The 68,092-nt window shown below is 40.9% G+C and overlaps 6 protein-coding genes across 7 annotated transcripts; 2 read left to right on the plus strand and 4 right to left on the minus strand.

The window, feature by feature from the left end:
• Positions 1 to 4,163: 4,163 nt before the first annotated feature.
• LOC105909937 (odorant receptor 131-2-like) lies at positions 4,164 to 5,075 on the minus strand. The gene has a single exon (XM_012838607.2). The coding sequence runs from the start codon at positions 5,037 to 5,039 to the stop codon at positions 4,164 to 4,166; it is 876 nt and encodes a 291-aa protein (XP_012694061.2). The 5' UTR covers positions 5,040 to 5,075.
• Positions 5,076 to 10,524: 5,449 nt separating this feature from the next.
• Positions 10,525 to 11,475, minus strand: LOC105909938 (odorant receptor 131-2-like). Its single transcript, XM_012838608.2, has one exon. The coding sequence runs from the start codon at positions 11,473 to 11,475 to the stop codon at positions 10,525 to 10,527; it is 951 nt and encodes a 316-aa protein (XP_012694062.2).
• Positions 11,476 to 14,809: 3,334 nt separating this feature from the next.
• On the minus strand, positions 14,810 to 15,766 carry LOC105909939 (odorant receptor 131-2-like). Its single transcript, XM_031567137.1, has one exon. The coding sequence runs from the start codon at positions 15,764 to 15,766 to the stop codon at positions 14,810 to 14,812; it is 957 nt and encodes a 318-aa protein (XP_031422997.1).
• Positions 15,767 to 19,861: 4,095 nt separating this feature from the next.
• Positions 19,862 to 39,115, minus strand: matn4 (matrilin 4). 2 transcript variants are annotated; one of them, XM_031567193.2, is made up of 22 exons: positions 38,810 to 39,114; positions 35,123 to 35,249; positions 34,237 to 34,803; positions 33,913 to 34,035; positions 33,098 to 33,220; positions 32,500 to 32,622; positions 31,468 to 31,590; positions 30,869 to 30,991; positions 30,298 to 30,420; positions 28,502 to 28,624; positions 27,875 to 27,997; positions 27,238 to 27,360; positions 26,582 to 26,704; positions 25,967 to 26,089; positions 25,325 to 25,447; positions 24,770 to 24,892; positions 24,322 to 24,444; positions 23,443 to 23,565; positions 22,827 to 23,240; positions 22,477 to 22,629; positions 21,919 to 22,023; positions 19,862 to 21,218 (listed from the first exon to the last, which is right to left on the minus strand). In XM_031567193.2, the coding sequence occupies exons 2-22, from the start codon at positions 35,193 to 35,195 to the stop codon at positions 21,160 to 21,162; spliced, it is 3,216 nt and encodes a 1,071-aa protein (XP_031423053.1). In that variant the 5' UTR covers positions 35,196 to 35,249; positions 38,810 to 39,114; the 3' UTR covers positions 19,862 to 21,159. The 2 variants fall into 2 exon arrangements, with proteins under 2 accessions (XP_031423053.1, XP_031423054.1); XM_031567194.2 differs by lacking the exon at positions 32,500 to 32,622 and having other exon boundaries at positions 38,810 to 39,115.
• On the plus strand, positions 37,191 to 50,927 carry rbpjl (recombination signal binding protein for immunoglobulin kappa J region-like). Its single transcript, XM_031567139.2, has 12 exons — positions 37,191 to 37,404; positions 38,745 to 38,859; positions 41,921 to 42,067; positions 42,836 to 42,906; positions 43,031 to 43,146; positions 43,397 to 43,571; positions 44,087 to 44,224; positions 44,348 to 44,460; positions 46,268 to 46,408; positions 48,048 to 48,203; positions 48,883 to 48,986; positions 50,396 to 50,927. Exons 1-12 carry the CDS (start codon positions 37,359 to 37,361, stop codon positions 50,670 to 50,672), a joined length of 1,599 nt encoding a protein of 532 aa, XP_031422999.1. The 5' UTR covers positions 37,191 to 37,358; the 3' UTR covers positions 50,673 to 50,927.
• A 9,061-nt stretch (positions 50,928 to 59,988) lies between these two features.
• Positions 59,989 to 62,921, plus strand: oser1 (oxidative stress responsive serine-rich 1). The gene is made up of 4 exons (XM_012838648.3): positions 59,989 to 60,365; positions 61,241 to 61,350; positions 61,575 to 61,685; positions 61,796 to 62,921. Exons 2-4 carry the CDS (start codon positions 61,265 to 61,267, stop codon positions 62,562 to 62,564), a joined length of 966 nt encoding a protein of 321 aa, XP_012694102.1. The 5' UTR covers positions 59,989 to 60,365; positions 61,241 to 61,264; the 3' UTR covers positions 62,565 to 62,921.
• The last annotated feature ends 5,171 nt before the right edge of the window (positions 62,922 to 68,092 follow it).

Here is a 68,092-nt window from a genome sequence, read left to right on the forward strand (position 1 = left end):
CACAGCGGTGGCGGTGTTGAATTTTGCCATGATTATGGTCTTGTATTCTTCATAAGCGTTCATGTTCATCTCCTGCTCGCCAGCGGAGAAAAAAAGAGCCCTTTTCTTTGAGTTTAGAACCATTATACCGTTAGAAAATCATTATTTTGGTGATCGACCTTTCCTGCCTTTTGAAGTAGGACCGTGCACGCGCAATTGCCCTGATAACTTTAGCCTGGTTGAAATTAACCACATGTTTTGGAGGATGAGCCGTTGACGAACCGATATTTGCTGTTCTCAATCAGCTCGCTAGTGTTAACGGGCTAAAAGGACAATTGATTAACTTAGCTTCAGCCCGGGGCCCTGCCCTTTTCCCGAGAGCTCGGGACAAGATGACCGGCGGTGACCTGATTCACCACAATACAGGCAGCACCCGCGTTGCGGTGGAGGAAGCCAAGGCTCCACGGGGAGTGAAGAGGACCCACTGGGTTAGTAGGTGCTGGAGGACATTGCTCTGGGGGTCAGCCCTATGTTCCCACATTTCGAAGGATTTTTTTTTCACTGACAATTTTGCAAATTAGGCCCTATGTTCCCACAGCCCCATGTTCCCACAGACCTATGTTCCCAGATGTATTTTGAAAAATGAGTCCCGATGTTCCCACAGCCCTATGTTCTAGGGTTAGGGTTAGAGTTTGGAAGCTAGCTAGCTCCTTCAAATCGCCAGCTACGGAATGGTGAACCCTTAACTACCAGGCAGGGGTAGAAATGTGGGAACTGTAGGAACATAGGGCCTAATTTTGTAATGAATATTAGAAATGTGGGAACACAGAGCTGTGGGAACATAGGCACGCTCCCTTGCTCTGTAGTCCCTACCTGGTCTAGCTGCCGCAGCCTTTGGTCGTAGTGAACCAGATCCTCCTGCTGGTGAACCAGGGCCTGTTTGTGTTGATCTAGGCGATACTGGGTGAGCACCATCTTCTGCAAAATGAACCCTTCCTGCTACAATCGCATGACACAGTTGCGTGAGAGGGCAGCCTTCACCTGCCTTCCTACATGGGCCCCGGTACACTGCACCGGTTGTGTTGTTGATTGTTACGCATGTGACTCTGGCCTTTCATTTCCATCACAATATTTTCATGCAGGCTATTGTATTGGTGTTTGGAAGTATTCCACACTGTGCTGTAAAATGGGAGATTGTTGCCAGGTTATTTTTTTCTAAATGCAGTCTTTCTCCATTTACTGCAGCTAAAGGTCTAATATCTTTGAAAATGAAGTTCACCAGCAAATTGGTAATTTGCAGTCGTCTTTTCTCTGTTACAGTAGGGTGTTTGGTGAAATCGCTGTTTCTCTGCTGAAGAGAGGATTTGGATCATACCTCAGCTAGTGTTAGCGGATGCCTTTTTTAGATGAGTGTGCGTTGTTTGTTGTATTTCAGGATGGACTTGCATATTTTGCAAGTGACAGCAGGAGGCAGGGTTCATCTTTAGTGAAGTATTTTTCCACACACTGGATGCACTGCTGCTGGTTTGCTGCAGTGATCCACCAGGCTCCCCTCCTGTTGTCTTCTCTGATGTGTCCATGTTGCTTGAGCCAGAATGTGTTGTTGTTATTATTCATGAAGGGAACATTAAATATTTGATTTATCTGACATTTATGGTTGAATAAGGTGCTGCATCCATATTTATTATGATTATCTTTAGTATTTGGTTTACCTGAGCAGTACGGATGTGCACAAAGGTGCCCATTTCTTCAGACAGGTGACTGCAGCACCTGCTCTGTTAGGCCTTTTAGAATGGAACTTGTGTCTATAGCCAGGAACGCAGCCATACGGTTTTTCACAGCAGCAAGCAATTTATAACTTGGAAAACCCATGCACCTCCATATTGCACAGTAGGATCGATTCATTACTGGATTAATTGTCATACTGCCAGGATCCATAAAACACGAACAAAACAGGAATGCACTCTCATCAATCAAAATACGTCAACCAAGGGTCAACCTTAGATAGCGCTTTTAATTGTCAAAAACCCAGTGTGCAGTGTTTGGTCATTTGTTTAAAGATCATTAATGAAATTGATTGAATTAAATGGATGCCTTTACTCTGTACAGCTTAATCATAAAAAATATTATTTTATATGTATATATACAGTATAATTTAATAATTTCTTTACACATTTCAAAACATTTTAGAACTTTGCTTTTCTCTGATTCTAAGTGGAGTAGCTTGAATATTCTGCCACCATCTTAGTGAGGTTGCCTCCTTCCCATCTGGTTACCTCTGTTGTACACTTGTCTGCTCATCACAGAAGGGTCATACTCATGTAAGAAGGACTGGATCACCAATTGTGCTAATGTTTGTTAGGCAAAATAACACAGAAATGCACTGTGTGGTCAAAACAGCTTGTGGGGAATGCTAGAGAACATGAACAGTGTTGAGCAGGTAGAATGTCAATGGAAATCAGGGCGTGAGATGCAACCTGACACCACAAAATCTCCAAATAATAGCCTAGTCCTTTTCATTGTTCAGTAACTCATTCCACACATCCAATGAGCCATTCTGATGGTATGTTCACAGTCAAATGACTGTGATTGTGACATAAATTACTCAAATCAATGCTCACTACACATATTTACTTATAGCCAATTCTGATAATATATGTTTATGTATTTGTTTTCTTGGCCTATGACTAATTATGGAACACTCTATTAACCTGACTCCAAAATCAAGTCAGTGCTAGGTAAAAGCAGAGTATCCAAAAGCTCTATAAATGCTTGTGCTCTGGTGAGGACCCACCAGCTTTGCTGTGGGAGTTTGGGGAGAGCTTAGAAAACAAAGCAAGGAATGGTGTTAAAGTGCCCCTCACCTGATATACAGACACCTGGGGTTATTGCCAGCCCCTTCAAGCTGGGTGGCCCAAACCTCAGTTTCTACAATAACACAGTCAACTACCCAAATGTGCGAGTTCCACAACAAAGCCAGTCTATGTAGAGAAAGCTTGCGTGGCCTTGGAGAAAGGCATGAATTAATAATCCAGGAACACATGTAAACATAAAGATTTATGTCTGGGAGCTTGGCTCTTAACTTGACAGAATTGACAGAAAACAGTTTAGCAACATTAGATTATACAATAGTTTTGTAAATGATTAAAACGTATTATGTAATCAAGGCATACCCACTGAATATATACCTACTGTCTACTATATATACCTACCTGACAGCTATTGATATTGGAGTCAATCTGTTGTAGCACTCTGAGAGATAGAGCCTTGTCTGCCAAAGAGTTCAATATATTGCACTACAGGGTTGTTTACATGTTATCATGAGATAATGTTTCAAGCAGAAAGGCAAATTAGTTCTTAATATCACCCAAGACCATCTTCTATACCTCACTGTACACAGCTCTCTAACAATATTTCACTCCCATGTCACACAGTAGCATAGGGACAGCCAGTCCTGTGTGGGAACAGTTGCGTACCTCTGTCACAGTGGATGAGAGGATGCACACTGTTTTCATCCTGGCAATGAGTGATGCGGAAGATTTGTTTTGACAGTTATAATCTAACTGTAATCTGTGTCCATATATATTCATTCAGATAGAAATAGACCAGTTTGAAACCCAGTCAGTTTCAAACCCCAAACCAAAGTTATACATTTAAAACCTGTATGCATGTGTGTCTTCGTGTAGCTATTTGAAGAGTTACAAAATAGGAGCTATACGACACTGTATGACACATAATGATTCGCATTTTGAGCAGAATATGTACACACAACAAGCCGTTATAAGACATATTATAAGTCACACATATATAATATTTCAGTGTTTTCATTGTCAGTGAGAGGACAATGGACAAAACCAGAAAGTCATGAAATCGATACATATTTTCATGACAAAAATATCACAAGTAGCTTATATTTCATGTACCTTGAATAAATCATGATGCGCAGTTTTCAAACAATAAGATTATAAAATACATTACAGTTACAAGGCTGTTACAAAGTAGTAACATAGACTACAGCTGGATGTTTTGCCCTTTCTTTGCAAGTGATGACTTTATTTAGTCACTTATACCCTCTCTCAAAGGGTGTGCTCATCGGCCATCACGGTGACAAATACTGTTTTTCTGTACAGCTTAGGTTCCCCCACAATTTAAAGTATCATCTGTGTGCTTAACACCTGACAGGTTCACCCCACTTTTACATTCATTTTCATGGAGGGCCTGACTTTTTTTGTCCTGCTTGTCAGGCAGTTTAGCCAGTACTTGCGAAACTTCTCATCCCTGAAGCCGTAAATCATAGGACTGAGGAAGCGCGGGATGATGTAGACCATCAGGAAGTTGATGTAGCGGATCTCCAGATGGTACATGGGGAAGAGCCTGATAAGAGGGGCCTGCATGGAGGGAACTACAAATGCCAGCATGCACAGCAGCAGCTGAACACCATGCAACAGCACTGTGTTCCGGGCCTTTTTCACAGAGATGTAGTTGGTGGAGGCAGCCTGGGCAGTCAGCATGATCTTAAAGTAGGTAAAGACCAGTGTGAGGAAAACAAAGGAGAAGTAGATGGTGTCCACAATGCAGTTTTTCACATATATGGAGTAGTCTCCAAACAGTATGGACTGGTCGCAGAAGATGGAGGTGTAGAAGAAGGGGATCGGCTTTTTGGCCAGCGTTATGAAGAGGTCTGTGAAGGGCACTGCGGCCGTCAGAGCCAAAATGGCCAACATAAGCCAGAGAGTGCGTTTCAGGGTGCAGATGTGCCCGTAGTGCAGCGGGAAACAAATAGAGATGTATCGCTCGATGGCCATGCCTCCCAGGATGAGTGGCGTGGCACGCGTGGTGGTCACGGCGGTGATGATGAGCACGCTGCACACGGAGGCGTGGATGCGCGAGAAGGCGTAACTCACCACATAGAGCGCCGTCACCAGACTCAGCTGCAGCGCGTCGTTGATCACCATGTAGATAAACATGATGTAGCGCGGGTCCTCATAGAAGAAGTTGTGGCGCAGGAAGGTGGTCACCATGCTGCCGTTGATGATACTCAGGGCCAGCCACACCAGCATGGACACAATGTTTTTGGTCAGCGCCGCGGTGAAGCTGTCTTTGGGGTAGATAATCTCGGTGGTAGTGGTTAAATTAGCTGATAGGGAGCCCAAGGTGGAATTCATGTTTGCACAGGAGGCTTCCAGGTTGAGCTTCCTGAAAGGCGGTAAATGTGAGAGTTTTCATTCTGCAGAAATATACACATGCAACATTTACACGTATCATGCGTGTGTGCTGGTGAAAATGAATTGACACAGAAGTATATTTGAATGAATCAAGTTATAATTATTCAGTCTAGTTTTCAATGATGTCACATAGTTTTGCTATTTAAGACTTTCAAAACAACTTTCCCTTGGATGATGGCATTGTAAACACATGAATTATAACAACATAATTTTCATGATTCTCTTCAAGTACAGATAAGGAGATTTTCTGTATAGATTGCGGAAAACAAAGCAGTATACATGCATAGCACTGGTTGAGACATTACATGAATGACATAACCCTGCTTACCTCAGCCAGTGTTACCTAACTGGGCTTCAGGAGTTGCTACCTACTCTTTTAAAGGTTAGGTTCACCAATTATGTGACTGGGATCAACAGGTGCCCTGAGACCTGAACACTAAAACCAAAACATCAGTAAGGTCTCAGCTGAATTGGTTGTATACCATTTAGAACTTCTTCAGTGCTTTGTTGGCAAGAATTACTCATGAAAAATAACTTGTATAGACTAAATATGCAAAATATACTAAAATGGTTTTCTTATTTTATGTATGTAATTAAAATATTCTTAAATGAGCTTTTTTTAAGAAGAATATTTTAATTAATAGATTTTATGTTTCTATTCAGAAATGTAGTTCTTATCAAACTGAGACACCAACCACATAAAGCTGATTCTATGTAAAATACAACTAGATTATATGGTTGCAGCTTGTAGCAATAATTATTCAATATCAATAGGATGTAGAAGACCAGAAGCATGATGGTCAGATGCTCAAATACATTTCCAGTAAATTGTCTCATGATTCAAATTATAAGCCATTATGTGCTGAATAAGTCTTTATTGCAAATTCAGAATGCAACTTAGCTATTACAGTAAGATGAGCTGAGGTAGATGATCAGGGGCGTCTCTGTATTAGGACCTGGTTGGGAGTTGATCCACCAGATGTCGCTGTGGAGCAGTGCACGACAGGATCAATAATTCAATTTCCGGTGTATCACAGTTATGCTAGCACTACTAAAAGCAAGGCATTATAATGAATCTAGTCGACAATAAAAGTTCAATTCAGTACTTTGACATTAGAGCAAAAATTACAGATCAGCAGTTTGGTACTACACCAGCCAGTGGATTTCAACATCATTCAGTTTGGAAAGGACAAAAACCTGAAGTGGTTCCTTCAATCTAGAGTGGTTCAAGAGAAAAACACTGCTAGTGTCACTGCTAAAAATCATTTAGTCAGAGAGAAACTTTTCAAAGAGGACCTATTATGCTCTTCCTGTACTTTCCTTTCCTTTATTGTGTTATATACCTTATTTGTGCATGCATGCGTCACAGGTTTAAACTGAGACCTTTACCTCCACCCGACCGACACAGGTGGATATAAAACCTCTCCACACAGAAGACCAGGACAGTTTGTTTAAAATAAATATCTTTATTTATTGCCCACACCGAGCAACATGTATAAGGTCTCCCACACCCTCCCCTACTCAGCTCTCATGGGGCAAAGAACCTCCCTCACCTTGTCAATGGGGGTGGGCATAAGCTTGGGACCCGAGCAGGACCAGTCACACAACACACGTGGTAAAGTCAAGTCAAAGTCAAAGTAGCTTTATTGTCAATTACTTTGCATGTTAAGACATACAAAGGAATCGAAAAAACATTTCCCACTCTCCCACGGTGAAACATATAAAGTGCACATGCACAACAACAGATAAGACAAGACATGCCCTACATATAGATATACAACGGGTAAAATAAGTATTGAACCCGTCACCAAAGGTGCTATTGACATGAAATTTTCACCAGATGTTGGTAAGAACCCAAGTAATCCATACACATAAGAAACCAAAACAAATAAGCTCAGAAATTAAATTACGTGTAATAATGTGAAATGACACAGAGAAAAAGTATTGAACACGCTTACTGATATTTATTTAATACTTTGTACAAAAGCATTTGTTGGCAATGACAGCTTCAAGACGTCTCCTGTATGGAGAAACTAGTCGCATGCATTGCTCAGGTGTGATTTTTGCCCATTCTTCCACACAAACAGTCTTCAAATCTTGAAGGTTCCGTGGGCCTCTTCTATGAATCTTGATCTTCAGTTCTTTCCAAAGATTTTCAATTGGATTCAAGTCAGGTAATTGGCTGGGCCATTCTAGCAGCTTGAATTTCTTTCTCTGAAACCAATTGAGAGTGTCCTTGGCTGTGTGCTTGGGATCATTGTCTTGCTGAAATGTCCACCCTCGTTTCATCTTCATCATCCTGGTAGATGGCAGCAGATTTGTATCAAGAATGTCTCGGTACATTTTCCCATTTATTCTTCCTTCAATTATGTGGAGTTTGCCAGTACCGTATGCTGAAAAGCAGCCCCACTCCATGATGTTCTCACCTTTGCTTTTACCCATCATGAGGTGTTACTTGTGTGACACCTTGGTAATGAGACCTTTTTGTAGGCCATCAGTTGGGACTGAACCAGCTGATATTAATGTGCACTGACAAGGGGCTGGATTGCTTTCTAATTACTGATATATTTGAGCTGTTGTCTTGGCTTTCCATGCCTTTTTGCACCTCCCTTTCTTCATGTGTTCAATACTTTTTCCCTGTGTCATTTCACATTATTACACATAACTTACTTTCTGAACTTATTTGGTTTGGTTTCTTTGTATATATGGATTACTTGGGTTGTTACCAACATCTGGTGAAATGTCAATAGCACCTTTGGAAATATATTTACTGCAAAAAATGGTGACGTGTTCAATACTTATTTTACCCGCTGTAGATATAGATATAAACATACAGATACATGTACAGCAGCATAAGTTTACTTTAAAGTGAGGTTATGGTAGTGCAAAAAAGGCAGCAAAAAAGACATCCTGTGAGATGTATTTGTTACATTGGCGGTGCAAGTATAACAGTAAGTGGTTATGGTAAACATAAGTGATAAAAGTGCAAGAGACAGTTTTGTTGCAGTCCTGAGTGATTTTTTAGGTTTCAGCCTCCTGTCAGACTGACGGATATGGCTGGGGGGAGTGAGGGGAGAGAATTTAGCGTCCTGACTGCTTGGTGTATGAAGCTATTTCTGAGTCTGGTGGTGCGGCAACGGAGGCTCCTATACCTTCTTCCAGAGGGTAGGAGGCTGAACAGACTGTGTGCGGGGTGGCTGGTGTCACTCGCAATCGAGGTAGCTTTCCGGGTGAGGCGGGTGGTGTATATGTCTTGCAGGGAAGGGAGTGGGGCACCAATGATCTTACCAGCTGTGTTCACTATGCGTTGCAGTGCTTTCCTGCTGTGTTCAGTACAGCTACTGCCCCACACAGTGATGCAGCTGGACAGGATGCTTTCAATGGTGCCCCGGTAGAATGCGTTCAGGATGGGTATGGGAGCTTTCACTCGCTTGAGCTTGCGGAGGAAGTAGAGGCGCCGCTGGGCTTTCTTCGCCAGTGATGCAGAGTTGGTGGCCCAAGAGAGGTCCTCACTGATGTGCACCCCCAGGAATTTGGTGCTGCTCACTCGCTCCACAGCAGCACCATGTGATTGGTACTGTGGGTTTTGTGCAGTCGTGAGTCAGCAGGGTGAAGAGCAGAGGACTGAGCACACAGCCTTGTGGGGCCCCTGTGCTGAGTGTGATGCTGCTCGAGATGTTGTTGTAAACATTAACAACCTCAAACAATCAGGCAATGCAGACAGTCTCTACTTAGGGCACTGCGAGGGAAAAGTGAAGGCACTCCAGTGCACTCTAAAATACTTGGGCACTGCAAACTATTTCCAAGACCCACTCTGGAACCTAGCTCAATCAGCACCCCCTTAACTTGGGACCCCCAATGGCGATGGAAATACAGGAGGGGCAAGGAGACACACACAAGACAGATCCCTCCTCGACCTTGATGTTTTGGGTTTATTGATTGATAAGCGCATATAGTTTGCAGCGTGTTCTTTTCGGTAAGGGGCAACGGGACTTTTTTCCCCTAAAGTAATTAGGTTATCCATCCCTACTAACCTCTTCACTTACCTTTCCACTATATTCTACATAAATCATTTCCTCAATATCTCATGTAGCTTGCTTTCGAGCATCTTTATTAGGCCCACGCGTTAAATAATGTGAAGACCACGGCAATGATTACACTTTGGGGGTTTGAACTGTGCTGGGCTTTTATCAATTCAACATGATATATTTAATCATTTCACAATGGCAAATTTAACAGTTTAAATATTTGTGTAACATGCACTGATGTCTGTTGGACTTGAACCAATAATACAAACAGTGTGTTAGCGTTAGAACTCTACCTATTTAACTCTAGCCAGCCCTTCATTTCACATGTAGTTTACTAGTGTGTAGCATAGTGTGTAAATAGGGAAACAAACTGGGACCAACCCAAAAACAATTTCAGCCAATCAGAGCTTCAAGAGCATGTAAGGAAAGGGTTTAATTTGAGTGGATGTTGAGCACAAACATCAACAACCTTTCAATGAATATGATATTGAATCACGGACTGTACCTTTTTTTATACATTTAATCAATTGAATATCAATATAGCATGACTGTTTGTGCATGTGGTTACAAACATGAAAAGAAAGGGGGTACGGGTCGGGACTGTAAAATGTTTGGGAACCACTGACTAGGGCCCATCATAATAGCCTGCACCTGGGCCCGTCGTAACTACGTTACGCCACTGGTATGTGATATTTGTAATACTTTAGTGGCTTTCTCATTATCCTTGGAATAAAGTGTTTCATATTAAATGTGACATCATTGTTAGATAGGTTTCTTTCTATGCATCTTCCTATATATCTATGTATCTTTCTAATGTATGGTGAAACTTCAGTTTGTTAAACTATATACAACTACAAAAATATGCATTAATTTAGATCAGAAAAATATTTAACTACAAAATATGAAATTATGAAAATAAATAAAAATGACAAATAATAAGGGAAAGGAATAATAATCCTAATATACTAAGACAATTTCATAAGCAGGTAACGTTAACATTGTGTTATCTTTATTTACATTTCTCATAGGTTAACATTTGAACATTTGCCACAAAATATGTCTTTTGATTGAAAATAATATGCTGCTAATGCAGAGTGATTTCATACACAGCACATATCTCCGTTTGGCTGGATCTTTTGATGATGGCAGATACACAGACGCACACAAAAAGACTATTTTAAGTCTTCACCGTTTACAATCAATCATAAATATCTAATTTCTTACTCCAAATAATAATATTGATTATAAATGTAACCAATCTCACTCACACAAAATATAAATAAGAAAAGCTTCTATGCCATTTTGTCTTCCTCTCCCTCATGCTGAACTTCTGAACTGCACTGCTTGCACACAAAGTACCTTTTCAAATACTTCCGGAACTTTTTGTCTCTGACCCCATATATGATGGGGCTCAGAAAGCGTGGGAAAATGTAGACGATCAGGTAGTTGGCGTAGCGGATCTCCAGGATCTTGCTGGGGAAGACCCTGGTCATGAGCAGGTCCACACTGGGTGAGATGTAGGAGAGCATGCACATGAGCAGCTGGGCCCCGTGCAGAAGGATGGTGTTGCGGGCACGCTGTGCAGACCTGATGTCGGAGGACATCGCCCGTGCCGCAAATAGAATGCGCAGGTAAGTGTAGACAAGTGTGAAGAAGACCAGCGAAAAGTAGAGTGCGTCGAAGGCCTGCCGCTTGTACAGCAGCACGGGGTCCTTGAAGATGTTGGGCCGGATACAGAACACGGCGGCGTGGAAGAAGCTCACGGGCTCGGTCGCCAGGGTGACGAAGAGGTCGGTGATGGCGGGGACCACGCAGACCAGCCAGATGAGGCCGATGAGGACGTAGGTGCGGTGGACAGTGCAGATCTGTGCGTGGCGCAGAGGGTCGCAGATGGCGATGTAGCGCTCGATGGCCATGCCGGCCAGGTTGACGGGCGTGTTGCGGGTGGTGAATACAGCCACCAGGATGAAGAAGCAGCAGAAGGAGACGTTAATGGTGTAGAATATGTAGCTCAAAACAAACAGGGTGATGGTGACCGTGAGCTGGACGGCGTCGTTGATGACCATGTGGATGAACAGGATATAGCGCGGGTCCTCGTAGAACACCTGGTTCCTCAGGAAGGTGGCCACCAGGCTGCCATTGATGTAGTTGAGGATGACCAACAGGAGCACCACAATTAAGTTTTTCACAAAGGCTGTTGTGAATGTGTCTCTCACAAGAAATTGTGGTGAAGTGGAGTTCATTATTGTCACTAGCAGAGAAAGCAGAAAAAAAAAAGTGCAAGACATGTTTTGCCAGTTATAGTAGAAACATTTTTATGATACAAATAAGCAGAACAAAGCATGAATTCCGGACTTTGAGTTGTACACACTTTGTTCAAATATCCACATTTTCCCATTTCTACACTATCAGTAAATCTGATAGTATTTACTTTACCAAACTGTTGATACATAAAATGTAAGATATTCATACAGCTGAACAAACAGTTTAAACAGATTAAATGTACAATGTATTTCATGGATTCATCCAAAATGGGTAACACATACATATCCCTATGACATTTTGAACCATTTAAAATGGAACTTCAAGATAGGCATAGAATTATCATCAATTTAAATAAATTACCACGGCAGAAAACATATTTCTACATTGTATGTCTTAAAGTAACTGACACAAATATGATTGATATGCATTGCAGGGGTCATCTGATATAATATGTACAACACAGATATAACTGACATTTATATTAGACAGTGATATATACGGTTGAAACACATAGGTTGCACTAAAGTGTATGTGTGTATTATTGTGTTCAGTTCAAAACCCACAAACTCACCTCAGGTCAGCTGGCTCACAACAGAATGAGGAAGAGGCTGATGTGCCTTTATAAATGTTTTGCCACCTACTAAATTTAATTAGCAAACAGCTTGAAAAACAAGATATCCCAAGAGTGAAAAAAAAACACATGCGATTAATACATTGTCATTTAGCCACACAATCCAGCTAGTACACATAATATGGGCACATAAAATCAGGAAATGCAGTTTACATAATGCGTGTTTGATATGGTTGATTTGACTTCCATAAATGCTTAACAGCCTTTACCTTTCCGTCATTAGAATACAGCAGCAGTATTCAATTATTGTTGGTTCTAAAGCAAACATCCAGGTCTTGATGATGAATTTATAATCTTTTATCTGTCACTATGCATAAACTATATGGCTGTATAACATTACAGATATAGAATAAATTAATTAAATGAAATGCAGCTTCATACTGCAGCAATCTCACAAAGTCAGGCATGTCTTTGTCTTTCGTGCCATTTATTAAAAACACAACACAAGCATTCAGATATTGATACAGAATGGCAACTGGAGTGGGCTTACATACGCAGACACATCAGACTGACTTGGGGTGGACAAAGATGCTAAAACCCAAGGACTTCACATCCATAACTAGAAATACATGTAGACAGGGGGCACTGTGGCGCAAGCAGTAGCCCCCACCATATACAGGCTTGAATCCAGTACATGTGTTTACTAACTTCATATTTTCCTGTGAAAACAAACCAGTGATCCGGCCATAGATGTTGCGAGGGAATCACATACTTATTCTCACCTTGTCTCCTCACACATAACATTAAATTGTTCAAATTTGCTCTTTGGTTTGGGGAGCATTTAACCTCTAGCCAGTGAATTTCATCACTTTATCTTTCATAATATTCTCTATTAACAATTAACTATTTGACATAGGGCTGTGGATCTGCACATATAACAGTATTTCAGCATAACTTAATAATACAGAAATACATTTTTTTTAACACTTACCTGCTGTAATATGCCACATTTCTGCACTCACAATGACATTAGATGTGTATGTATCTTTTTAGAGCCTTGTGGCATTTAATTGAATCTGAAGCATGTGGGGATGCAGGTGCTGACTCACTACAATAATTGTGGGTTATTTGTTGAGACCAAAATATATGATTTCATAGAGAGCCTATTTGATAATCAGAGAGGCTATTTGACATTGATGTTCAGCCCCTGGGTGCTGTAAAGCGCCTTGAGACAATTAAACATTTTTTGTGCTATATAAATAAAATTGAATTGAATTGAATATTTCCATTGAATTCTGGAATAATGGGGTAACTTTTAAACTCTAAAGCACACGTGAAGTTCACGCTTATTGATGTAGCTACTGGACAGACAGGTCATTTGCAAGTGTTTGCCCTTTCAACAGAGATGTTTGGTGTTCAAAGGCTCATTTTGTGCCATGTTGACATTTCTCCACAGGATGTAAGATTCTGAAGAACCTCCAGAGGTCACCTACAATGCATGCATAACCTCCGTGTCAAAGTGTCTGTCATGACTTGGAGCACGTGGCCTTGTACTAAGACTCTGGTCTGTGCTTAGACATTTTCTGAAGACTAATGATTTTACTCTTTGGTTATTTTGGGGGCAGTGAAAGAACTCATGAGTGACCCAGTCAATGAAAATCCAGACAAAAAATGTTTTACACATCCTGGTTCAGTGTTATATAAATGACCATTCCTGAGGGTGATCCAGATATTCCTGTTGTTACAGTTGATGATTCTTTAGGGAGTCGCATCACTGAAATCACAACATAACAATATTGGGAAATTGGCCGCCAATTTTTGAAAAAGTAAGGAAATTATCTATTTTGTACATAAGGCTTTGCAGAGGCATTCATGAAATTAAAGATTATTATGATTGTCATGTCAAGTAGGTCATGGGCTGAATCTCACACTTCAAGGTGTATCTCTACACTTTCACATTTAACAAAGATGAAATAGTTCTCAAGCAGAATAGCACCAAAGATGCCTGGGTGGAGGTGCAGTACAGACTAGTACAACTAGTAGAAAAGGCAACAGAAGTTACATTTTGAATGTCATTGCAAATTAAATCAACCAAAATAATAGGCATTCTGTTAAAATAAAAGACAGAAATTAAGTGAAATAAGTGAGGAAAAGAAATTATTAAATTGGCACTTTTTTCACTATAGTCACACTTTGCAGATAATCAATCAATTGGCAATTTAGGACAGATATTCCCATACATGGTCACATTTACAATAAAAAGCAGACTAGGAGGTTATGTTGAATTGTTACAGTACAGCAGTAGTTGATACAGTAACACTCTTGACATGAACAAAAGGGAAACCGGGACAGATATGATTTGCAAACAGTTTTTATTATGGCATGACTATGACTATGTCTCAAAAGGCTGTGTATCTTTGTTAATTTAATATTTATTTTTCTTGAAGGCATATGTATGTGATTAACTAATAACCATTGTTAATTAGGATACTCCAGGATATGTTTTAAGCCTTTTGTGAGATTGTTTTTTAAATTACACATAGCTAAATTATGTCTTTGTACAGACTTTCAGTCAATGGCTATTCATATGGACATTTTAAAATCACAATCGTGCAGTTTGAACTTGAAAAACAATGTGATTTGACAGGTTTGAGAAAGAGAGTTTTTGTTATCTGTGCTGTTTCATTTCAGTTCATTAAACTAGGTAAAATAAAGCATCACAGACTTCTAAAAGAGAGGCCTTATTCGGGGAAAGTTTTTAAAGAGGTCATATTTTGTGGAGCTTTGCTCATATTACACCTACAGCATAGGTAGTAATTTTTTAAGTACTTGCAAAATGTCTGATCTCTCAGTCCATAGACTATTGGACTTACTAACCGCGGCAGAATGTGAACAATGAGATACCTTGTGAAACGCATCTCAAGCACAAACATGGGGAAAATATACATGGAGAAGCTGGCTAGCAGAGGGTCGATATACGTGAACATGCACATTAAAAGCTGCACCCCATGGAGGAGGATAGTGTTCCGAGCCTTTTTGGCATCGGATTTGGCAGCCTTGGCCGCGAACATGATCCTGAAGTACGTGAAGACCAGCGTGAGCCAGACAAACGACAAATACAACATGTGAGAGACGTTCTTCTTCTCCATCATGTACGGGTGGCGGAACACGGAGTCCCGGCTGCAGAAGATTCTGGAGTGGAAGAAGGCCACCGGCTCCGTGGCCACGAGCATGAAGAGGTCGGGCAGGATGGGGAGTGTGCCAAACATCCATATGAGGCCGATGAGGGCGTACGTGCGCCGCGCTGTGCAGATCTGTGCGTGGCGCAGGGGGTTGCAGATTGCAATATAGCGCTCGATAGCCATGCTGGCCAGGTTCAGGGGTGTATTGAGGGTGGTGAAGATGGCGATCATTAACAGAAAGCAGCAAAAGGAGACATTGATTGTGAAGAGCACGTAGCTGATGACGTGCAGGAGGACGGCGATGGTCAGCTGAATCATGTCGTTCAGCACCATGTGGATGAAGAGGATGTAGCGCGGGTTCTCGGTGAAAATTCTGTTCCTGAAGAAGGTATGAACCAGCGTGCTATTGATGTAGTTGATGGAGATGCACAGTGCCACCACAAGCACGTTTTTGGTCACTGCCGTTGCAAAAGTGTCCCTTAATCGGACAGTGGTTACATTGCTTGAAAAGTTCATTTCTCTTGTATGTGTCCCTGTTCACATAAAGAGTATTACATTTCAAATAAAGTCAGTGGACACAAAAGTAAGTTACTATGCATCTAAATAATATATTCAATTGTATGCAATTGTTCAATGGTGTTCCATTGAGTCATGGTGTTAAATCAGAACATTTTGTTTGTAAAAATTCAAACTAGTCCAAACATATTACATAAAGTCCCTAATCCCTAATTTCTCTGATCAGAATGATAGGTAAGATTGTGACTGAAGGTCTTTATATAGTATAGTTTGATCCAAGAAACTGACATCATATCCCCACATGCATACACAGACCTGTCCCATACACTAACACACATGCGTGTGTGTGTGTGTGTGTGCCCTACGTGGTAACAGCAATCTCCTCGACCAAAAGGTTGGTTTGCCAGACACATGCTATTACATTTTTTTTACGATTGGATAAACACCTTAATCAAAAGTATTACACAATTATCAAAACCTTCACTCAAGGAGCAAAACATCGGCCCAGATTTGCACCACTATAAGCACATGTCAACCTCACACTTTTTGCAAAACAATACACACAGTGATTTGCAAAACACTAAACACATTTGTATACGTTAGACACAGAAGTATATCAAGATGTCACTTCCTTGCAATTCCAAAGCACTGACTGTCAAATTACCACACCTATGAGACAATGGTTAAACACAGCCATCAAGTGCGCAAACACATGATTGCTTAATTGTAGACACACCAAACAGGTTTAAGCACTATAGAAATACAGCAGGTGAGTTCATCTGTCTTCAACCAAAATGGAAGGAGTCAGAAGAAGAAGAGTGAGGGGGAATCCATGGAGGAGGAGAAGGAGGAAGAGGAAGAGGCGAAGGCCATGCCAGAGGCCGAGGTCGAGGTATAGGAAGAGGAAGACCTGAAGCAGGAGGAAAACGTGCTCAAAGAAGAAGAGGACCACATTTATCAAATAAACTTGAAAGGAGGACGGGGAGAGATCATAAACATGGTTTTGGCCAATACAGTTTTTCTCGATTGCTTAAACACGATTTTGACTGCTTTGTTTGGTTTTTCAATACACCTCACACAATTAGCACAACCACACACCCAATTAGCAAAACACCTCAGATCCATTGCAAAATGAAACACTCTTGTAAAAACTACACACTAATTTAACAAAACCATATTTTGTTACCATATGAAACACACACGTTGCATATGACTGAATTCTGTTTGTACCACTTACACACTGCTGTTATAAACCTAAAACACTTTTAGCAATTCTACTTCTCAGTGATTAGAGTAGTGTAAGTGAAGTACACAGAGAAAGTGCAAATATACAATAAATTCAACAAACACAACATAAGACCAATGCTGCAGACTGATGAAAATATTATTTAATCCTCTCCATATACCCAAATCAGTCGACATGTCAACATGGAGAATCACAACAAAACATGTCCCAGTTTTCATGCTACTTCAGTAGTGTGCATAACAATGTATGCTCAGTAAATATCAGACAAACGTAAAATGATGTTTCCAGTACAGGTTACAATTCCATTAAAAAAAGATCAGAAAAAAATTGAAAATACAGTACAAATAAAGTTGTTTCATTTTACCCTGACGTCTTTTTAGGATGTGTGCCAGTGTTGACTGAGAGACTTGATGGACATTACTGTATTGAAAATGGCATGGTCACCGATAATGTTGGCTTGAATTTCTCTGAGCCTGATAGCATTATTTGCCAAAACCATGTTTATGATCTCTCGATCTTGTTCTTGCGTGACTACGGGCCCCCATCCTCCTTTCAAGTTTATTTGATACATTTGGTCTTCTTCTTCTTTGAGCACGTTTTCCTCCTGCTTCAGGGCTTCCTCTTCCTCTACATCCACCTCGACCTCAGCCTCTGGCATGGCCTCCGTCTCTTCCTCTTCCTCCTTCTCCTCCTCTGTGGATTCCCCCTCTCACCCTCACTCTTCTTCTTCTGACTCCTTCCATTTTGGTTGAAGACAGATGAACTCATCTGCTGCATTTCTATAGTGCTTAAACCTGTTTGGTGTGTACAATTAAGCAATCATGTGTTTGCGCACTTGATGGCTGTGTTTATTTGACAAGCTCATAAGTGTGGTAATTTGACACAGTGTTTTGGAATTGCAAGGAAGTGACCTCTTGATATACTTCTGTGTCTAAAGCATTCAAGTGTGTTTAGTGTTTTGCAAATCACTTGTGTGTATTGTTTTGCAAAAAGTGTGATGTTGACGTGTTTATAGTGGTGCAAATCTGAGCTGTTGTTTTGCTCCTTGAGTAAAGGTTTTGATAATGTGTAATACTTTTGATTTTAGTGTTTATCCAATTGTAAAAAACTGTAATGCTATCAGGCTCAGAGAAATTCAAGCCAACATTATCGGTGACCATGCCATTTTCAATAATGTCCATCAGGTCTCTTAGTCAACACTGGCACACATCCTAAAAAGACATCAGGTTCAAATGAAACAACTTTATCTGTACTGTATTTTCAGTTTTTTCTGATCTTTTTTTTCTCTTTTTTTTACTGGAATTGTAACCTGTACTGGATACATAATTTTACATTTGTCTGATATTTGCTGAGCTTACAGTGTTGTTACAATGCACACTACTGTAGTAGCATGAAAACTGAGACATGTTTTGTTGTGATTCTCCATGTTGACATGTTGACTGATTTGGGTATATGGAGAGAAATAAATTATATTTTCATCAGTCTGCAGCATTGGTCTTGTGTAGTGTTTGGTGAATTCATTGTATATTTGCACTTTCTCTGTGTACTTCACTTACACTACTCTAATCACTGAGAAGTAGAATTGCTAAAAGTGTTTTGGGTTTGCAACAGCAGTGTGTAAGTGGTACAAACACATATGCAATGTGTGTGTTTCATATGGTGACAAAATATGGTTTTGATAAATGAGTGTATAGTTTTTACAAGAGCGTTTCATTTTGCAAAGGATCTGAGGTGTTTTGCTAATTGGGTGTGTGGTTGTGCTAATTGTGTGTAGTGTTTAAAAAAAAAACACACACATCAAAATCGTACTAAAACAATCGAGATTGCCTTGTGGTGATTTTTGCACTGAATACTATTGTGTTACTATTGCAGGCCTTCAAATCATAAGTAGGCTTAAAATAAGTGACATCACACCAGCTTCTTCCCATAAAAAGTATCTAGGTGGCTATGGGCCACAGGTATGAGCTGTTAAGGGCAAGCATTTCTCACACCACTGTAAACAAGACATTGATGAAGCGCTGTGGAACCAAGATGAGAATTTGATTGTGAAATGTTTCACCCATCAGCTGTCAAAAAGTAATACTGACAGCATGATGAGTTTACACATTCATTTTGTCTGAAATGTAATATAATATAGTTTAAATGAAAAATAATTTCTCATATCTCAATAGACCTCAGCTCTTTTCTGTCTGGCTACATTTACCGTACTTAGCTTGACCACTGTGGCATAGTTTAAAAAAACTCTTCAAGGCCATTAATTATTCACAGCTGGCCAACATACTTGTTTGGTTCAACATTCCTTGTTAGTCTGAGACAAGAGCAATCTATTATACCACTTGGGGCCATTAACAGATCATTACCCAGACTAAAGGGACTCTTTGACATTTCAGCCTCCTCTGAGTCTTGTCAGGAGAGAAAGCAAACACACTAAAGGAGAGTGGGAACCCATCCCCTCAGCATTCATTAAGAGATGCTGGCAAAGGTCAGTGTGACGGTTGTTTAAAAAAAAAATGAATTCCGTATCCCAGGGATTTAGTAAGACCTCTGAGGAGAGAGACAGCAAAGTTCATTAAGTGGAAAACAAGTGGAAGACCTAAATGAACCGTTGCTACACAAACATCATCTCTTTGGAGTTCTCCCCAGGGTACAACACAACCATACAAACACATCCAAGTGTTATTAATTGGTAAACACTCTTGTAAGACTCAGGTGACTGTTGTAGAAAAAAAGGCACACCTCAGATGATGAAATACATTTATTGTGAGATTTTCAATGTCAATGTAAATGTTCAAATATGAAATTCATTATCATGTGCCATACTTATTGTGTACAATGAAACAAGACAGGCATTATAATTAAAAGTTTATTTTTTATTTCATCTTTTGTAAGAATATAGAGAATCCTCAAGCTTACAAAAATGGTTATTAGAAAATATACAAAAGTACAAGTAACAGGAATAATTAATTTTTATGCTTCATACTGTGGCCATTTCATACAAGGATAACGAGAACAAGAAGAAAATAATGCTTCTTTGTTCATAACTGTGGCAATGCCTCAAAAAATGTAGGCAGGCCAGTTATCTCATTTTACAAAGTGTTCTTTATTTAATAAAAGAAAGTGGTCTGTTGGGGCACCTGGGCATGCTACTAACCCACAATGGTGGTCTTCATCTTTCTCTCCTCACACTCTCAACAGTCACTTATTTCACACTATATTTTACATTCTATTCTAGCAATCCTCACGGTTAAGGTGGTTTATTTTGTTTTTTTTACTAATTCCTCCATTTCCAAGGGCTCAGGAGGATACAATGACTTCTACAGTTTCATGTCTATAAGGGGAATCTGTTTGACTTTCCATCACATATTTTGTTTAGGATTTGTATGTGTGTTACTTATGCTGCCCCTTGTAGCATAAGCATTCTCATTGCTTTAAGACCCTAAAATGTTATTGTTTTTATAAGAAACAATAAAAGTATGTTTGTTTACAGATTGATACAGTACTGATTTGACGATCAGGCTATTCAGTGTTTGTTATCTCATTGATGTGAGGTTGATGATAATGAAACACTTGAATTTAAATGATTGAGGAAACATTGTGGAGTGGTACAATACAAACACTTCTTTGTCTCCTCACAAAATGAACAATTTCACATAAATAAACCATTTTTTTTAACATAAACTGTATTTGATCAAGTATAAATAGATGAAATAAATGCCATGAAATATGGGCATAAATGTTCTGGGGATTAAAAAATTATGTTGAAAGCCCATGGCAACTTCTGCTTTGAATGTGCCTCCCATCTTTGTGTCCTATTAAGTATGCATGAAACATGCACTGGTGTCTGGGATATTTTGGGAGACTAGACCATAAGAGCATTTTTCACTTCTCACTGTGAAGTTCCCTTCACAGGCCATCACATCCCACTTCCTGAACGGCTGCAAGGAACATACAAAGAAGAAAGTGACAGCGATATCACAGAAAAAGAGCTTGGTGCTGAACACAGGAGTCAGAACTAATGTTGGGATCAACCTGATTTCATCTGTCATTCAGTTTGACTCCTTAGTGCTGTGGGTATATCTGTGATAATTGTGGAACTCCAGCTCCTTCTTTATATTTTCCTGATTGTCTGGGGGTGGTCAAGAGCTTCTTATTTCTTGGTCAGAAGCTGGTTCTCCAGGTCTTCCAATCGGGCATTCATCGTAGACAGTGCAGTCTGGTTAAGGAACTACACCATTCATGGGTACATTTTCTATTGTGAAAGCAAGTCATATCTGTTTTGCATCAAAACTTGTTAGTACCAGAGAGACTCCATAAGGAAAGACAGGAGGAGCTTCTGACACAAGGCCTGCATTGTACTCACTCCTAACTCAAGACACTGTCAATTATAAGAAAAACAAACAGCCGGACTTGGCAAAGCCAAACACTGCTAAATTGTCCACTCAGAAACATTCTCCTCACACACATCTGTTTCTAGACTCTGATTCTTGGACAAGGAGCCCTTCTCCACTTTGATGAATGAGGGGCACTGAAAGATTAGGTGTGTCACGCGTGATTTCACAAAGACTCATTGAACTTCTCACTCTGGGGAGAGAATAGCTTCCTGTGAAGAGCCCAAGCAACACAGTCACTCTATTTCTCGGAGTGGACTTGCCACGAGAGGCCAAAAGTCGGCTCCAAAGAACTCCCATCAAAACTAATCGTCTTGACAGAGCAGTATGACAAAACATATTTTTTTTAACTTGAACCTGAAATTAAATGTCCCTCTCTATCAAGATAAATCAGTTCAAAGTTATTTGTAGTTCAGTCGGTACTTATGGCTTTTTGGATGTATGTCAATGCCAGTTGGGCTTGGGTGTGTAATGATTTTGTGTAATGATGAATTTATATAGATGTTGATAAAGGATATGTTTCTGGTTTAGCTGGTCCAGGGCTGCCATGGTGGCCTGCTGGAACTCAACAAGGCTTTCACAAGCACATGGGTCCTTAACTTCAATCTCTCCTTGGCTCTCCTCTGCAAAAGACAGATAAGGTCAGACATAATAACACTTGCAGAAATGAATATATAATAGTGGTTAACTATCATGTATACATTGTGTCAGTGATTTCTCAAATGTATACAAATAATTACAAAATGAAATTACATCTGAAAATCCCTAGAACCTTTACTTTTTAAACATTTGCCTCCATTTTTTTCTTTCTCACAACTCCTACACACTAGGTGGTGCTAAAGAATAATAAATGCAATTTGATTATACATAGACATTGGGGGAGCTAACCTACGCCGGATGTTTTTATTGAAACAAATGACAATGCTCTGAACCAAACATTTAGACATTTAAGTAATAGCAAGAGTCAAGTAGCTCATATGAAAATGGACTTTGGGGAAGTAAGATCTATAGCATTTAATGAAAAGGGAAATAGAACTTAATTGTTTCTGAGAACTGACATATCACAGGCGACTTACCTGCACAGACATTGAGTTTAAGATTCTCTGCAATCTGATTGATGGCAGTGAAGTCAGAAGAGTAGAAGAAGTGCTTCTCTACTGGGTCTGAGGCGATCTCACGGAGCTCATCCTCTACAGCTTTCCCAACACCCACAGCATACATGGTAATACCTGAGGAAAAACAAAACATTTCAATATTAATTTCAGTATGACTTAAGAAACTTTAATTCAATGCATAACAACACACTACAAAGTCTATTCAAACTGTAGTCTAGCAGCTTGTGCACGTCAGGTCCATCTAATGAAAAAGTAGGGTACATGCTCTTAGGGATCTTATGTATAAAGATACCTTCACACTGATCACCTACCAGCTTCCTGGGCTTTCTTAGCCCACTCTGTGATGTCATCCTGAGAGCGTCCATCAGTGAAGACCAGGCCAATGCGAGGGACGTTCCTCTTGAGGTCGCGTGCTCCCTCTGCCTCCGAGAAGCTGTTCTCCACCATGTGCTTGAGGGCCAGGCCAGTCATGGTGCCCTTCTCCATGTACTGCACGTTCATGACAGCGCTCTTGATCTCGTCCGCCGTCTGGTACATATTCAGGGGGAACTCTGTGCGCACGCGGCTGGAGTACTGCACCAGGCCGATGCGCGTGCCATGCACCGACACGTCCAGGGAGTCCACCACCTGGTTGACAAACTTCTTCACCAGCTCGAAGTTCTGTGGTCGCACACTCTTAGACCCATCGATCAGGAGCACCAAGTCAATATTGGCCGACCTGCAGGCTGAATGGAATGTCGTACTGATCTCAACTGACATGTGGTCCTCTGTTTGTGATTATGTACGTACATTGTTTTGTTTATAAGTAAATTTTTCACATTAGAGACAATAGATTTTGAAATATATAAAGACAATTACTATTCGTAAATATTTCACTGATTGCCAAGTGTTTAGTTTAGCCTCAGCAGGTGTACGGTAGAGACATACTTCCACAGGTCTTGCCATCCTCCTGCAGAAGCTGACCCTCAGGGCAGACGCAGTGGTAGGATCCTGGCGTGCTGACACATTGGTGCTCACAGCCATGCTCCACTGAGTTACACAGGTTGTCAGCTGATGGCCAACAGAGATGGCGCACATGTTGAGAGAGTTGTAGATTGTCATGCTGTTTAAGAGCCTACTCAGTCTATAGCAAAATCTGGATACCTAACACATACATCTAATTAAAGCTTAAAACTTACACTTGTCTTAGCATTTTATTGTAAAACAGTCAGTGAAATCTCATGGAACAATTTAAATATACTGTGCACATCTCATACCATTCTTTAGACAATATCTATGAGATTCAAGTATAGCAAATGCACTTTAACCTCAATGAAGGTTAACAGAAGTGTAACTCTAACGAATGGAACAAAATGTCATCAGGTCCCTGAAAGCAAAAAAAAAACTCTCCCTTGATGTAGTGATAAATGAATGAACGCTTCACTTGTTATTCTTGGCGGCAAGAACTGTCCAGTGAGATGGTCAGGGAAGACCATTACACCAGAAGACCTCAGATGAGTGCACCAAAGTTTTGTTGATTTGTAACATCCAGGATATTCAATTACAAAGAGACCATCTGGTTAGGACAGTGTTGACTGTTATTCTAGGCTGAGTGAAGATTTTTGGAAGAACTTTTAGCAAACAGACTAGAGGGTTCAAAACACTTGGATTGTCTTCTGCTTCTTATGGGGGATACTTGAGAGAGGCCAATAAAATAGTCCATTCCATTAGGACTCAACAGTACCAGGATATGTAGTACACGTGACGTCATACACCAATGACAGATATGTGGGGGTATCTGGACTTGACCCAGAAGCTTATACTTACGCAGGCAGGTCTTGCCATCCTCCTGCAGGGTATATCCTTCATTGCAGCGGCAGAAATAGCCATTGAGCACACTGAGACACTCATGCTGGCAACTGTGATTTCCAAATGAGCAATAGTTGATCACTGGGGAGAGAAATACAGCTGAGAGGTTATTGATCAGAGGCATAGCGTGACAGGAACATAGCCTTCGTACTGACTCAAGGAACCCAAAATCTGATATGTGTCTGGAATGTGTCTTTTTTCTTGACATGTCAGGTGTCCTTGAAAGTACCAAATCAATGTAATTTAGTCAGCCAGTGCTCTGTTATTGTGCGTCATCTGTTAGGAAAGTTAGCATGCTAATGAGGCTGAGCATGTGTTCTAGATATTTAGTGGCGGACACATGGAGTGTTTTAACAGAGTTGAAAGTTAAGAGCAGGAACTTGTGTCCTTGTATCTTATCACTAACTTGTGCAAGTCTTCTCGTCCTCATTTAGGGTGTATCCAGAGTTGCAGGCACATGTGAATTCACCAGGCGTGGGGTTGCAGATTTGCTCGCAGTCATGTTTGCCCTCCGCACAAAGGTCAATCACTGGAATACAATGAAAATGTCTAAAGTGTGTAGTGCATTATCCACAGTCTTGTGGATGAGGAAAAACATAAACATAAATGAAAGACTATAGTTGTCAAAGAATCAGAACATCAGACCAATGTGGCAACTCCAAGTAGAGCTAAAGTCCCTGTTATTTGGTGCTAACCAAATTAAAGACTAGACTGAATCAGTGAAGTTTAGGACATGTTTAAAAAATATTGATAAAACATGCATGTTTGTCAGGTAGATGAACTGTGAGATCTCTGGCATGCCTGATGCTATTTACATAGCCATCACTGTGATTTCATGTCATGTGTTAGCTAGTTAGCAAGCTAAATGTCTGATCATGTGTCATAAGGTAGCCATATCTTCACTTGTGAGGATTGAGTGTGGGTTGCAGCAGTTATTCTCTAGTGCCCTGCCATCACTAACTTGTGCAAGTCTTCTCGTCCTTATTTAGGGTGTATCCAGAGTTGCAGGCACATGTGAATTCACCAGGCGTGGGGTTGCAGATTTGCTCGCAGTCATGTTTGCCCTCAGCACAAAGGTCAATCACTGGAACACAATGCAAATTGTCCAATAAAAGCGAATACAATTTTTGGATAAGTTTTGTGTTTGAAGTGCCAGTAAACCTCAGTATGGTCTTTACACCAAGTAACTATGTTTCAGGAGGACAGATCAATTTTTAACAAGGAAAGAGGAGTTCCTATTCTTTGGTGATAACAACACTAACTGAACTATTGAAGCTGTGTTAAATGTTAACATTTAGTAGCAAAACCTGCATGTTTATCAAGGAAATTCAATTTCAGATGTTTGGCATGCCTGATGCTAATTATGCAGCCATTACAGTTATTGCATGTGACATCTTAGCTAGTTAGTTAGCTAGCAAGCTAAAAGCCTGAACTTTTGTCCAACGTAGCCATGTATTCATTAGTGAATAGTGTGTGTGTGTGTGTGTGTGTGTGTGTGTGTGTGTGTGTGTGTGTGTGTGTGTGTGTGTGTGTGCACATTACGATAAGGTAGAGTTGCTGGTGGCAAACATCAGTTTTTCTCTAGTGCCCTGCCATCACTAACTTGTGCAAGTCTTCTCGTCCTCATTTAGGGTGTATCCAGAGTTGCAGGCACATGTGAATTCACCAGGCGTGGGGTTGCAGATTTGCCCGCAGTCATGTTTGCCCTCAGCACAAAGGTCAATCACTGGAACACAATGCAAATTTCTAGCGTGTATAGTGTTGAAATATCTTCCTTTTTCAGAAATCTGAAGTGTCAACACTCCTCAGTATCGTCATTAAAAATCTGTGACTGAAATTGAGAATTGCCTTGTGACTAAATCCAAAATGATTGATGAACACCCACTAACAAGGTTTCAGATTGATATACCAATTTGTAGTGAGTGACCCTGTTCTTTCTGAACCATTGAAGCTTGGAGACATTTAAATTATCAGTAGAACATGTACATGTTTGTCAAGGGAATGTGGAGATTGCTTGATGCCAATTACACAGCCATTACTGCTATTACATGTCATGCATTATCTAGTTAGTTAGCTAGCAAGCAATATGAAATATTTGTCTAAGGTAGCCACTGTTTTTACTGGTCAACAATGTGGGCCTACGTGTTGCGAGACTGTTATGGAGTAAAGTTGGTGATGAATAATATGCATTGTTTTCTTTTGCCTCATCATCACTAACTTGTGCAAGTCTTCTCGTCCTCATTTAGGGTGTATCCAGAGTTGCAGGCACATGTGAATTCACCAGGCGTGGGGTTGCAGATTTGCTCACAGTCATGTTTGCCCTCAGCACAAAGGTCAATCACTGGAACACAATGCAAATTGTCCAATGAAAGCGAATACAATTTTTGGATAATTTTTGTGTTTGAAGTGCCAGTAAACCTCAGTATGGTCTTTACACCAAGTAACTAGGTTTCAGGAGGACAGACCCATTTTTAACAGGGAAAGAGGAGGTCCTATTCTTTGTTGATAATAACATTAACTAATCCATTGAAGCTGTGTTAAATGTTAACATTTAGTAGCAAAGCCTGTATTTTTATCAAGGAAATTAAATTTCAGATGTTTGGCATGCCTGATGCTAATTATGCAGCCATTACAGTTATTGCATATGGTGTCTAAGCTAGTTAGTTAGCTAGCAAGCTAAAAGCCTGAACTTTTGTCCAAGGTAGCCATGTCTTCATTAGTGTATAGTGTGTGTCTGTGTGTGTGTGTGTGTGTGTGTGTGTGTGTGTGTGTGTGTGTGTGTGTGTGTGTGTGTGTGTGTGTGTGCACATTACGATAAGGTAGAGTTGCTGGTGGCAAACATCAGTTTTTCTCTAGTGCCCTGCCATCACTAACTTGTGCAAGTCTTCTCGTCCTCATTTAGGGTGTATCCAGAGTTGCAGGCACATGTGAATTCACCAGGCGTGGGGTTGCAGATTTGCCCGCAGTCATGTTTGCCCTCAGCACAAAGGTCAATCACTGGAACACAATGCAAATTTCTAGCGTGTATAGCGAATGAAATGTCTGCCTTCATTAGAAATCTGAAGTATCAACACTCTTCAGTATCGTCATAAAAAATCTGTGCCTGAAATTGAGCATTGCCTTGTGACTAATTCCGAAATGATTGATGAACACCCACTAACTAGGTTTCAGATTGATATGCCAATTTGTAGCGAGTGACCTTGTTCTTTGGTGGTAGTGACCACTTCTTTCTGAACCATTGAAGCTTTGAGACATTTCAATTATCAGTAGAAAATGTACATGTTTGTCAAGGGAATGTGGAGATTGCTTGATGCCAATTACACAGCCATTACTGCTATTACATGTCATGCATTATCTAGTTAGTTAGCTAGCAAGCAATATGAAATATTTGTCTAAGGTAGCCACTGTTTTTACTGGTCGACAATATGGGTCTACATGTTGCGAAACTGTTATGGAGTAAAGTTGGTGATGAATAATATGCATTGTTTTCTTTTGCCTCATCATCACTAACTTGTGCAAGTCTTCTCGTCCTCATTTAGGGTGTATCCAGAGTTGCAGGAACATGTGAATTCACCAGGCGTGGGGTTGCAGATTTGTTCACAGTCATGTTTGCCCTCAGCACAAAGGTCAATCACTGGAACACAATGCAAATTGTCCAATAAAAGCGAATACAATTTTTGGATAATTTTTGTGTTTGAAGTGCCAGTAAACCTCAGTATGGTCTTTACACCAAGTAACTAGGTTTCAGGAGGATAGACCAATTTTTAACAGGGAAAGAGAAGGTCCTATTCTTTGGTGATAATTATTATTATTTATTTATTTTTTAACACTAACTAAACCATTGAAGCTGTGTTAAATGTTAACATTTAGTAGCAAAGCCTGTATGTTTATCAAGGAAATTAAATTTCAGATGCTTGGCATGCCTGATGCTAATTATGCAGCCATTACAGTAAATGCAGGTGGTGTCTTACCTAGTTAGTTAGCTAGCAAGCTAAAAGCCTGAACTTAGACAGGTAGCCATGTCTTCATTAGTGGGTATTGTGTGTGTGTGTGTGTGTGTGTGCATGCTTTGGGTATGATAAAATAGAGTTGCTGGTGGCAAACATCAGTTATTCTCTAGTGCCCTGTTATCACTAACTTGTGCAAGTCTTCTCGTCCTCATTTAGGGTGTATCCAGAGTTGCAGGCACATGTGAATTCACCAGGCGTGGGGTTGCAGATTTGCTCACAGTCATGTTTGCCCTCAGCACAAAGGTCAATCACTGGAACACAATGCAAATTTCTAGCGTGTATAGTGAATGAAATGTCTGCCTTTATCAGAAATCTGAAGTGTCAACACTCCTCAGTATCGTCATTAAAAACCAGTGCCTAAAATTGAGAATTGCCTTGTGGCTAAATCCAAAATGATTGATGAACATCTGTCGGCAGGGAAAACGCATGCCTAAGGAATGTGTATTGAAACCGGATATCGTCACTTTAATCCGGTCTCTGGTTGGATAAAACTTTTCAACAGAAATGGACAAGGACCTTTACTTTTTAGTTGAGAAGTTGTGTTGATCGCCTGACATGCAAACGATCGGTTTTCTTTAAATTATTATTATTTTTGTGAAGTTATACGGCTTATGTGAATAAAGCTATCTACACAACTTTTTAGTCTACATTGACTCGGTTAGTTGTTCATGTGGTACACGTAGGTCTTAACTGAAGCTAACGCTTAGACCAACAATCCATTGGAACACATAGTAGCTAGCTAGCCTCGCTGCTAATAAGTCTAACGTTAGCATGCTGATATGAATAGACCCATTATAGTCAGGTGGCTTAATGCTCAATTGGCTTGTTAACCGAACTTTTACGAAGTCATACAACTAAACACACAAGTGACTTGTTAACCTATGTCTACATTGACTCGGTTAGTTGTTCATGTGGTACACGAATGTTGCAGAGTATTGTAGGACTTAACTGAAGCTAACGCTTGGACCAACAATCCATTGGAACACATAGTAGCTAGCTAGCCTCGCTGCTAATATGTATAATGCTAATATGAATAGACCCATTATAGTCAGGTGGCTTAATGCTCAATTGACTTGTTAACCGAACTTTTACGAAGTCATACAACTAAACACACAAGTGACTTGTTAACTGAACTTTTACGAAGCTATATGACCAAACACAAAGCTAGCACTGTTAATTCCGCTATAGCTAGCCAAGTCAATTAGCTCGCCTAAGATACTGCAATTTAAGCTAACCAATTACCTCATTTCCCCCAAAACCCATCGATTACGTGTGTTTGTGATGTGTAACATATATCCTTAATCAGTCATTCAAGTTATTAACGTTTATTTACCGCTAGCGATTACACGACACAAGGGTAATTCAATCGCTATTAATGTTGAACTTGAACTTCAACAACGTCACACAACATTAAAAGTCCTGCATCGGCATGGTTCCTAAAGAATAAATCAAAGGTCGTTGTCCATTTCTGTTGACAAGTTTTATCCAACCAGAGACCGGAGTAAAATGACGATATCCTTTTTCAACACGCATTCCTTAGGCATGCGTTTTCACTGCCGACAACATCCACTAACAAGGTTTCAGATTGATCTGCCAATTTGTAGCGAGTGTCCTTGTTCTTTGGTGGTAGTGACCATATCTTTCTGAAACATTGAAGCTTTGAGACATTTCAATTATCAGTAGAACATGTACATGGTTGTCAAGGGAATGTGGGGATTGCTTGATGCCAATAACACAGCCATTACTGTTATAACATGTCATGCATTATCTAGTTAGTTAGCTAGCAAGCAATATTAAATATTTGTCTAAGGTAGCCACTGTTTTTACTGGTCAACAATGTGGGCCTACGTGTTGCGAGAGTGTTATGGAGTAAAGTTGGTGATGAATAATATGAATTGTTTTCTTTTGCCTCATCATCACTAACTTGTGCAAGTCTTCTCGTCCTCATTTAGGGTGTATCCAGAGTTGCAGGAACATGTGAATTCACCAGGCGTGGGGTTGCAGATTTGTTCACAGTCATGTTTGCCCTCAGCACAAAGGTCAATCACTGGAACACAATGCAAATGTCTAGAGTATTTAGTGAATGTGAAATGTCTGGATATATGTCATATTTGGAGTGGTAATGCACTGGTACTAGTTTTTACACTGGGTAACTAAGTTTCAGACTGATATGCCAGTTCCTCTAAGGGCTAGTGGCCATATTCTTTGCTAACATTACCTAACTGAGCCTGCAAAGCTTTTGAGGTGTTTCAAATGTATTGGTAAAACAAGCAAGTTTTTCACAGAAATGAAATTTTAGATGTCTAGCATGCCTGATGCCACTCACACAGTCATTACAGTTATTGCATGCCATATGTTAGCTGGGAAGCAAACCTAAAAAGGCCTGAACTTGTGCTTAATATAGCCATTTCTTCATTGGTGGACAGTATGTGACATTATGTTTCAAGAGTAAGTTGCTGGTGACAGTTATTCTTTTTTGCCTCATCATCACTAACTTGTGCAAGTCTTCTCGTCCTTATTTAGGGTGTATCCAGAGTTGCAGGCACATGTGAATTCACCAGGCGTGGGGTTGCAGATTTGTTCACAATCATGTTTGCCCTCAGCACAAAGGTCAATCACTGGAACAAAATGCAAATGTCTGAAGTGTGAAGTGCATGGAATTTTGTGGCAAAATGTGGCAATATACAACATCCTGGTCTTTACATTCAGTTATTAGACTTCAGACTGATAGGCCACCTTTTAGTGGCCCAAACTCACTGAACCTACAAACCTTTGGGACATGTTAAAATACACAGTTGGCAAAACATGCATTTTATCAAGGAAATTAAATTTAAGATGTCTGGCATGCCTGATGCCAACTGTGTAGTCATTACAGTTATTGCATGTGATGTCTTAGCTAGTTAGTTAGCTAGCAAGCTAAAAGCCTGAACATTTGTCCATGGTAGCCATGTCTTCATTAGTGAATAGTGTGTGTGTGTGTGTGTGTGTGTGTGTGTGCGTGTGTGTGTGTGTGTGTTTGTGTGTGCACATTACGATAAGGTAGAGTTGCTGGTGGCAAACATCAGTTTTTCTCTAGTGCCCTGCCATCACTAACTTGTGCAAGTCTTCTCGTCCTCATTTAGGGTGTATCCAGAGTTGCAGGAACATGTGAATTCACCAGGCGTGGGGTTGCAGATTTGTTCACAGTCATGTTTGCCCTCAGCACAAAGGTCAATCACTGGAACACAATGCAAATGTCTAGAGTATTTAGTGAATGAAATGTCTGGATAATTTAGTTTGAAGTACCAACAGAGTTTAGTTTGCTGCAACTAAAAATAATGGGTTTTTTAAGTATATTTCTCTGTGAGAATTATCTTACTAAATCTAATATGATGGTTAAACATTCTGTAACTGGGTTTCAGACGAATATTTCTATCCGAGCGAGTGACTTTCTTCTGTAGTGATATTTGTCTGACATAATCTGTGACGCTTTAGGAAATGTTTAAAACGATTGATAACACATGCTTACGTTCGTCAGGGAAATCTAGTACGCCTGATGCCACAAGGATTGTCATTGCTGTTATTGCATGTGACATGTTAGCTAGTTAGCTAGCAACACTCAAAACCAAAACTCACCAACTGACTGGTGCTGGAACTTCAGTTATATGGTATGTTTGTGCTGAGGTTTTGAAAGATTTTGATATGTAGCTTGGACCTACAACATTAACCTACTCCAAACTCATGAATTTCCCCCCAAATTCTTTAAGCTCTTTTGTAGGCCTATTTGCTTCGCGTTAAGCATCAGCTCTAGACTCAATACAAGCATATCCAGAAACAAATGTAAAATTTTACCATGACCAGCAGAATGTAACTAAATATGTAACAATACCTAAAACACTTGAACTTCGCCTTGGGGAGTTCATGGCCTAGACCTCGAATATGTCCCAACTTATCCAAATTGACAGAAACCCATGGAAAGCAATTTCACATCTGTATTTTCTCCTGCAGCTACTCCCCCCAGACCTACCAAGAAACCACCACCAGCCCCCAGCCCACCCCAAACACCTATCTCTTGTGCCGCCTTCTAATAGGGTCGAGGTAGTGGTAAATAACATGAATTGTTCTTTTTTGCCTCATCACCACTAACTTGTGCAAGTCTTCTCGTCCTCATTTAGGGTGTATCCAGAGTTGCAGGCACATGTGAATTCACCAGGCGTGGGGTTGCAGATTTGCCCGCAGTCATGTTTGCCCTCAGCACAAAGGTCAATCACTGGAACACAATGCAAATTTCTAGAGTGTATAGTGAATGAAATGTCTGGATAAATGGTATATTCCAGAATAAAGCCGTGTCTGTGAAATGACAGTTAATTTGGAAATAATCCTAAATGAATGATAACCACTCTGTAAACCACTTTTAGAGTGATATGTCAATTCCTAGTAGAGCAGGAGTCCCTGTTGTTTGGCAATAGTGACCTACCCCATTGACACAGTGAAGCCTGTGGACAAGTTTCAACATTTTTCAGCAAACATGCGCATATTTATCAAAAAATAGTATGTGAGACATCTGGCATGCCTGATGCCATTAATGCAGCCGTTACTGTTATTGCAATTATGTTAGCTAGTTAGCAAGCTAAAAGCCTGAACATGGGTTTTAGGTACCCATGTGTACACTGGTGGACTGGGTGTGAGTGTGACAAAGTTGGTGATAATAACATGAATCGTTCCCTTGTGTTGTCATCACTAACTTGTACACGTCTTCTTGTCCTTGTTTAAGGTGTATCCAGGGTTGCAGGCACATGTGAATTCACCAGGCGTGGGGTTGCAGATTTGCTCGCAGTTATGTTTGCCCTCAGCACAAAGGTCAATTGCTGAAACACAATGCAAACGTGTGGAGTTATAGTGCATATGGTGTTTGGGTAAACATTCTGAGTAACAATTTATCATTTTCTTTTTGTAATTTTACAAATTTGCTTGTCCACTTTTAAGAAACATCCTTAAAATAGCTAACATGTAAAAATAGATGCTCTGAGATGCTCAATGTCCTCAGGAAAAAAGCTTTTAGGAATTTTGCAACTTAAGTTTCAACATGTTAAGAAATGCTAATGTAACATAACGCAACAGCACTTGAGTTAGTCTTTTCAGTCTTCTACAATCACATATAACGCATAGGTGTTGGAGTGTTTTTGGAGTGATTTTGAACACCAGATCAGGATTGCTAGGAGGTTGGGAGCATCATCAGCTTTGCATCCTTACACAGCTGACTGCAATTAGCACTAGCGATCAGTTTTTTCAGTGAAATTTCAAATAAAAACAAATAAACTAGTAATATTATAAATAATGCATTGGTTGATAATTTCAGTCATTGCTAAAGCAACATATATTTAGTCTATATCACTACCTATAAGTCAGTTACATTTACATTTCATATACAGTTACAGGTATATCAACGACAAATATAAAGCTGGGTGGCAGTATAAATGGAAGCACACAACGTCACTTTCCAGAGAATGCTAAATCCCATTCGACTGTCATAAACATCACATGATGCAATAAGACTTACGTGCACAGGTCTTGCCATCCTCGTTCAGTGTGTAACCGGGCATACACAGGCATTGGTAGGAGCCTGGTGAACTTTCACAGATGTGCTCACAGCCATGGTCAGAGTCCACACACAGGTCGATTCCTTGAAATACATAAGTACATTTTATTGTTCATTGTGAGGTTTAAGGACTCTTGCTATAATTTCTTTGAACAGTTTGAAAGACAGTGAAGGAAGACTTACATATCTAGTAATATTACAGTTACATGCAACATAAGTTGTTAATAGTACGACAAATTTAGGCTCTACTCTGGACAGTGGAAGGTGATGAAAATACACTCTTACCACAAAGTTTGTCTTGGAACTGCAGGCCAAACTGATGAATAAGATCGAAGCTCTCAACCAGGAAGACGTGGTCCTCAAATGGTGGAGAAGCCATGGCACGCAGGGAGGTCATGTCTGCCCTTCCCACGCCCACGGTGAAAATCTCAATGCCAGACTCGCGGGCGGCCGCGGCAACCTCCGCCACGCGATCCTGAGGGCGCCCGTCGGTCACAATCACTGCCACATGGGGCACATTGGCCCGGGCGCCCTCCTCGGTGGAGAAGGCCACGTTCATGGCGTAGCGGATGCCCAGGCCGGTCATGGTGCCCTGTGCCAGCGGGATGATCTCGTTGATGCCCCTCACCATGTCCTTAAGGCGGGTGTGGGTCTTCAGAGAGAATACGTTCTGCACCTGACTGGAGTACTGCACCACACCCACGCGTGTGGCGGTGGCCCCGATGTCCATCTCGTGGATGATGTCAATCATGAACTTGCGCATGGACTCGAACTCATGGGGACGCACACTCCGCGAGCCGTCAATGATGAAGACCAGATCCACTGGCCCTGCCTTGCATTTCTCTTTTGAAGCTGAGAATATGAGAAGGTTCATGCATGAGACATCATTCAACGAGGGAGTGAATAAGCTCAGAAGGGTAGGATGACAGTTTATGGCTTGGAACCCAGACATATGAATTTTATTAGTTGTAATAAGATTTTAATGCACTATAATTCTCAAAGAAATAACTTTGTTAATGTCAGTATATCATTTATGTATCACAGTACAATTTCATTGTTATTGGATCATTTTCATATGACCTAATGATATTTAATAGCTTTTATCTGTAAATGGTTTAGGCCACCATTCACGGTAGAAGCATTAGTGTGTGGTATGGTTGAGATGGCTGACCTGCTTTTGGTCTCGCCTCTGACACCACTGCCAGAGTTATGAGCACAGTCGCGCAGACCAACAGGACTCTCATGTTCAGGCCGTTGGGTGCTTGGATGCTGAGCTCTTGCGCTGGATTCAGATAGCCCTGCATGGGAGAAGACAGCTCCAGGTCACAGTGTGCACTTAAAGCACCTTCGCATTCCTTGCCTGGCCCTTCCATAAAAAAACGACGTCGAACAGATGGCTTAGCCTGCACAGAAGCCATTCCTAACAAACGCCCACGGAAGGGAATAATCTGCCCCTGAATCACTCACATGACTGCAGGCAAAGAGTTCAAACACTATGTGAGGTAATTGCTGGAAAATAACAATGTCTGGGAAGTGTTTCCAAAAAGACCTCTTGTCAGATCTAACAGCCATAACAAAAGGCTGTTCTCTCCCCCTGGTCAGAGAACAGGGACTGTGACAGTTTATCTCTCTCTCTCTCTCTCTCTCTCTCTCTCTCTCTCTCTCTCTCTCTCTCTCTCTCTCCCTCTCTCTCTCTCTCTCAGTGAGTAAGAGTTGGAAGACTCTCAATTGTTTTGTCACTGATTTATGTCTGTGCTTGATGCCCACTGGATGTTTCTAACTCTGCTCAAACTTCTTATTCTCATCTCAACTGTCTTCATTGGAGCTCAATAAAATTCTTATTTTACAAATATAAACCATGGTTTTGTATTAAGAGTAATATTTTCATTTTACATACAAGCACATATATACATACAACCACACACCTGTCATTATACATAACCCATTTGTCATAACCTAATAAAATGTGCTAAAATGGCATCAAACTGAGTATGCAGTCTATACTGTCATGTTAAAAAAAAAAAGAATGTGTGTGAGCGAAAAAGGAAGGTAGTCAGAGTGAAAGAGATGCACAGACCACCTCTCAGAGCAGTGGCCCCCTCGATGCCGTGGCCCCTACAGGCCTCTGTGGATAACTTGGGGCCTGTCTCAGGAAGCAACTGCTGTAACCAGAGACTGGCTCGATGCCCGTCTCCCTCCACAAAGAAGCCCAGTGTGCTCCAACGCAGCACCAGTTCAGCTCTGAGGTTCCCTCACCGGGGGTCACCATATTATATACACTCTATAATTAAACACTGAGAAAAACGCATGCAGGACCATTTACAATGTTTACTCAATGCTTTCAGTGAAAGGCCCACTGCTAAGCTTGACGTCTAGCCAAAGGAATTGTCCGTTAAGTGAAGGTTTAAACCAAAGTTGGTTAAGGTGGAGGAGAATCTGAAATATGATTCAGGCAAATTCTGACAGAGTCAGCAAGGCTGTGTTACCAAAACCACCAGGATTTTACCCAGAATATTTCCCTGATATTTTATACCAGTAATTGGGCCTTGTATATTTCTTACTACATACAAAGCTGAAAGTAACACATTTTAACACCCACATTTAAGGCTTACGTTTGCAGTGAATACAATGTGGGTGGTGTGTGGTGCCCTGTGCCTCTGCCTGTCTGAAAAAAGCCATTCTGCCTCATTTTCACCAGAGGTACCAATACCATAAGCAGCGTGTGTTCTGTTTTCATCCATTGCAAACGTTTGGAAACTAAAGAGCACATGCTGCTGACAAGTTAAAAATAATGGCCCCAAATGTCAGAGCTCCCCCTTTGGGAAAACAGACGCTAATGCAACTTCCATGCCTCCATCAAATGTAGCATTGGAGGAGGCCTGGGGAAGGTTGTAAACCATCAGCTCCATCATTCCTGGCCAAGGGGACTTTTCAGGAAGTGCAGCTTACTGTTATTATTGCTGCTAAGTTAATACATAATACAGGTGTAGGTCTCGTTTACTTCTGAACAGGGAAGATGCCCTTTAAGATGTGGCTGTCAGTTACTCTCACAGAACAGGCAATGATTCCTGTGTGGCCATTAGTTGTTCCAGTGGCTCCGTGTCTTCAGGAGTGTTTGCTGTGAGTACAGACAGGTGAGAACCCAACAGGTGACAATCTCTTAAAACAAACAGGGGGGGGGGGGGAGAGCACACCAGTCACAGGGCAGTAGACACACCACTGTAGCCATAAGAGATTTTTGTTGTAGAGTAGGGGTGGGTGTTTGCCCTTTTCTCACAGCTTTATTTTACACAAACTACATGTCAGGAATGGGTTCAACCGCAGACAGATGAGTGACCTGTTGGTGATTTTCCAAGTGTACTTTTCTGATACGTTAAAGTATTGAGATTGATTTTTCTGCCAGTGTGATGCAGGACCACAGGGGTCCAGATACTACCAAGGAGAGTAGAAAAGGTGAGTGACACTGCATGCACTACTGGCTGAACAGACTGGGACTGAAAGTAAGAGGAGAGTTTGTATATTTGGTCGTTGAATGACAGCACCTGTGAATACCAGGGGGGGACCATTAACAGTACTGGCTTGTGGCAAGACGGGGGAGGTATAGAGAGTACTCTTACAACCTGCAGTATCCCTGAGGTAAACTGTTTAAACATTATTAAATAAGCTCAACCCCAAGGATCTCCATGGGGTAAGTCATCGTGTAAACATTCAAATAGTTTGACATAGAGCATTGAGTTAAAATGGAGGAGATGACATGAGTAGAGACAAAATAAGAGAGAGGGGGGCGATAGATAGATATGTCTCTAGTTAAAATTTGAATGACAGCTTTGCCACATTCTGACATAAGGAAACATCAGCTTCTTGTTACTAATGGATTGAAAGCAGATGTGTGCTTTGCTACCGTTAGCATTTTTTTCCCACACAACTCCAGGCTGCCACTGTGCACCCACACATTTTCGTTCATCCTGAAAAATGTTTCTCAGCAGCACAGAGCTCTCAGACGGCAAACAGTACTAATAAGAACAAACTTAAAAAAGAACGTAAAAGAAAAGACAAAGTGCAAGGAATTGCATCCTTGTTTTCACGCCATGCGCTAAATGCTGGAAAATTACTATTGTTTGTTGATGGGTTAAAAAAAAAGATAATGAATTAAGCCCATAAACCCGTAGGCTACATTAAGCCCGCACATTTCTTGATTTATTTTTATATAACCTTTCCTCTACAAGCAAACAACTCTTGTTCAAATAGTTGTTCATTATAGTATTGTAGACCATTAGGAAAACTGCCATTTACTAATGCACAACCTAATAAAAGTAAGGTTAACTCTGTCAGTCATCTCTAAAAGACGTGAAAGGACATTCTGATCAAGGTATTGTCGATATTTATTGAACAAAATTCTACACATTTATTGATATCACATGTGTTGTGAATGACTCATAATTTTTGTACTGTATTGGTCATTGTGTGAGCCCCCCAATTAGCAATCCTATCAGTGTATGAACAGAAAAATGAAGCTTTTGTCGTTTTAGAAACATTATTGACCTAGAGAATATTAGTTTCGTGTGCTTAATACCACACATCTTGATTTGGACTGTTATTTAAACTAAGACGTGTTGATTCTGTCTAGCATCAAATGATCCAATAAAACTTCCGCTGGCTGAGGTAAAACAATAGACAGTTTCATGTCTGCATGTGCTAGTCCACGAAAAAAAACCTACATTTATCAACAAGTAAAAATGTTGTTTGTTGTGTTTTTTAAAGCTTAAAACTACTTTCCTCTGACACTTTCTCAGGGCCTCAGCATTTGGAAACAATAGATGTCCCGCACCTGTATACACCTGGGAGTTCGCTAACTCACCTGGGCACGCTGCTGGGGAGAACAGAACTGCGCTCCTCTGAATGGGACAGGTAACAAGACGTCTTCCACGCACAAAACTCCGCTGATTTTAGAACGAGAGAGTCCAGTTAGAGTCAGTGGTATCCAGCTCTCCCCAAGTGTATCAACTGAATGCTCACACTCAAATCGGCAGTGGTGCTAAGAGTGAAAACTTGTAAAGTCGTTCTTCAGAGATCGGTTTTAACTTAGTTGTTGTTCCGAAGTGAAGAGGACGGCTAAGAGTTTGGACAGGTATTTAATCCAAGTACCATGTTTAAAAATCTAGACCCCACCCCCAGTGAAACGTGAGCGCAGGACGACTTTGACTTTTTTTTGGGAGGTGACTGTACAGAGGACCGACAAGATGCAATCTCAACACACAGAGCATAGACTTTTACTCCTAAACGTATTAGTCACATTAATGTGTACATTTAGATGTCTTTGTATTTTGAGGAACATCTTAAATATTTATTCCAATTAAAATATAAACATTTTAACAAAAGTAATCCCTAGTCCTGTGTCACGGAATACCAGATCAACCACAATTGGAACACCATAAACCTGAACAAAGGGGGAAATGCATTTCAGATGCTGTCTTTCTTTAAAACAGTTGTAACCTATATTTAGTTTTAGACCGTTAACATACCATAGTGGTATAGCTTCTTTGCCCTGAGGTGCTCCCGGTGTGAAATGCCATCAGGTCTGCTCTCTTGACCCCCTGACCCCTCAAGGGAAATCCCAAATGAAACCTCTCACTTGGCTGTGTTTGGGCAGACAGCTCAAGCATAGTGTGAATCCATGCCTTGGCTGAGCCTTCACTCGGTTTTGAATTCTCTCTACACAAGCCAAACATTTTCACATCATCAAGACCATTGCTAGTAAAGTATGGAAAAGCTTTTACACAGATGGATTATGTTCATTCTAGTCTTGTCAAATGGCGTGATGCGGATATCACCTGAATGCCCTGACAGTGGGAAGAAAAGGAGGTTATACAACCTAATTTCATTGTGCCGGTTAATTAAGAATCGTCAGTACCCACGGTTCTGTTCACCCTCCCAAAAACGTATCTTTTGTAATATACTCTGAGCAGCAGCATGGTGCAGCCTTTCATTGCCCAGTCCTCCACAACAGCTACGCGGGCCCTTAGGGAAACACACATCACTGCAGTGCCAAGAACAATTAATACTCCTCCATGCTCAAAATGGCACCCTGCTGCCTAGTATATCTCCCTCTATCCACTCTTTGTTCTTGATTGCTTGTCCTTTTTTCCTTTTTTGACATGCAGAACATTACGGACCATATTCCAAGCCTAAAAATGCTGATGATTAAATCGAAACAGACTGTCTAACTCAGTGTGAAGCCCATTTCTCAAGCTCAAGGGAGGCAAAGGTTTTTTTTTTTTTTTTAAGGAAAGAAAGGAACTCTTTAAAAACGCCATTGTCATTCCCAAGGGGGGCTTGCAAATTCTTTGATAAGAATTTGTTTTCCCAGACATCTCAATTAATTAACGTTACATAAAGACTGTCCTTGAAAACCTTTATTAATTCGCATTACACGGTACTCTGACATTTCAGACATCATTATCACTTTTCATTTCACAGTGATTGTTATGAAATTTCGTACATTGGCAGGAACTGGTCCAATTTTTTCTTTTAACCAATTCTGGGGTCTAACCATTAATCCCTATTTTGCTGAACCCTGCCCAAGTATGGATGTCCATTTTAGCTTCTACTTCTAAACAGTTTGGCCTGAAGTCATAATTCTGATTGCTGATTTATCATGCACCTTTTTGTCTGTCGACACATCACTGTAATTAGATGTAGAGGCTGTTGTAAAACCTGTTCAGAATTGCTGCCTGTCACATCTCTAGGCAGGGTCAACCAACTGAGGTGACCCCTCTGCAATGGGCCTTTAATCCTGGAGCATTGCCTGGTTGTGGGGGAGTGGTCTTTTGCTTTTGATTTCTCGGGGTGTCCTTTTCTATGCTTAATGCTTCACATCCCATTAAAGTTTCAGAAAGTGGAAATATGTAAGGTTTTTTAAATAACATTTCAATTCTGTTGTTTTCTGATTACAGTGAGACAGACTCATCTTGTAATGCTATATGGTGAAATTAGGAAGTGATCCTAATGACCTGAGATTTGTGAAGGACTATTGTCTTAAGTGTCCTTATTTACTGTCTTCGACACCTAACCAAAGTTTCTTTACAGGACCCTTGGTCATGGGTCAAATTGATAGATGGTCATTCTTTATGTTATTGTGACCGGTACCTTTGGCACTGCATCCACCTTTACTTCATTACATTGTTGAGCTTACTTCGTGAAAATATGTGCATTGTGTTATCTCAGAAAAAACTCAGGGAACTGCACTCGAGGGTGGTTTTTGGGAAGAGGAAGAAATGACTATGTGTGTTTACAATACTGCATCATTCCCAAGAGCTGCGCTTGGCGTTATGGAATGTGTTTGTAAGGAACAGAGCCAAATATAAGCCATTTGAGGCTGCCTGGCTTCCTGGTTGCTTCTCTGTCACCGTCTGGTCGGGACCATGTTGCTTTACCCATTATGCCTAGATGGCCAGGCTAGGCCAGAGAGGGAATCGGTTACGAACTGTTCTTACCCAACAAACTGAGCCCATCCCATAACCATGGAAAACATTTCAGGCGTTTGATTGTATATGTCCAGTGTTTAATGTCCCGTTGTGCTCCTGGACATCAGGAGCAAATGGGAAGCCACTCTGTGCCTGAGAGGAAGACAGAATATCATGTTGACTTGAAAAGATTCTACATCATTCTTTGCTGCTATTTCGCATCATTCTGCATGTTTACAAATGTATTAAAACAAAGAAAAAGAGTACATGAATGGTTCAATAACCTAAAAATGAAAGTCGGAGCTACATGTCCCAATTCATTTTTTTAATGAAGCATGAAAGACAGAATCAGTGAATCACAGAATCAAATCAATTAATACTGTCCTGCTCCTCTCAGTGTATTCTATCAGCTATACACTGTATTGAATCGCAGGATAGTTTATAATGTGTGTAAGCATTTTCCAGCAGCTGCCATTAGTACAAATGTGCTTGGTTTAATGTTGCAGTGTTCCTCTTCGGGTGGATCAGAGTCTCTCTTCACTGCCCAGGATCACTCGCGATTCAGTGAGACAGTACCTGCAGTTTCACCCAGACCAGACTGTCCGCATTCTCCATGCCAAGGTGGCACAGAAGTCTTATGGTAACGAGAAACGGTACGCTCTGTGTGTGTGTGTGTGTGTGTGTGTGTGTGTGTGTGTGTGTGTGTGTGTGTGTGTGTGTGTGTGTGTGTGTGTGTGTGTGTGTGTGTGTGTGTGTGTGGTTTTTACAACTCTGGCAAACTATTACTTGTTGGTACACCAACTAATCCTCACTCCCAATCCAGGTCATGGCACCAATGTAACCTGGGTTATGTGGACAAGCACAGTCTCGCACTGGACTTAAACTCGCATCCTCAGGCATGGGAGGTGAACATGCTTGCCAGGAGGCTAGCTCTGTCGCTAGAATATCTCTTAAGGTGTCGGGGAGTGAGGTTTACTCCCTGCACAGCACTGTATCTGCTGGCCATCATTACATTAGTTCAGACTAGCGATATGATTACTCTCTTGTTTATGCTAATATTGAGCTAGCTAGACAGCCTACTCCTGCTTGATGCACTTTAACAAATGGGCAACATACAGGGAACAACAAACAGCTTGGAATGCCCACCAGCGACAAACAGTCAGTAACAAAACCATGGGCAACGAGTGAATCGCTTTATATCTATACGCAGGTGTCACACCCAGAAAATATGGCAGTGAAACCCCTGTATAAACTATGTTACCCACCTCACTTTGCTAGGCCCGCCATCAGGTTAAACTTCAGTGTGGAAGGCCGACAAATCATCACTGTCCACCCACATGCTTCAAGGCTTCCCACTGTGGTCATAGAGAGTGCAAAACAAGGCACGTCTTGTGGTAAATAAACTACGTGTGTGTCCACAGATTCTTCTGCCCCCCGCCATGTGTTTACCTCAGCGGATCGGGCTGGAAACTCAAACAAGAGCATCTGAAAGGTCAGCACCTCTGCCACTCAAAGCGGGAAAAGTACACAGTCATCAGTCCTTCTGCATTTACCACCCTTCCTATTCCTATGACAGAAAGAACATTATTCAGAGTTCATGTTCATGTCTTGTGCAGCTACTGGACTAGCAGAGGCCAGCTGTCGACTCTGTGGCTACATGAGCTTGGACTGCACAGAAGGCACACAGGCAGACACCTTCAAGCTAAGCTTTGAGGAGCAGTCTGATACCAGGGTGAGAGACATGACGCGGAAGTAGATCAAGGGGATGCCTTTTTATGGGCAAAAGCACATCAACAGCATTCGAAAGTAAATGTCAAGACTGGACGATATATTTACCCAGTCTAGATTAAACTGCATTTTTATTTGAGGGCACTATTGACAGAGTCAACAGACACATGGGAGACATGGTTTTTCATGGTTGTTCACACATTCACGTTCACACTTTCTCTCTGTCTTTTTCTCTGGTCGTCCCTCTGTGACAGATGTTTGCCTGTGCTAAGACCCTGTACATATCGGACACGGACAAAAGGAAACACTTCCGCCTGGTTCTCAAGCTCTTCTTCAGCAACGGCCAGGAAGTGGGCTCCTTTTACAGCAAGCTGATAAAAGTCATCTCCAAGCCGTCCCAGAAGAGACAGTCCATGAAGAATGCTGACTGTGAGAAATTAGATGTGTCTCTGTGTGTGTGTGTGTGTGTGTCTGTGTCTGTGTCTGTGTCTGTGTCTGTGTCTGTGCGTGTGTGTGTGTGTGGCAGGGAGAGGGAATGGATCACAGTCAGAGGTCAAGCTTGCAACTGCCAACATTTGACCTTCTGACCTTGGAACGCAGTCGAGAGGCAAACTCTCTGTTGACTTCGGCTGTCCAGAGGTAAAAAAGAGAGGTGCCATAAGTGTTTGACAGCTGCGATCACAAGTGAGGTGACGTCAAATTTCACACACTACTGCTGAAGGAACAATGTGTTTTATCTGTGAAAGGAGGCGGATATACATTTGTCATGCTACATCTTCCTTTTGAGTGTGTGTGAGTGAATGAGTTTACATGTGGCAGAGCACATTTGCACACAGTATTAATGAAAATCACCCCTTTCATCTCTCTCTCTCTCTATCTCTCTCTCTTTCTCTCTCTCTCTCTCTCTCTCTCTCTCCCTGCCATTCTCCTTCTGTCTGCTTTAGTGTGCATTTCCTCAGGATCTCGTGTTTCCCTGTTTAACCGTTTGCGGTCCCAGACAGTAAGCACGCGATACCTGGCTGTGGAGGATGGATCTTTTGTGGCCAGTGCCAGGCAGTGGACCGCCTTCGCTATCACTTTAGGTGGGAACAATCACATGACAGATCTTCACACGGTTCCCATTCATGACTGCAAATCTGTTTAATAGTCAGTTTGATGATGAAGGTAACAATAACCACTGTAGGACTGTTTGTATCTGTCTGCAGTGGGAGACCAGCCTTCGGCCCATGGGGACTACTCAGTGTGTGAGGGTTATATCTGCTACGGCTGTGTGGTCCAGTTAGTGTGCACTGACACTGGAGTGGCCCTACCTCCAATGGTACTGTGACCTGCCAAGAATCACAGAGCAGCAACCTTCTCATTCCCTGTGTGAAAAAAAATGCTGAAACTCCCCTCTGTACTATTCTACTCTCTTCGTATTTCTACATTTCTTACACCATGAGGGCTGTTGTTTAAGTTAGGTTTTCAGCAGCTAGGATATTAAATAACACCCAGCAAAGCTTTTGCAATTGTCCTGTACAGATTCGGTTCAATATACAGAGACTTAATTGCGTCTTAATTTAATATTGACTCAAGTGCACAGTATATCATGCTTTATTAGAAAAATGATGACTTTTATTGTTTAATTTCTGGGCTGTATCTTATGGCTTGCAGCTATGTATATTTCCACCCTGCTTGTACCTTTGGGGAGATCTCTTTGTCTTCCCCCACCTGGTTATGTGCTGATTTAACATTTAATCTTAAACCCACAGTTGAGCTCTATTAAAACACTGGATGATTTAGGTAATGTGCACCCTCATCATGTTGCTTTAGGTGAAGCAAATTGCTAATGGGTTTGTTTCCAGAGTGGGAGTGTTATTTTTGTATGTAAAGTTCCACATAGTCTTGGCCAGGTTTTCTCTGTTTGCATTACAATTCAAAGTCATGTGGACTGCAACAGAGGAACAGAAGGCAGTCAGGCAGTGTGGTGTCTGTGAGTGGGTCCACGAATCTGTGAGTCAGGTACCCCTCAAGGCCAAACCTGTGTCTTGTGGTCTGTGCACAACCATCCTTAATTAGAAAGTGTACACTCAGGAAACTGGAAAAAGTAAGTCAGTATGGTCTCAGGGCCATGAGAAGTGTAGCAGATGGCTTGAAATCTCTGAAGTGGTATGCATGCGTGGATACTGCAGATGTTCTATATGGTGCGCCAAGTGTAACAAACCTTTTTGTTGCAGACAGAACGCCCTCTGTGCCATAAAACGCATAGATTAATGAAGTATAAAAGTTCAAGCAGCCTCTGCTTACGTGGATTGAATGCATTCTGTAATTGGCCCACTAATGGAATGTATGGACAATAATCTTTTTTGTGCACATCATACATACAGTAATATAGCCTTTGGACATAATTCATTTAGTACTTAGTACAAAACAATGACATCCACGGAAGTTGAAGAAGCCTTTGCTTTCATGGACGGACTGCTTTCTGAATTGGACCAAAGTTCTTTCGTGCATATCATGCTTTCAATAAAATAAAACTGTTATGTGGAAAAAACGAACATTCAATGGCACGGAATGATGATTGTGGAGCGCATTGTATATTTCGAGCCACAGAAGTATAAATGTTGGCCTAGAGTGTCTATTACATGGACAGAATTACTTTCATCTATGAAATGAGTAAATTTCGTCCACAAAGTGAGAAGTGCAATCAGCCCTTGGCCCACAGAATGAAAAGCATTCAGTCAAGTCAGTGTTGACATGAATCATCTGCTTTGTTTTCAGTCCTTCAGTTTTCAATGTGCTCTCTTCAGTGTTTTGTGGACACAATGCTAACGCCTTTGTGTTTTTCATGGACAAAAGGCATTTCATTGTTACATGGTTTTGATATAAATGAATGCGTTTCATAGCACAGAATGCGTTATGCCTATGCAAAAAGGTCTGTTACACTTGCCTCTCCATAGTTCTTATTAATCATTATATCTTGGACAGACTTCTTTAATTCTGTGATGTTCCAGTTCTAATATGAATGAAATTAATTAAGTGTGACCTGTATAGAATACCCTATTTTAATATTTTATGGCCCATCACTAAACTACTGTGAAACATGAATGACTGCAACTTCCTACAGACTTTTATGTTTTTTGAAGGTGATTCGGAAAGTCAATAAGCAACATGCCATACTGGATGTGGACGAGCCCGTGTCTCAGCTGCATAAATGTGCTTTCCAGTTCAAGGACAACAACCAGATGTACTTGTGTCTCTCCAATGAGAAAATAATCCAGTTCCAGGTAAATGTTACGAGCCATTTACAGGCCAATGCTTCACAAGAAAGACTGAATGCAAAAGAACATATCTTACCACCATACTCATACTTTGAGAGAGTACAACTCAACTTCTTTCAACTAGTTAAAATATGTGTAGCCAGGGCAGTACCAAGTGTTTTACAACGAGTGAGGTGGTGGTGGTGGGGTTAAGAATATTCAATATTCAACTACATAAGGCTATTTTACTTGTGATTAAGATCCTTTGTGTGTGTGTGTGTGTGTGTGAGGGGGGGGGGGTATTTGGTTCTTGGCTTCCCTAAGAAACAGACTGGTGCATTTCGGTCTCTTCCTCTGTTCTACTTGTTTTCTGTGGGTTTGGACATGGCTAAATTGGACCTTGTGTTGATAGTTTACTGTAAGGTAGCTGAGCAGAGAATGAATGTATCTATTATTATTATAGAACAATACACAGGCCTGAAAGTTTTCATATTAATGAGCATTACTGCTTGGATATTAGGTATTAAGGGCATTATTTTGTGTTAAAATGCAGTCTTAGAGTAGAAACATGATAATTAATAAGGTTAGCTTACATATTTAGCCAACTAGGCTATAAAAATAAACTTTATTGAGACACTAATGCAGACCAACGTTACAAAATGAAATTGGACCTAGGCTACTTTCATTTGCAAATTTAGTTTGAAATGTTTCATACTGTACACTTGTTCTGGATACCGTGCAGGTTTACCAGAGTGATGTTGTGTGAAATGCTACTATATATGACATAGCCTACCCTTCATCATGACCAGTGTTCCATATTTACCATGTTTCATACTGTAGACTGTAGATAGTCTACTCCTGATGTGGTACCAGGCCACTATTTTTGAACATCTCTTATAATGTCATGTCAGTCATTGCTTTCATCTTACCGGATGCTGTATGCTGCCATCTTACGAGCAATCCACCTGCTGCCTAAGTGCCTTCCAAATTTGAACTGTATTGGGAGGGAGGGGCTGGGCACCCGACCCCTCTCTCAACTCTCACACATATCAGACACTAAATAAGAAATTGTACATGCAGACACTCGAAGGAGAATTTCATTCATTTTTCATTCAGTTGTATTTAGCTTTTAAAAAAAAAAATTATCTGAAAAATGCACATAGGTTCAGACCTCTGTGACCTCATAAATGTTTATGGCATGTGTGTAGCTTAATAAACCATTATAGCGTGTGGAGTGAGAAATAGAATCAGAGGGTGTCTGAAGAAAAGAAGATGCTGCACTTGTAGTTGCTTTTTGAGGGATGATCCCCATCCCTGGCTTTCTCTCTCTCTCTCTCTCTCTCTCTCTCTCTCTCTCTCTATATATATATATATATATATATATATATATATATATAGAGAGAGAGAGAGAGAGCAACTACAAGTGCAGCATCTTCTTTTCTTCAGACACCCTGATTCTATTTCTCACTCCAAATTGATATTTGACACGGGTCCATAAATTCCATGAATATTTCTGTGACACGTCTCAGTAGGGCTAATAGGGGGTTCTTTTGCTGGCCCTTCTCTGTAGTTACTCATTCATATATATATATATATATATATATATATTTACAATAATAGTTAATAAATAAATATCTGTCTGTCTCTTCCTCTGTCTCTTGTACAGGCCTCTCCATGTCCACAAGAGCAGAGTAAAGAATTATTAAACGATGGCTCCTGCTGGACCATCATTGGAACAGAGACGGTGGAGTACACCTTCAGCGAGAGTCTGACCTGGAGTCAGGGCTCCATCAGCCCCGTTCCTGTCATCACAGCTCTGGAGGTGAGAACAGGGAACACTAGATTAGGGGTTGACATGAAAACAAGTATGTTCCATTCAAGGCCTGTAATAATAAGGTGATATAGGTGTCCTTCAACAAGGAGATTTTTTACGTTGCAACATGGGTTTGTTTGTACAAAATACCTTTGTAGGAAATATTAAACAGAACAAATCTATATAAACAAAAAAATACTTGACATTTTGGATCCCAACATTTGCCGACCATTTCATTGTATGCTTCTTTTGTGGTGGCTGTGCTTTACTTGAAACATGCACAGTAACCATTGTGCTGTGCTCTTCTTTACCGCAAAAAGGCCACCTTGTCAAACTCTGCTCTGTCATTTTCACCATTTTCACAAGAACATGCAATTTAACAGAGTTTGTGAAATGTCATGGTTGTAACCATATTATTGTGGGCTTGATGTGTAAATCAGGAGTGCACTTCAATACTTCAAAGTCCATTTTTTAAATGCAGTGGAGACATGAAAGACTTCATGTATGCACTATTACAGAGAAAGGTGCCTTTGATGGATGTTCACCAAAATTATTACTTTTTTCTTACAAATGTGATCTTCCATACAATCACTGAATGTGTGTTCAGTCATTTTGCATGAAATTGAAAAGTACTGTGTCGGTTGTTTTTGGTTGTTCAGTCCTGTGTGGTCTCTGTTTAAATCTGTAGCTGAATGGGGGGGGCCATGTGGCCATGCTGGAATTGCACGGTGAAAACTTTGGCCCTCACCTGAAGGTTTGGTTTGGAGACGTTGAGGCAGAGACGATGTTCAGGTAAGATCTTTATATACGGTATCCTTCAACAATGTATACTTCATTATTAGTTATTTAGCCCGATGTATATGAATGTATGCATATTGGAGTTGTGCATAGCACAGTTGGAATTAGTTGTATATAACAATGTGTTCTAATGTGAGAAAACTATGTGGATTTACAGACATGTTACAGACATGTGCTATTAAATAACATCAGTTATTCTCTCTGAGGTACATATTTTCCTCAAGTCAGACACAGACAACATTACATTTATTTACAAGGATGTAACAGAAAACTTGTTGCAACAAGTTGCTTTAGCTCCTATACGCATGTTATTGCACTAAATGGACCAAGTGAGCATATTTTATCGCTCAGCCCAAGTGAATTTTTCTGGTGTCAGACTGAGTCTTGTCTGTGTACGCTTAAAGCGGTCTGTTGCACATTTTATCACTTCCGCCCCCTCCCCTTGTAAACTGGAGGAACCTTTGATAAATTACCATGTTGGATATGAGTGGTACTTTTTCAAAGTGCTCCACATACCTGGAATAACTATCTTACTGAAACGAGAGGTGGAGGACAGCACTCTCTTCTAGCCTCACCACAAATCCTTGGCCATGCAATTGAAGCAGAACAAGGACTAGCCATATTTGGTGAAAAAGTACCAGGTGAAAGTGGTCTGAAGGGAGCTCTTCAAATCTTTTCACAGGTCATTTAACCTTTGCCAGGCGCACATGAGAGAGTGTCAGTGAGGAAGCCCAGTGAGAAGACACCCTCGGGGCACCGTTCTGACAGTACTCCCATATTACCATCTTGAACACCCCTGCTATACATAGTTTAGATATTTGACAAAATGTGGCAAGCAGGGAAGTAAGGGGTAAGGGGAGCACTTAAGTACAATGGTAGCAGGACAGTATACGAGAGCCAGACTGTAGTCTCTTTGTTTCTGTAGTTCTGCCACATCGTTCCATTAATTTGTCGGAATTTATTTTCTGAAACTGATCAGTGGACTCTACATTATCCCTTCTATAGCTGATTTGGTCAAAGCTAATTATTTTAGCATGGGAGGCAGGTGCTTAGAGGCTTACATTGAGTCTGTTGAGTGACACCTTGGATGTGTCTGTATTATACTGAGAGCGCTTGTAAAGGCTGTGGGCATGACACTTTTATGACCCCCAGATGAGTTGACCTGTATGCCCACCCATATAGAACCTGTTCTCAGAAAAACTGAACAGAACTCTGATATGGCTATAAACTATGGCTATTGGGAGGCAATCTCAGCCTATTACTTTGACAGTTTCATTTCTACTTTCTATTATTTTCCAGACAATTCAAAACCAAGTCTAAAACTAAGAGCTCCAAACTGTTACATAACCATATTGTTACATATTTGAGTCTCTCCCTGTCTGCTTTTTCTCTGTTACACACAGGACCCCTAAGTCCATGTTGTGCGTGGTTCCCGATGTGTCCGTGTTCAGTGGAGAGTGGAGGTGGCTGAGGCACCCCATCACCGTGCCCCTGTCCCTGCTCAGGGTGGACGGCCTCATCTACCGCAGCACCTTCTCCTTCACCTATACCCCAGAGCACACCACTCCGGCCCAGCCGCGCAGGGCTGGCACAGAGCACACTGCAGATTCCGACTCCCTCATCGACACCATCCACCAGGAGTTCACCCGCACCAACTTCCATCTGTTCATGCAGAGCTAACGCCAGGGACATCTGATCATGTACCTTTGAGTGTGTGTGACACTTTGAAGGCACACTGATATAGCAGGGCTGAGCTGTAACAGTAGGCATAATAAATGTATGAGTGCAATAATTATTCATTAGTCCATACATCTGTGAACATGTAGACACAGTGATTATATATATTTTTACTGACAAAGACAATCATACATTCATTAACTCTGTGAATCCATGTGTCTTTTGAACATACATTATGTGTTGAAGACCTTGCATTTGATTGAAAGTTATACACAGACACACATTAATCTGTCAATTACTTCAGCAATGGATTATGAATTATTTTCCATCATCACATGGATGACAATTACATAAAAGTATTCCATAACAAAAACATACTCCGCATTCCACATTTTTAATGTGTTTCGTACAATCTAAATGTTTGGCATGTTTGTCATTCCTCACCTGACCTTGTTATCTATGCACCTATTGAAAGTATTGGATGGCAGCGGTGGGGCAATTACACTGGGCAGAAGATTACAGAGCCTTAGCCAGAGGCTGTGGTGTTTTGCTCTTGGCTTCCAGCTGCTTCTGATAGCTATCGCTTGCCCTGAGAGGACCAGCAGGCCAGTACCTCAGAACAATGCAGCCTTGTAGCACAGATGACCAGATGAATGTCTCCTGCACTTCAGATACACGTGTCAGTGAATTATTATAGGATAGGACCAGAACTACATCTCCTTCCACAAGTATCACCACTGCCCCCAATAAGGAGATACCAATGCTAACACAACCACTATAATGACAATTCGCGTGTCAAATCATGTGCACTATGTGATTACATAAGATAGTCCAAATGTTGAAATACCTGCCTGGTCTTTTCCCCAAATTCAAATATAAACACTAGAGTCAGGAAAGCGCTTATTACATAACCAGCAGGGTAGAGGGGAGTTTGATTGTCTTTTGGGAATACTGCGGTATGGAGCTCAGCTTCCTTAGGTTCTCAGTTTTACCCGTGTGCGTGAGATAGGTGAGATACGACAACACCCCTGCACTCATGCTAATCTCAGTCACGTGTCTGAGAATTACAGGCCTTCAAAATTCACACTCCACAACACAGAGGGAACTGTTTTGGTATGAGGGAACATGAAAGAGACCATTCTTCTACCTCCAGTCGCATTTTTTTCACTCCGTCTTTTATGTAATAGTCACCAAATGTTCAAAGGGAAGGCAGCTGTATTTCCTTCTCCTTTATATGGCAGATGCCGTATCAAGTTGTCGGGAAGTTATGCACCAACCCTTGTGGTGTTGAAGGGTGAGGCAGGGAAGACTCGGCCAGTCAGCAGGGTAGTGGAACAGAATGCCCTCTCCTGGCAGTGTCAACAGTCCTGTCCCCAATAGAGCGAGCCTGGAGCCTGACGCGCAGTGCCCTGCCTCGAGCATAAAGAGCCCTCTGTCTGCCTGAGCTCCTCTATCAGCGTGGCCTCCAATACATCAACGCCATCATATCAGACTGTAAGGCACTGGCCGGAGGTCTGGCCGCAGAGGTGGCCTATCACCCGGTGTACTTGGGCTCGGACGCACTCAGGAAACTGTGGGAAAAAAAGGAGGATTGCTCTTGCGATCCTGTCATTCTTGGCCAAAGCTTATCAAAACTCCATTAAGCTGTGGGTAGCATGGCCCACTGGTGAAGCCTGAGCAACAATTATTCTCATTTACCCATATTAACTCTAAACCTAGTGTCCGACTGCTGATACACCCGTTTAACATTTTTGGCTAGTGAAACTATTTTCACAGTTCGGGTCATGTCCTCCTCTCTTACCAACGTATTACAAAATGTCTTAGATTTGCGACCCAGGTCAGATGTTAAATAATATGTATGTGTATATGTAAGTGGCACTCTTCTTACTGTGAAGCCTGCATTATGTTCACATATATCACTCAGCTGACATCCCAAATCTGGTTTTTTAAACAAGAAACCCATCATTACAGGATACTTGAAACACTCAACATGTGTAAATACAGCTACCGAATCCAGTTGTTCACTTCTACTTGAAGAATTTAGCAAATCTTCGACAAGATGGATAGTGAGCACAGAATGTCAACTGTCGGCCACAAAGCTGTAGATCAAACACACACAAGCCACATATTAATCTCTCTGTGATGGGCAAAAACCGCTTTGTGTCAAAATAAATGTCAGTGTAAGAATTGATATAGGAGGTCACACATTAAAGTATTTTAGTCTTGCTTCCTGAAAAGGACATCTCCCGGCCACGATCTACAGTATCATATGTCATAAAGACTGTCAGCTTTCTCTCTGTTAGCAGAGCATGTGAGTACAAGAGAAAGGGCCCTTCCCTGTGAAGAAACCTCTCGTCTCTGTAGGGTGCCCATAATGATTCCTGACCTGCAGTGGAGGCACTGACCTTAACATCCTTCCGCCAGCCTGCCGAGAATCCCTTACGTCCTCCTGCGGGCTGTGAGAGCAGAGGAGATCAGATAGAAGACAGAGCCAATCTGCCAGGGGTAAACAGCCATAGTCATAGGGAAAAGGGGCGCGCCTCAGGATTCCTGACATTTTGGGTGTTATTAGAGGGCCTCATTAAAAACAATATAGGCCGAGCTGTGGGTTAGAGAACCTGTGATTTAGGACTATTAATTGTGTGGTTTGCAGGCGGAGAGAGAGAGAGAAAGAGAGAGAGAGAGAGAGAGAGAGAGAGAGAGAGAGAGAGAGAGAGAGAGAGTTGATGTGTCTTTGCTGGCGTACCCCTCCTCTTTAGCCCCACTCACTTCACCAGGGCAGTACTCCCCTGGGATTCTCTTTCCCTACAGGAAGTAGGTCCCCTTTCAGTGTCAATAAGCCTCTCCACTCTCTAACCCTCCCCTTATGCCAAGTCACATGTACAAACACACAGAGACACACACCCAGACACACTTCCATACGTACACAGTCATCCACACACATGCTGACACACACAGACACACACACATACGTACATACACACACACACACGTTAGCCTGATCTGAGCCCATGAATGAAGGGTCTGTTAGGAGGTGCTTGTGTGAAGGGTAAAGGAACCCTTACATCAGACCTGCAAGATTAGCCTATACATTAGCATTGTGAGAAGTCATAATAGATTATTATTTTGTCTTATTTGGAATGATGGGAGTTATATACCTGTTCATTAAAAAATATTCAGTGTTTCATTTGTTTGATATTTGATGTGGTCAGTAGTGTAGTAGTGTTGCCAGCATTGCAAACCCCAGTGTAGAGCTATGGTCCACATGTTAACAACAACATAATAATTAAAAAAATACACATACAATAAGAGAGAGACATTTTTGTAGATGCAATGCATGGTAATAGCAATTTAGTAATTCAAATAGAACAGAACTAGACACACTGTAGAGTTGACTATGATATCTGTGCTTACTGTATCTCTTAGCAATCATTTACTGTGTATCTATTTTAAATACTGTTGATTAATCTGTCATTTTGTTTCATTGACACACAACACAAGTGTACAATTACATCATTATTTATCATTTTGGTGGCATATTCCATATACCACTATGCTTTACGTGGCTCAAACAGGTTGTAAAACAGCTTGTGATCTGATTTCATTGAAAAGCCTAATGTTCAGTACTCACTGTCATCTGCCATTAATGATAAATGCGAAGAACATTTCAAACATTGATGATAGAAGTTTGATTTAATGGTGAAAAACTATATTCCGGATTTTGAGTATCTGTGCTCATCGTAGTTCACGCTGTTATAGAGTTCCAGTGTGGCTTAGGGTTGGAAATGTTTTCCAGCGGCCCCTCTGAGAGTCCTGTCGCGGTTGTGATATGACAATATGCGAGCCATGCTGAGCCATGCTACAAAATGTCTTTGGCCAAGGCTAACAGTGCAAAAGAAGCCTTTTTGATCTATCCCCAATGGCACATAGTTGGACAAGGATCTTGGCTGAGACCATAGCAGTCCACTGTGTACTACAATGTAACTGCTGTGCTTGAGACCAAAGGGGAAAGATTTCATGATACCACAGACCTGGTCTGTTCTCAAACTATCTCATACTCTTGTCTAGCAAGACCGGCAAGCAAAATAACTGGTGATTTAGATAGCAACCTTGCAGCCACGGGATGGAGTTTTGCTAAAGGGAGCCACCAACTGAATATAGAAAAGATTACAAATAAGCTAAATGATCATCAGATATACTGTTTCTACATGAAATGATTTTGTTTGACAGAGCTGTGTCAATGTTAATTGAAGCTGCTTTCCCTGATGCCTTTGATGTTCAGAATTGAAGGATGTCTGTGTGTTTTTCATTTTAGATGTGGGTGGCCACATGGTGCGATGTCGGGAAGGAAGTGAATTGAGATGATACTTTTACTGGAAAAGTGGGCAGAGCATCTGATATTGCTCCTCGGGACAAAGCTGTTTCGCAGGGACGCTTCCTTCTCAGTTTTATCTGATTTGCTGCGGAACTACTTGAAAGTTCAATCAATGCACTCTTTCAGTGACAGACAGCAAGCTAGCTTGAATCATTATTTAAGACACCTCTGATCTACCGGTTATGAGTCCAAGAAGGCCAACAGTTACATAACTCAGCATCATCCTATTGCAATATGCAAGGAACATAGAGCACATGGATGATGCATGTGTGGGACAAGGCAGGGGGCATTTTGGCCTCAGCCGTCAGAGTTGCTACTGAGACAGACAGCAAAGAACTCCCTTGTTTTGGACGCTGGGTGGCCCCAGATGCCCTTGGACTCAGCCAAGTGGTCGTGTTTGTCAGTGACAAAGTGCAACATGTTGTTATCCTTTTTCTGTTTATCTGCAGAGGAAAAGAGAACGTGCTTGTTTAAACCCCATCAGGTAAAAAGCATGGGGGTGGCTCGATATGTGCAAGCCACACTCTCCCTCCTGCAAGGTTAGCACAATGATGGTGTTTTCATTGAGGGGAGGGGGGGAGGACGGTGATAAAAGTAAGGTTTATGCCCAGGAAATTTAGGTGAAAAATAATCCCTGCTTCAGCCTCCGTCCCCTGCAGAAGCCAAAAATAACACAGACAGCAGACTGTGTGGAGGTTATTGTGTGCCTTCCTCTCACTCTCTCTCTCTGACTCCATCCTTCTTCTCTCTTGCCGTCCATCTGTCTTTGGGCCCTCTCTGGCTGGCACTGTGGCACTGTGAAGTTCTTTCAAGGGGGAAATGGTTCCATCTGCCACAGAATATTATTTGGTAAATGCTGTTTTATTGCAGAACCGCCCCTGTTTGCATCAAGAACAACACCTGGCTATAGGAGGCATGAGCTGGAGAAGCAAATAGATGTCATGTATATGTAATACTAAGACATTACTCACTGGAACAGGACCCGCAGTTCTTTTTACAGTCAAAATGAAATAATGAATCGCTACCATTTAAAATGTATGCTTAATTAACCATTCAGTAGACATTATTGTAAAACAGCTCAACATCACTGAGGCATATGTAGCCTATTCCTGACAACTTGGACCACCTCTTATGATAATCCTTTAAGTAGGCAAAAAGTTCAGGTCAAGGTCAATTTATTTTCCTGTGATACATTAAAGCTTTGAAGAAAGTTGGAGGTGTTGATATGATTCTTGTGCAAACTAGTGTGACAACTCTTGACCTCATTAAATCGTTTTCTTGACTCCGAGTGCAAGTCTCATGGTTGTGGTCGGCCCTCGTGGAAAACGGTGATTGAATCTGGTCCAATTTTATGCTTAATTCTTAGGTGTGATGCACAGTCATAATCAGATTTTGCATGGAAATGTACTTGTGCTTCACGAGACAGTGCTTAATAGAAACACCAACAGTTGAGCACACCATGCAGTCAGTCAGTTTATACTGGATCTCAAGAGCATTTGTGTTTCATTATTCCTGACGTGCAACACAGTATGGTGAATACATCCCTCCCTTGAAGTTAAAACCCCTCAGCTACGACCCCAACTCTTGTTATGGCAAAAGATCCCCACTGGAATTGGGCCCAATCACAAGACCGCTTTGAAGTCTCCCAGTCTGGGTGCTTTAAATGTTTTTTGAAGAACAACCACACCTTGAGGTTGAACACTCCCAAGAATTCATTAAAACAAAATCAGATGTTTCCTCATTTTTGTCACGTTGCAGCTCTAAAGTGCCGTGGGTCTGCAAAACTAAAGACAGAGAACTTCCATCATGAGAACATCAACGTGCGTTGATGAGAAAAGGAACAGATTACCGTACCATGTCCACACAGGGGAAGAGGACGGGAAACAACACACCTTACGCTTTCAACTTCAATCAAATGTCAAGGCAAAGAAATCTACAGCATTCCACTAATTTGGGGCTAACACAGGAATAACTGAAGCAGATGAAGAGGTTTTTCAGTCTAAGATAACTGCTTCCAGTGCTTCCAGCGGTGAAATGTAAATTTAACATAACAAAAGACTCAAACAATTTCAAAGATCAATGATGTGACTTTTGACTTTGACTTTGAGCATTTGGCCTAATATTGTTACAGATTTGACCATTGACCAGTGGAACTGACTTTTCTCAGACAAAATAGCTCTGTGTCACTGCATTGAATTTATTCGATGGATAAAAAAAGTGGGAACAAGCTTACTTTCCTCTTTCAAGTGAAAAGATTGCCTATGTAGTCACACTTATGTCAGGTAGGAACTTTGAGGTTACCCTGCATCTATTCATTCAAGTAGTAATACAAAATGGAGTCTCTGTCCCTGCATTCATCCCTCAATCCCAAACTATTCACAAGTTACCATTTTTTGCCGTTAGATTTTACTACATAACCCCTGATGTGAATGTGAATTAACAGAATATCATATGCATTTAACTTTTAACATTTACCATGCAATTCAATTCCCCGGTAAGAGTGTGCTGCCAATGAATATGGAACCAATATTGAAAGTCCTGACAGACCAGAGGTACGACCTCAACGTCTCCCTCAACTGACATGTACAGTATAGAATTGACTACACAAAGGTGTGATGCGCCAATGGCTGTAACTGAATGAAAATGGTGTCAGGTTAAGAGAAACTACCACATAATTAGGCCAGGTTTTAAGAGAGAGCTCTGTGAGTTCTAGTCGAAGTAATAGACATTTATAGACTTGCACTTGCCAAACTTAGAAATCAGATTAGTTCTAAGCACAAATTGAGAACACAAATGAAGTGTAAACATACATAGAAAACACATGGCAGAAATACCAATAGATGAACTTAACTAAGACATCATTTGAGGAAAGATAATAAAAATGACATTACATTGACCAGGGCAAATATGTCCCATTTTTTTGCAATGATATGGCTTTAACTTCCTCTGTTTATTAAGTAAACCTCACATTTCTGTTGAGGAAATGAAGACCCAACCCTAAAGAATAATGAAGGGAGTCTGAGGCAGTGTTAAGAGGAAATTTGTATTAAATTAACCTCCTTCGTATAGAGCCGAGGCACTGTAGTATCCTTTCACAACAAGAAAAGGAAATATTGTGAAAAAAAAGCAAAAACATTTAAGTAATAGTTAAGACACATTGTCTCAAAGGCACAAAATGAAAGTGTGATTCTAGAGTAAAAAATCAAACAGCTGCCTGGCAAAATATTCAATAGGTATAATGTCATTAATTATTTTCTGGAAAACAAGCAAATATTATTGTGGAGTTACAACAGAATTGTCTTCAAACACTTATCTTCACACACTGTAATTGTGGAATTTCCACACTACTATGTCCTTTCTACCTCAAAACCTCTATTGTCTATTCATGAGTCTATACTCCCACTCTATTACTTTAGGATTTGAAAGGTGAGTGCTATGGGAAGAAAAGGCTGGCATTGTGTTAATGAATGGAGAACTGTATATGTAGCTCAGTAGTGTTTCCATAAATTGAGTAATGGCATACTACGAGGCACAGTTTTTTATTTACACAAGAGTTTCCACTCTGTAGATACGCAGGACCCTGCAGAGTCTGGGGGCCCAACAATACACCAAGTGTCTCTGGCTAGCATGCAGGATGTTACATAACCTGCCAGCATACCACAAGATAAAGATAACAGGGAGTATTGTGTTTGGCATTCACTATTCAATTCCAGCTTTGATTTTAAGAGCAAAATGATTGATATTTTATTTTATAATCAACTGAAATTTGACTTATAGTATAGCACCTACTCTATACAAGCCCGTTGGATACCCTCATGATAAGGAAATATGCAACAGAGGAATGGCTTAAAAGGAGGAATGTAAACATGGGCTCAAATGTCACGGACCATTACTGCTGAGGCAAGGACATTTTCTTTCAACATGGAAGTGACATTAGTGGGCCCACTCTTCGCACATCTCACCTGACTGAAACGCAATTTAGTGTGCGCTTGAATACATCCATAGTCGAAGCTTTAGCACCACCTGCTGACCGCCGGCAGAGAATACAACTAAAAAAATACCATGAAAAACTCCAGGCCTTGAGAAGCCCTTGTGGAGGAGGCTGTTGAAAAACAAAGAATGGATAAAAAACATGCTGGCAAGGAGTTTGAAGTACTGGATGCAAACATTTTCAAATAATATTGAATATTGGTATGACAGAAAATCATAATCATGAAAAATCCTAAACATGAACTCACCTCTCCTTTCCTGATTTTGTCATGGTCCCTTAGGAGTCAGACATATTCTGTCTGCTCACAATCTCTCACATAAGTGTGAGGTTTGTTTTAGGTAGTGTAAATGCAGACAACCTGACAGGTCACAGGCTGTATAAAACATTTCTGTCTGTATGGAAATAGCAAATGTTCCACCACTACATCTATCAGCCAGAGCAAGTCATGTCAAAACAATCATATCACTACTAACATAGCTCCAGGAATCTGATTCATTGAAGAAATGACTCTACGAAAAGGCAAAGAATCTTGTACATTTTAATGATAATTAAGATAATGGAACTAAGGAACTAAGATAAGACTTTAAGTGGTACTCCAGATATTATAGGTATAGTAACACTTTTTGTCAAATTCAGTTAATTAATTTAATAAATAGATAAAAACCTCTGATCTTCCTATACAGTACGTGGTAGGTTGACATAAATTAGACCTACTCAAAGGTAGACTTAAATCTAAATGAACAGCTTAGTATGAAGCACAAAAAATACAATGAACTTGAAAGGTTATTTCTATGTAAATATACACAACACGGGCTGTATGTTACTGAAACCGTCTTTACATGGGACTTTATTTATTGGTGTGACCTTTTGGATAGTGGTCGAGAACTTTCGATTACAGGGACCATCACTTACGTTTTGTGTACGTTACGTTTCGTGCGTGTAACGTCAGCACAAAATTGCGTTGTTGCAGAGTCACTCCGTGTGGTTCGAGTGTAAACAAGAGACTGGCTAAAGAAAACTCTGGAACTGGTTAATCCATTGTAACTGAACAGTTCCATTGTAATTGTTGTCGTCTGTATAAGCCTGTGTAATTAGTTGCGTTTATGTAACTGTCTATCTGCTGAGAAAGTATGTTTTAGACTGCATTTCTCGTAAAAAATAATCGTTGAGGCGACGCGGTTAGCTAGTTGGCTAAAGCTAGTTAGTTTGCTAGCTAGCTAGCTGCTTAGTTGTCCGCATTGAAGGCCTCAGCTGGCGCTGTGCAGAGGCTAAAACGCCCCTGCATGCATAGGCCTAGTGTAGCCTGGACGACGGGCTAGAGCCCTGAGCCGTGAGTATTCTCTGATTCAGTTATTTTATTTTAGGTTCGTGACTGTAGTCAGCTGTTTTGTTTTGTAATGTTAGACAACTCCTAAATATTAAGAGAGCTGATTATGAAACCGACAAAATAATTTATCGTGAGTCCTTCATGGCTAGTGCTAGCTAGCGATAGCGTGCAATTGGTGTTTGACAGGGTCCAGAGAGCTTGCTAGCTAGCTCTCTAGTACGATAGGCAGCTAGGCTAGTTTAATATACTAAGAGCCCTAGTAGGATAATTCATGATGGCATTATATTATGTATTGTCGGTAAGCATAGCAGTTTTGACATTAGCTACGCTAGCCAATCAGAACTGGTGTCGTTGTTGGTACAATCGTAATATTAGCCACCAATGAAGATTTGTTTACCATTTTAGCCTGTTGACTGCTAACTAGTTAGCATGTTGTGCTACCCTTGTCATGAGGGGCGGTTCTGTAATCTAAATCCCAGGCAACCAGAAAATGATATATCAGCTACAGTTACACTTGACTGGACTGATGTCTAAGTAACCATATCAGAGGCAGAATCTGAGGAATGATTTGGGCTCTAAGAGTACTTAGCTAGATAGCTATTTTGACGAATTGCTAGCATTGGTTGTCTGGGTGATTTTAAAAGTTATTTTACACGATTTCAGCAGACAGTTTCAAGTTCGACTTATTCCCTGTAACCATAGCATTGTGAATTATGTACATTCAGACGATTAAGGCCCTTTTGAAGATTGGGGAGTTTAGTTTTATGTTTGTACTGGCATTTTATTCTGATGAGATGTGAAGTCCTGGGAATCACACTTAAAAACAACTGAGAATTGTGATAGTTTAGCTTTCATATCTAAACTGTAATGTTTTACAGCTCAGAGGCTGTTGAGCCACATCTATGGCCACGATGGCATCCGGAGGCAAAGAATGCGAGGACGAGATACTGCAGACGGCTTTCAAGAAGCTTCGAGTGGATGCTGAGAGGTGTTGATCTTTTTCATGTCTGTGCTTAGTGTTTGCTACCACTTGGTAAACATTACAGACGTTGCAGGTTTAACTACAGCTGAACAAGGATTGCAATTACAGCGAGTCATTGTAGTTTAGAATGAAGTTAAAGTGTTTAACAGATACTTTTATCCAAAGAATTAACTGACAAACTGGGAGTTTGTTTGGAGATATAAAATGACTGTGTTGTATTGTTTCTTCAGTGCTGCGTCTGCAGTTCCTGTGTGTGAGGCCGTGTCTTCAAGGATGTCTCCTCGTGCCAACTCAGAGGGAGCAAAGTCCAAAATTACCTGTCCAAAGGAAAACTGGCATGGGTGTGTTTTCAAAGATTTTCTGAATTTCTCAATAAATTATGGAATTGGGAAAAGGTGTTTTAAGGAAAATATTGGTTTTTGAGCAGAGTTCACAGTTTCTGTCTCAACAGGTGTATGCGGAAGTCTACCAGAGGAGTGGTAAGAAGCCAGAGGAGGCGACGCTCCAAATCTCCCATCCTCCACCCTCCCAAGTTCTCCTATTGCAGCTCGAAAATGTCCTCACCTCCTGGCCACTTAAAGCATAAAACCCTACCTGAGCCTGAAGACACCTGCGCCTCCCTTGGAATCCCTGCCAAGAAGGAGCTCCTGTCCTCCAGTCACGGCTCACCTGTGTTTGGAGCCACGGGGTATGACCTTCGTGTCACAGTGTCCCAAGAAAGCCTTGGCTCTCCGCAGCCCAGTCACAGGAATCAGTCCGACGAGGACAGTGGCTCTGAGGCGGTCCCCTGTCCGCTTGGGGGCCCGAGTTCTCCAGAAGAACAGCAGGCGAATGCAGCAGAGTCAGGTGCAGTCGCAGGAGCTGCCGCCTCAGACTTTCAGTCTCTGTCCCGGCTTCACGAAATCGGAGCGTGTCCCTGTGGGCAGGGCGAGTGTCAGTGCCCAAGCTGGCAGGGCGTGGAGGTGTACTCCTTCACCGGCCTAAGGAATGTCATCTCTGAGTGCGAGAGGAGCCTCCCGAACCCAGGGGATGCCAGTGGTCATAACGCAGCCCACCGCAGAACTCAGAACACTGGAACTTCAGGCTCTCCGCGTTCCTGCTCTGAACAGGCCCGGGCGTACGTCGATGACATCAACATAGAGGACCTCTCTGGCTATATGGAATATTACCTTTACATCCCCAAGAAAATGTCGCACATGGCTGAAATGATGTACACTTAAGATTTTAGATTGATTGCCGTCTACGTTGAATGGTTATCAGTTATAATATAGATAAATTATAACTATTCAGAGCTTAACTCTTCACCTGATGAGTTTTCTCCACCTCCTAAGTTTTCTGCATTAGAGCTAACAAATATATTTCCATCAGTTTTGTTTTGTCCTGGTATTTTTATGACTTTTCATATTTCATATTTACGTACAAATGTTGCCAAAGCTCTATTGCTGATATTGCAGGTTTGACTCATTGCTATATTCAAACTTGCAATGCCAACTATGATCATGTTTTCCATAAAAAGAGGTTGTCCGTTGTGCTTTTTTGAGTTTTCATTTGTCTCAATAAAGAGTTTGTTTAAGGAAGGTGTGTTGTGTTTGCATACCCTTGAGGTTTCATTTTAAAAGCCCTCAGACAATTATGGATGAAATCCTATGAGCCCTTGAACAAGTAAGAGTAGGTCACCCAAGTTCAGTAAATGTAAGGAGCAAGGATACAATATACAAATGCATGCGTGGTCCTTCCTTGGGCAAAATGGAGGGAAATTGGGGTTATGAATGCATGAAATTTCAAAAAGGAAACAAGCTGTGTTTACATATGATATGGTGTAATTAATTAAATGGCAAACAGTTTCTTTACGCACCAGTTTACTTTATATGTGAACTAGACATTTAATTTCATACAGAGCAAGTAATTTTAAGAATTTGCCGATTGGTAGGAAATTTGTTAATTGAAAGCCTGTGAATATAATTCCGCTGATCTTGCGGAATAACTGTTTTAATCTTACACACATAAGCAGGCATGTCTTTGCGGAATCTGTTTATAATATACACCATTTGCTCGTTTTGAGCGGACCGCCAGGCGATGGCCCCCTTAAATATCTGCAGCATAAGACGGTACATGTGATTCAGTTTTCTCTTGGCAACAGCAGGAGAATGTTATGTAATTCTGACATCGAATGACTTGCGCTAGAACTACCACAAGAGAGTGCAAGCGCACCAGCGCTGTTGGTTAACGTGGCTAATCCACGGCTCCAGCATAAATATTTTGGTTTTTAGACTGGAAGTATGCAGAACTATTGTAGAGGGTGTGCCTTGCTCAATCTATAGAAACAGTGGGACTCTTCAGAACTCTTCAGTCTTGTCGTAAAGCAATTAGCCGTATTTGGGAAGTGTGCTTATGAAACATAGAAATCGTTATGATGTCTTTAGCAAGGTCGTTTCAAAGCTTCAAGCTTCACTTAAATGTGTTCTATTATTGCTAATGGTAATTGTTCAAATGAACTATAGTACACATTATATGGATTTTGTCCACATATTGAATGAACTTGAAGGGACCAGGAACAGCTGTATTGGTTGTATATCGGCCCCTGAAGTACATTTGGTTCCCTTAGTGAACTTTTCAGTTTGCTTCAGAAGAATAGTGCTCTTTGTCAGCTGACTTTATGTGTTCTGTACCCTTGGGCTGTGAACCAGATCTTAACAGACAAACAGGTTGTAATGGCCCTTTGTTGTAAGGGGTCATCTGACATGTTTCCTTAGGTACAAGTAACAAAACAATAAAAAAACGTGTTCACAGTCAGAAAATCACAAAACACCTCAGTGGATCAGGTACATTGTATCACTGACGAAGAGCTAGTGATGAACAAAAGATGGTTGCATACCCCCGGCGAATGAACATAAAAAAAAAAAATCCACTATGCATTCAACCCTTCGGATATGCATATATACACACCCGCACACACCATCCTGTGAAATAAACTTGCATGTATTCAGTGTCACATTTCACACACTGAATACAGAAACAGAAATAACCATGTCCTCCAACAAAGCAAAGGCAGTGTTCCCTATCACTGACTCTCCTCACGATTTGTGCCAACTGGTAGGGCAGCTTTGTCGTCCTCCAGAAATCCTCTAATTTGTACAACCATGTTTAAGTTTTTGTCTGCCTTGCCGCTCATGCTCTGGCAACTTGGCCTCTCTCCGAGTGCTTATAAGTTGTATGGGGTACACAAAGGGGCAACTGCATCAAAGCATACCATTCAGAGCTATGGAAACAGACAAAGGGATCAGCTAGATGTCGCCAGTCAACGTGGGCTGCTTGGCTAACCAATTTGCCTAATAATCACATCTTTTGTGCCAAAGAGGTGGAGGAAATCTGATGGAGCCACTCGTGAGCATGGAAAGATTGATTAGAGTCAAAGTCCATATGTTCTGTATCACAGATTTCCCTTTTGTCTGACAAAGATTTGATCCTAGACATCATTTTCACTGGAACAAACCAGTGGATTTCTTAAGACACAGTTAAGCACTTTAATATATTTAAAATGAAACATAATATATAGAATAAAAAATATTAATTTTAAACATTTAAACATACATTTTAATCAACCTTTTAACAAATGTAATTTTCAATGTCTTCTTATTTTCTGTTCCATTTGTGTGTAGTTTGCTCTAGGTATCTAATAACAAATACGGGAAATAAGAACAGCCTAAAGATTGCCAGTAAAGCTACTCATGAACACATAAAACTAGTTTGTGTAAAATGATCATGCTGGTCATGTTCTGACTTGCTGTCTCACCTGCACTGATTCCCTCCTCCTTTTGTGAGATGGAATGTTTGCACGCAGATTGAATTCACAGTAAATTCAATGGCTGAATCGGGAATAGGAGCACCATTGTCCCTCCCTAATGGACTTATCTCCCACTGGGAGTGTTTCTGTTTTCCACTGGGAATTTGCACTGCATATAGCACATGCATCACAGGGGTGGCAACTACTGTTGATGACACATTTTGTTGCCACACTGTTTCAGGTGAGGTTAATGTGGTAGTAAGATGAGTCTCCCTAAATTTGTCATTGATAGAGAAGAGACTTCAGAGACACAGTATATATATATATATATATATGGGAATTACATTGTCACATGTGCTGTGTGGACGGGTGCCCTGACGGCAACCAGTGTAGAGTTGCAGTAGCTGTCTAACCTGTTTGTATACATGGAGGTTGGGAATGTAAAAACTCAAGTCTTTCCTCTTGGCTCCCCCATGCCCAAACCCCATCTGCATTACCCCTGATCTCAGTGTTGTTCTAAGGGTCTGGGGTCTATCTGGGCTCACTCTGGCTCGGTGACCTTTGACATCTTTTTGCTAGGATCATGCCCCATTGAGGGTGGTTTTTGGCTGCCTGGCGACGACAGGACTACTCAGAGCCACACAGCTTAAATACTTCCATATGACACTGCCTAACTGCTCTGGGAAAAGGAGTGCAGACAGTGACAACAGACTGGGGTCAATCATGCATTGGAAGCATGTACATTGATGTTTGTTTATCAACACATTTTACAGTATTTTGGCTTCTCATTAAAATGGAAACACTTTCCAAAAAGTAAATGAGGTTGCATATCTGGGGATAAAGGCCCTCTGCTAACATCCTTATATTAATTTTAGTATGAAACTACCCCATAGGGACAAAAGCGGGCCGCAGGGACCGTCCCTGTTTGTCCTCATACTTCAGCATGAACATGAAAGGGTATTCCCATTGAAAAAGCTATGTGTTTCTATAGCCTTGCATTTGTTCTTCCAGTTTGAATACAACAGACAGCTCTGTTTGTTCTTTTCAAACATTTGCTATTTCGTTACGTCACAACACAATTCTTTCACTGACCTCATTTATACGTCTTGAAGTTAAATTTTTTTTTTTTTTAAATACACATTTGACAAAGCCCTTTATAGTTGTGTTGTAGTTGTATTTTAATGCCAGATGCATTAACTGCTGTTGAGTTTAAACTACACACTCTATTCTGCACTCCTCTGAGCAAAATAATCTCATCAAAATAGAAACTCACTTTAAGAAAGAATGGTTAACCAGCATGACCTAAACATTTTCTGAATTCCAGATTTTATCATTGCAACATTGTGAAAGCCTTTCTTATTTACTTCAGTTATTTCGTTAAAGATGCTATGAGCAATGGTATTAGTGTGTCTGGCTAATCTTCGCCAGATTTAGCCTCCAAAATACAGTGTAATACACACACAATAATTGGAATATCAGAGACGTCTCCTCATTGATTAGAGATTGGACGCTGATTCATTTAGACACTGGAGGACAAGATACAATCTATTTTTCAGAAGATCTATTTTGATAGCTACAATCACAACAGCTGTAAAGTCAGCTACCTGGCTAAGTATGTTTAAAAAACAACTTTGAGCAGTTTAAACAGTTTAAAGAAATGTTTATGCATGGTCATTGTAGTTGCCTGTTTATCACACTGCCTGAGCTAAACCTTAACAAGGAAATAAATGTTGTTTGAACTAGTGGCAGACGGTCTCTCTACCACTTGATGGATGAAGTTGTATCCTTGTTGGGGACATTTCTTTGAAGCACCATATTACAGTGTGAGCTACAGCACCATGTCACTCGCGGTATTAAAGTGGAAAATAGTAACAGCTGTTAGGGGGACACATTCCTCAAATCAAGCATAGTAGTTCTCTCTATACAAAAAGCCTCAAGCTTTTACTTTAGTCTGGGAGATTTTCTCCACAGAGGAAAATATTTTCACAGCCTTTCAGTGGCTCTTTGAAGAAGCAAGTGCGTGCTACAATGGTAAAGACTTCAGCAAGGACTGTGATTCATCTCCCTTGATCCCGGCGTCTGCCCTCATACTCCAACTCAATTGAAACACCTTCGGGCCATTAGGTTAATCCTGAAAAATATTTGAAGTTTAAAATGTCCAAATATACATAAATATAATATAAATACAGATGGCCCATCCAGATACCTTACCTTTACACTTTAGAGGTAACATGGTGATACTGTACGTCTCGAAGAGTATCATAATCATTTGACAATACTATGTCCCTATTATCACTGTTTTGGGAGAAAAAAAAAACGTGCTGAAAAGGAACACCTCTAGTGTACAAGGGCCTAATTCAAGGTATTATGTGTCTTTATTGTTTCTCTGGATAAACGAGTCCTAAGAAATGGTAAAATGATATGACCCTATTCTAATCTTAAAAAAATCATTGCGGAGAAATCATAAAGCCAGGTAAGTCCTTTTTCTCCACACCCCAAAATGAAACAAAATCCACCATCTGCCGAAAAATAAGAAGGAAGAAGAGAAGGAAGTAGGAAGAGATGAGGCAAAAGAGAGAACGGGACACAAAAATGTAATCAGTATAATTTTACAGAAGGGACACATAGAGGCACATCCAACTAGAAGACACCGTGTAACACCATGTAATACAGTAGTGTGAAAGGTCTTCTGATATAACTGTGTATATGTCAAAATACTTTATAAGAATTACGATATCCTCTCCACTCTTCACATTGTTTTTCTGTCAGTCTAATCATTCATTGGTAATTGTGCACAACATCTATACCCTACTTATCAAAACGATTTCCACATTAATTGCAGAGTGGCGTTTTAAGGTCCGGAAATTCCGCCAACTCTAGGGTAATTCCCCATCATCATTCCTCTTTTTTCTGCAGTTTCCACTTTCTGTTTCCTGTCTCCTGCTCTACCAGAGCTCCTGAACT

This window comes from Clupea harengus, chromosome 5 (genome assembly GCF_900700415.2).
Source record: "Clupea harengus chromosome 5, Ch_v2.0.2, whole genome shotgun sequence".
Lineage (NCBI taxonomy): Eukaryota > Metazoa > Chordata > Actinopteri > Clupeiformes > Clupeidae > Clupea > Clupea harengus.

Excerpts from the sequence above, each read along its gene's own strand:
- LOC105909937 (XM_012838607.2), bottom strand. The coding sequence starts at position 5,039 with ATGCTGGTGTGGCTGGCCCTGAGTATCATCAACGGCAGCATGGTGACC.
- LOC105909938 (XM_012838608.2), bottom strand. The coding sequence starts at position 11,475 with ATGAACTCCACTTCACCACAATTTCTTGTGAGAGACACATTCACAACA.
- LOC105909939 (XM_031567137.1), bottom strand. The coding sequence starts at position 15,766 with ATGAACTTTTCAAGCAATGTAACCACTGTCCGATTAAGGGACACTTTT.
- matn4 (XM_031567193.2), bottom strand. The coding sequence starts at position 35,195 with ATGAGAGTCCTGTTGGTCTGCGCGACTGTGCTCATAACTCTGGCAGTG. Across the intron at positions 22,024-22,476 it reads TAAACTCAATGTCTGTGCAG|AGGAGAGCCAAGGAGAGATT; the intron begins GTAAGTCGCCTG and ends TGTCTTTTGCAG. Across the intron at positions 21,219-21,918 it reads GGACCAGCTAAACCAGAAAC|TGTCTACGATGAATGCCCGA; the intron begins ATATCCTTTATC and ends ACCAGACTGCAC.
- rbpjl (XM_031567139.2), top strand. The coding sequence starts at position 37,359 with ATGCAGGACCACAGGGGTCCAGATACTACCAAGGAGAGTAGAAAAG. Across the intron at positions 42,068-42,835 it reads TCTTATGGTAACGAGAAACG|ATTCTTCTGCCCCCCGCCAT; the intron begins GTACGCTCTGTG and ends GTGTGTCCACAG. Across the intron at positions 46,409-48,047 it reads AGAAAATAATCCAGTTCCAG|GCCTCTCCATGTCCACAAGA; the intron begins GTAAATGTTACG and ends TCTCTTGTACAG.
- oser1 (XM_012838648.3), top strand. The coding sequence starts at position 61,265 with ATGGCCACGATGGCATCCGGAGGCAAAGAATGCGAGGACGAGATACTG. Across the intron at positions 61,351-61,574 it reads CTTCGAGTGGATGCTGAGAG|TGCTGCGTCTGCAGTTCCTG; the intron begins GTGTTGATCTTT and ends TTGTTTCTTCAG. Across the intron at positions 61,686-61,795 it reads CCAAAGGAAAACTGGCATGG|GTGTATGCGGAAGTCTACCA; the intron begins GTGTGTTTTCAA and ends CTGTCTCAACAG.